The 71,367-nt window shown below is 44.0% G+C and overlaps 2 protein-coding genes and 2 pseudogenes across 3 annotated transcripts; all 4 read left to right on the forward strand.

Annotated features, from left to right (window-relative positions):
• Window positions 1-1,186: 1,186 nt before the first annotated feature.
• LOC143886402 (V-type proton ATPase 16 kDa proteolipid subunit) lies at window positions 1,187-30,826 on the forward strand. 2 transcript variants are annotated; one of them, XM_077390359.1, is made up of 3 exons: window positions 1,187-1,396; window positions 1,493-1,778; window positions 11,429-11,775. In XM_077390359.1, the coding sequence occupies exons 1-3, from the start codon at window positions 1,321-1,323 to the stop codon at window positions 11,433-11,435; spliced, it is 369 nt and encodes a 122-aa protein (XP_077246474.1). In that variant the 5' UTR covers window positions 1,187-1,320; the 3' UTR covers window positions 11,436-11,775. The 2 variants fall into 2 exon arrangements, with proteins under 2 accessions (XP_077246474.1, XP_077246473.1); XM_077390358.1 differs by lacking the exon at window positions 11,429-11,775 and adding an exon at window positions 30,460-30,826 and having other exon boundaries at window positions 1,189-1,396.
• On the forward strand, window positions 6,872-10,025 carry LOC143886918 (RNA polymerase sigma factor sigC-like; annotated as a pseudogene).
• A 24,914-nt stretch (window positions 30,827-55,740) lies between the features above and the next one.
• Window positions 55,741-56,619, forward strand: LOC143886129 (plastidic glucose transporter 4 pseudogene; annotated as a pseudogene).
• Window positions 56,620-56,676: 57 nt separating this feature from the next.
• On the forward strand, window positions 56,677-57,403 carry LOC143885845 (uncharacterized). The gene is made up of 3 exons (XM_077389896.1): window positions 56,677-56,782; window positions 56,838-57,151; window positions 57,398-57,403. The coding sequence occupies exons 1-3, from the start codon at window positions 56,677-56,679 to the stop codon at window positions 57,401-57,403; spliced, it is 426 nt and encodes a 141-aa protein (XP_077246011.1).
• Window positions 57,404-71,367: the final 13,964 nt, after the last annotated feature.

A 71,367-nucleotide genomic window follows, 5' to 3' on the forward strand; every position in this document is an offset into this window, starting at 1 on the left:
AATAAAGTGAGGAGTGCCTTCATCAAAATACAGTAGTGCTGATAACATTTCCCTAGGTTTATTATCCAAAGCAAAATAAAGAGAACCAATGGAGTTTTTTTCCTAATGGCAATGCCAATGGAGTTTTTTTCTAATGGCAATGGCAATGGGTATGTAGTTTTACCGTTTGGAAAGCTTGGGGAAGAAGAAGAAAAAAAGTGAAAAGGGTAGGTGAAATGGCATTGGGATCTGTGCCTAAAAGGTGGAGGAAAAAGCAAGAAGGGTATTCTTGTCCTAAAACATATCTGACGCACCTGACAACCCCTCTCTCATGATTTTCAAAAGTCTGCCCATGATTCATAATTTCAGCAAAACTCTGCATTTTTTTAATGATTTTTCTTTTTTTTTCCTTCTAAAAATAAGTTACAAAGCATTCTTTTTTGGCCGCCCCGTGCATCACACTGGTCTGCAACTAGTATTTTGGCATTTACACAAACCCAATGATATGGAGACCGAGAGCAAGGTTTAAAATTTCGATTTCGGTACTGGTTTCGGACCGTGAAATTTCAAAATTTCGACCGAAATTTTGAAATTTCGGTTGAAATCTGGTACTTGATCCGAAACTAATATTTTATTCAATATTAGGTCGAAATTTCGGTGAAATATTAAATTAATATTAAAAAAACATATTTTTTGGGTCAAATTTCTGAAAAACCAAAATTTCGACTGAAATTCCGAAATTTCGGCCAAAATAAATGACCATTTCGGTTTTGGTTGATTTCAGTGTCGGTCTCCATCGAAATCTGAAATTTCGGATTTCGGTCGAAATTTAAAACCATGACCGAGAGTACCACCGAGTATGGGACCTGCAATCAGAAAATGCCATGTGTACAAAAAAATTTACTTTTTCTTGATTTTCCTAAATCTAAGTCTGGGTTTCCCTGGGTTTTCCTAAATCTAAGACCGGCAAGAATCAATTTGTTCGGTGTCCTTTTAGGTCCTACTCTGGGTTTCCCTGCATTACTCATCTTTTTTTCTTTAACAGGCTTGGGAGAGGGTTTTTGGGAAATGTAATAACCTTTTCACAACTCTTTAATTACGAAAAGACAATATGGTTTGTGAAAATATCAAAACATGGTTGTGCTGATATCATTTCCCTCAGTAAAAATATCAAAATATGGCTGTCCTCGTATTATTCCCTTTTTATGATTGTTTGCCTCTCACAGTCTCACACCCTCACACGACCGAAACCGGATCCATTGATAGAAAAGACAGACCACGGACGACCTCTTTTCTCACCTTTTCTCAGATCCGATCGCCGTTTAAGATTCACCGGCGAAAATGTCTTCTTTCAGCGGCGACGAAACAGCCCCCTTCTTCGGCTTCCTCGGTGCTGCAGCAGCCCTCGTCTTTTCCTGTAAATTCCAACATCTCTTCTTCTTCATTTTCTTTTTTCTAGGGTTAGGGTTTTCTCTGATGTGGATCTGTTCAATCTCCATCGCATTTTTCTCAGGCATGGGAGCAGCATATGGGACGGCAAAGAGCGGGGTCGGGGTGGCCTCGATGGGTGTCATGAGGCCGGAGCTCGTCATGAAATCAATCGTCCCTGTTGTTATGGCTGGTGTTTTGGGTATCTATGGACTGATCATTGCTGTCATTATAAGCACAGGGATTAACCCTAAGGCTAAGTCTTATTATCTTTTTGATGGATATGCTCACCTCTCATCCGGTCTTGCTTGCGGTCTCGCCGGACTTTCGGCCGGAATGGCAATCGGAATCGTTGGTGATGCTGGAGTTAGGTACTCTCTTTTTTCCCTCTTTTTGATTTTGTTTAGGACATTTCTGATGGGATTTGTTTTGTTGACAATTATGAGGGAAATGATATGATTATGGTTAATTTAGGTGGATATTATCGTAAATTGAAGGTCGCTCTACATAAAAGTTGAATAGGGTTGGTTCAAGTTATCTTTTTGGTGTGTAAAAAGTAGGAACTTTTAGAAATATTTTTCGGGAGATGATATTTTCACCCCTTCCGCAGTATACATTTGCCCCCCTTATAACGTGAACAGTGGGCGACTTTAACGCTTTTTGACGTCTATGCGTACTGCTGGGGGTGAAAATATCATCGCCCTATTTTTCATATAGAAACTTTTCCAGAAAATTCTTGCAATCCAAACAGGGCCTTGCTGATTATCTAAGGGAATTTGATTTTTCTTTTTGTGCATAATTGTATTTAGAACTGCTAATAACTGTGTTTCCTTGGTCTTATGATGTTCCTATTTGGAATTTTTGGATTGAAGTTTCCTTAGAAACGATAAAAAGAACTGAATTTGTATGGGTTTTATGATGTTTCCGGCATCTAGTTGTTTAAGAAATTGTTATTTATTTCTACTCTACATCTGATTAGTTTGGTTTGGAATTTCTTTTCCATGTTTCTGGGTTACTCATGGTTGCTTTGTTTAGATATGTGGATCATCTCTGTGTTGAACTATTTTTGTTGGATACTTGAATCAAAATTTTGACCGTTTTGTCGGGACTTTGAGCGTGTTTCTTTTTTAATTTAATTTAAATAAGACAGGAAAAATGTTTTGTTTTTAATGATTGACTTTGATTGGATTACAGTGCCGCAATTGAATTTTGTGTATAGATTGCTAGCTTATTCCTTGTTTGCTAGTAAATGTTCTTTGTTGTTAACTTTTCCCCACAGTGGATACCTCTTGACTTTCCATTCATGTGCTTGTTGTCGTACCGTCCATCATCTGCATTTATCACAGTATTATTCATTTCAATCCTTGAATGCCGAAAGTGGGGTGATTGTAGGATGCTATGTGGGTTGACATGCAGAAAATTCCATACATGCCCATCTTCCTTGATTAGTACTTGTTAATTGATATGGATTTGGATGATGTCTGATGGCATCAACTCCATTTAGCATTGATGGTTTTTAGCCATTGCTCCATTTTTATCAATGGTTCAGAATTGTTGATCATTAATTACAGAATTATCTATAGGATCAACCAATCCCATGACGGCAATCTTAATCATAAAAAATAGGGCTAAAATGCATGTCTAGGATTTGATAAAATCTAATCATAGATCCTTACTCCAGTTGATATAATCATCCTAAATTTCAATTTCAGCCACAGATTGACAATTTGATCACTGGTCAAAATTAACATTTGTAAAATGTCCCTTTGCCCTTCGTGAGAAGCAAGATGAGATTGGCAGTTGGATTATTTTTGGTGAGAACCAAGATGAGATTGGCACTTGGATTATCTAGAAATGCCTTTCAATTTCCTCTCCTCTGTCTATAATAGGATATTACAGCCCATTTCCTATGACTTTTGGAATTTTTTGGAACCTTAAGACTTTTCTGAATTTTTAAAAATATTTAACCCCTAGTCTAAACTATTAGGGTGCATTTGTCCAAGCCCAAAACCACAAAAAAGTTGGAATTTTGCTTGGATTTCTTGGGATTGATGCTTTTTTGTATTTCTCTCTTTCTCTCTCTTCCCCTCTATCTCTCCTCTCTCGATACTGGTAATGACACCCCTTACCACTACTTTACGTGGTTGACAACCAAACAATGCTTACCACTATTCTTTGAGGTAAGTTTCAGGAAAATCCAATGCTTGTCTCCTCCATGTTGACTACTTATTCCACGATTCTTTTGAGTTTATGCCGCTCACCAAGCATACCCTTAGATATTAACTTTTTTACTTAGTGTTAGAAACCTTAGAAACCCCGGGCACTTTTGTTTGTTGGCCCCTTAATCCTTGTGTTAGCGTGACTGCTATAGATTAATAGAAAACTTAGTTAGGTATTGGCCTTGTAAGTAAACAAGCTAGACACCTTCCTCAACCCTAAAAAATTGATACTGATAGTTGGCACCTTTCTCCCATGTGTCTGCATTTTTAAAGTTCGATAACAAAGGATGAAGCGAGAAGCTCCAAGTTGGTGAAGCCCCATCTCAAGGCCTATGAATTCCAGATTTGAAGAGGATGAAGCCTCTCCAAATCCTATAAGTTTTTTTGTTGTAAATTTCGTTGTGTTTTGCCAATTGTTCTCACTGGAATCATTGTGTGTTTTTTTTTTAATTTTTGCTAAAAATCAATAGAAATAGCGCCTCTTTTAAATTGTAAGTTTCTGAGTCTTTAGTTTGGATCTTAGTAGGGAGTAGAGACCTTAGGGGGATGGGAGTGTGATATAATAATCTAGCAGCTGTAGGATTAGTTTACTTCATGGATATTTTGTGGACATGTTATTTATCTTTTACTTAGGGAGCGTTTGGATTGCCGGAATCATGAATGGGTATCGCCATTACATTCCAATCCAATTCCAATACCCTCTTCAAACGGAATGGCATTTCCTATTATATTGTTTGGGTAAACATTGGAATCGATAAGGGAATGACATTAACATCGTCTTCTTCCACCGACCAAACCCTAATCTACCTACGAAGTCCCCCTACGATAAATCCATGCTCCTAGCCTCCAATTTCTCGATTTCGACATCGGCCAGGGCTTCCAATACACACTATCATCTATGCCCTCGCCATGCTCGGATCTGTGATGAATCCAAGAAGATACAGACACTATCCTAAAGTGAAATTTGTAATTGTACTTTGAGAGATGTTTTAGTAACAGAGAGGAAAGCATATATATATATATATATATATATATATATATATATATATAGAGAGAGAGAGAGAGAGAGAGAGAGAGAGAGAGAGAGAGAGAGAGAGAGAGAGAGAGAGAGAGAGAGAGAGAGAGAGAGAGGGCGTCTTGGGCCTGCTTTTTCACAACGAAAACGGTCAATGAAGAAGCAATATCAGCACTACAACAATGGCAATCTCTGAAAATCCATGGTACTAAGCCCAAATCTCCTGTTAGAATCTCCAATTTCTTTGTTACAATTCTTATGGGAGCAGAAATACAAGATACCTAAAATTTAGGTGTCTGAAATTCCATTAAACCTCTATGGAAGGCACAGATCTATCAATTTCAACGAGAGAGAAGGAAGAGAAAAACAATAGCTTGTGGACAACATTTGCAGAAGAATGTGTGTGAAATGAGAGAAGAAAAAGAAAAGGGTCGTTTGTTTTCTTGAGAGAGAGAGAGAGAGGTGAGTTTTTTTGTTGAGAGAGAGCGACCGATGGAATCAGAATACCACCTCTTTGGGTGGGTAACCAATGCCATCAGATATTCCAGAGTTTTTCCGCCGGGTATCCCCATTCCGTTACACAGTGCGGATCCGAACACATGAATTTAAGAAGAAAGAATTAGATGCCGATTGTTGTTTCCCAAACCGGCGATCCAAATGCACCCTTAGGGTTTAGATTTAAGTTATATTTTATTGGTCTTAGATGTGGGGGATGTTCACATATATTATCTAATACCCATGGTCTTTAGATACCAGCCAAATACCACCACTTATCCTATTCCCTCTATGACTCTCTACTTAAACCCATATGTTTCTTTATAAAACACCAAACCCTTCATTTCTAACCTAATTTTGAAGATGATTGGAAAGGATCCTCTCTCCCCATTATCACTTGGGCACCTCCCCCCCCCCCTTCACTTCTTTGAGTCTTCTCTATTTCTCTACTAGTGTGCAGCCGCCACCTCTCTACATCCCTTCTTTCCTCCTCTCTTTCCACCCCTACTTTACCTCTTGGCTGGTGTGTGCAGCCACCACCTTTTCCCCCTTCTTCCCACTCTTCTTTCCCTCTTTCTCTCTCCTTTCTCACGACTGTGGGTCCCTTCACAGATGCTCCTTTTACTCTCCTCCTCTTCTCCTTTCTTTCTCATCTTTCTCCTCTCTCTCCCACTCTGTCTTAGTTTTAGCTGCTAGCATCGCCTTCTCTCTCTAGCTTTGTCTATCTCTTCTCTTGGATACCACATGCAGCAGGACTTCCCCTTGATCCCATTTCCTTTCGTTTTATGTTCCTCATATTCTTTAAACATTCTCCTCTTTTCTTTACAGCCCTTTACCTAACCATTCCCATACCCATTACCCTTATTATCTCATAACCTAATCCTATTACTCATTGCCATTACCAGCCACCCTTACGTACTGTTTGAGTCGTAGGTAGATACATTTCTTAGATCTGATATTCAGAAACATTTGCCTGAGATTTGATTTAATGTCATTAACTGTCTTATTTTATGGATTTAATGTATGGGACTAGCTTCTGTTGATTCAATTCCTATTGATGAATGAAATTCAAAGGTTTTGATTTCCTACAAACTCTAGCTGCAATTAATTTTTATTCATGTTCAATCTGACTTTAGTAATGTATGTTGCTGCCATATTGAATTAGAAACCACATTCATGCTCCTAAATTCCTAGAATTGACTTGCGAACTTTGAGTTTGCACCATAGTTTCAAAACTCTCTCGTCATCGTGGACTCCCCCGAGTCGACTCCCTTCTATGTTGCATGGATTCAGATTCGTATGTCAATATCCGACACGGATTTTAGGTCTTGGATTCGGCAAGCCCCCAAAAGTAGGATTCGGTTTCGGTAATTTTTAAATAAAATAAAATTTAAAAATTTAAAAAAATAAAAAAATAAAAAAATAAAAAAATAAATATATATATATATATATATATATATATATATATATATATATATATATATATATATATATATATATATATGTGTGTGTGTGTGTGTGTGTGTGTGTGTGTATTCATGAAAAATTTGAGGGTAGAGAGTTGTTGCGAGTTTTGTATTAAGAGAGTCGAGGGAGGAAACGGGTCGATGTTCGAAGGTTGAGGCACTAGGGCTTTTATTAAAAGAGTACGGGTTGTGCTTTCATATAAAAAAAAAGTCAAGAAAACACATTTAAAAGGAAAATATATATGATTTGCATTTTAAAAGAGACAACGATGAATCGGATTCGCCCGAAAAAAACAGGATTCATGCAGGACACAGGTACAACAAGAATCCGGGTGTGTCCCACGTGAATCCATATCCGATTCGCATGTGGAGACGTGTCGACACGGATTTGGCATAGGGGGGTGGGGGTGGGGCAAAGAATCCATTCAACATAGACTCCCTTTTACCTTGGCCGCATTCTTGTCTAACTCCACGTTTTGCCCTTCAAAATCAATCAAAACTCCTCTAACTTTCTCAAGTTATGATTGCGTCAACTGAGTACTTAGCCGTGTTAACCGAGTACTCGACTGCGTCGTGCCGAGTCGACTAGGATTTACTTTGGCCATGTTCTGAACCGCATCCGTGTTTTGAAACACTGCAAATAACTAAGTAAGCAACAAAAGGAATCGAGAGGCCGTTAACCGATGTCAAAGATCACAAGTTTTCGTTGAAGGAGATTTTGTTATAGTGTATCTTCCTTGAGAAAGGTTCACAGTAGGAACCCATAACAAGTTCAAACAAAGGAAGGTGAGCCTTATAAGATTTACTGTGGCCATTCTCACCGCATCAACTGAGTACTCGACCGCGTCGTGCCGAGTCGACTAGGATTTGCGTTTTGAAACACTGCAAATAACTAAGGTTAGCAACAAAAGGAATCGAGAGGCCATTAACCGACGTCAAAGATTACAAGTTTTCGTTGAAGGAGATTTTGTTATAGTGTATCTTCGATGACAAAGGTTCACAGTAGGAACCCATAACAAGTTCAAGCAAAGGAAGGTGAGCCTCATAACATTCTCCAACAGATCAATGATGATTCCCATAAGGTTGAGCTACCTAAAGGATATGATATCTCCCTTTCATTTAGTGTTGGTTTATTGAAGACTCAATGTGATGATATAATTGGCAAGATAGAAGTGCGAATCCCACTTTCAAAGAACCAAGAAGAAACGATTATACATATACTTGACACAAAAGATAGACTATCTCGCTGTAAATACAACTTCTCCCCACCTTGTTAAGTGGAACGGAAGGCCTATAGACATTAAATGGGTGAGAAGAAATGAGACGAAATAATATTCAAATATTTGATGAGTTGGGAAATGACAACTAGTGGGCCAACTCTCTCCAACTTGCGCAGAACAACGTAGAAAATTCATCTCTAAACTGTAGTTGATCGCGCAAGAAAGAGAGCGAAGAAGAGAAGAAAGAGAAGGATTTTCATGGGAATGAGGGTGTATACTTCCTTTCGTGGGGCATGCCCTATTTTGTTTTAAACCATAACCACTGCTAGAAAAAAAAACCATTCCATTTTGGTTTTTAGTAAGTATTATAAGAAAGGAAAATTATTATGTAACTAAACCTAAATATTGTCATTCAAAATTTAATTCATACATGGATGGCTATAAAATTTATGGCATTGACTGCTTAACATCTCACACAACACTTAGCAAACTTCTTTAGGATTTCCTATGTGTCTTAGTACTTTACACATTATTGATCTTCTTCTTTTTTGTTTTCTACTAGTACCATCTTTGATCACCATGCCTATTATGCTATACATGATTTCAGTTCTCCCTTTCTTTTTTAACCTTGCAAACTACTTGTTCATTGACAACCAATTTCGATAGGGTGGTCATAAAAGATGTCTCCTGAAACTACACTATAGTTTCCGAAGCAATCGTTGTGGTGCCGAAATTTGACTCCAGAAGAGTTACTATCCACATGAAATCTAACATCTACAAGAGGAATGTAGTTACCGGCAATGAAATGACCAACATCACCTTTATTGGTGATGAAATAAATAAAACAGTGATTACGTCTAATTAGAGCGCAAGCGACACAACTACTATAGGGAAAAACAGTTTCACCATCCTCCAACGAATTTAGTTTATTTATACTTTTTTTTAAATATCTAGCTCAATTGGTAAGAGGGTCTGTTCCTCAACCAAAAGGTCGAAGGTTCAATCCAGCTTACCTATAAAAAAAATTATCTACAAAAAAAAGAGATTAAAAATGCATTGGAAAAAGTTGCCTAGATATTTGCTTTGTCATCATCCTAAAAAATAATGTTAGTCAGTTTCCAAGGAAAGCAACTAACTTAAGAAGTAGAAGAGTTGCAATTGCTAGAAATGAGTCAGAAATGTTAAGGGGAGTAAAGGAGGTTGTGAAGTTGGAAAAGATCCGCACGATTTTGGAAGAAAAAATTGGATGGTCAGCAAGCTTTGGCAGGTTGGCAGATGCAGTTGGAATCAATGAGAAGCTTCTGCAGCAACGTTTGCATTTTGGTTGGTATTACAGAGATAAACTTTTGAAAAAGTACCTGCTCCTTGGTTTTGTACCTTGCAAGAAACTATTGAGGATAGGGAATAGGACTCGAAGATCTAATTCAGGCAGGGAACATGGATGTCCTTCAAGGCGCAGAAATGTTTGAACACATGAGGAGATAAGGTTTCTCGACTGAACCAGCTTCAGCACTGGATTAGGAAAGAAATGTCGATGCTGGTAACACGACATTCTAGAAGAATCCAAATGCCTGTAACATTGAACAATGTAATAAATCAGACACAGAAAGCCAAAAGAACTCTTCATAACCACCATGGATGGACCCAACTGATGATTAAATATCCAAGCTCACTGGTATGTCATTAGCTAAAGTCAGATTGGCTCACACGTGCTCAAGATTTATCGTTTCAATTGATTAGAATGTGGGACATGAACCAGTGTAGAGTTTATGGAGATAACACCAGATACATCAGTATTAACTCCTGAAAAGACTGTCATGAGGCATCACATGAGAAGTGAGATTCATGAGCTTTTAGATGGCCTGCATCCAAGAGAGAAGCAAGTTCTGGTGCGACTGCGAAGGTATGGGCTTGGGAATGATAAAAGCCACTTGAGGAGATTGGGAGCCTCTTCCGTGGGACCAAAGAGTGGATAAGAAGGATAGAGAAAGCTGCTTTGACAAAGATTAGGAAGAAGGGAGTGTAGAACATCAGCATTTAGATGGACTGCATCCAAGATAGGCAAGTTCTGGTGCTAAGGTATGGGCTTGGGGATGATAAAAGCAAATCACTTGAGGAGATTGGGAGGCTTTTTTGTGCGACCAAAAAGTGGATAAGAAAGTTAGAGAAAGCTGCTTTGACAAAGATTAGGAAGAAGGAAGAGTAGAAGAGATTATATCATTATTTGCAATTGTAGTATAGAAGGAAACAACTTTCTACGTTGCATATTTTTCAGATGGAAATAAAAATTTCTGTTTGTTTTTCTTTTTAATTGTTGAGATTCTACAGTCAAATTGGAAGGAGGTTTGAAGTACTGTCTGAAGGAGATGAAATTTCCATATTCAAGGTAAGTGGAAACATAAAGAATCTCAATCTGACAAGTTCAGAGCGAAGGGTAGCCCAAAGTCGGATTGTGCATCTCTCAAATTACATGGAGATGCATTCGGGACTTTAAATTTTCAATTTTTTTTGTTATTAGTATGAAGTTCTTATCTACACTTCCTGTTGTAAGTATAAACATTCTTAATCAGAATGAACATTCATTTTTGTGGATATTAACAAAATAGCAAAAATAAACTAACTTCGTTGGATGATGGAGAAACTTTTGTTTACCTAAAGTGGCTATATTGCTTTTACCAACCCCCCCGCTTGGCGCTCCGATTAGACGTAATCTCCACCTTATTTATTCCATCACTGATAAAGGTTGTTAACTTACCAACTTCTCCAAAAGCTTAAGTTGTTGGAGAAATGCATTATTTATCTTTTATACTTTAACACTCCCCCGCACGTGTAGCCCACTTGGCAAACACGTGGCACATGTGGTCCCACTTTGGGCCGACCATTGCATGTGGGGATTTTTGCTATCCGGGAGGTTTGAACTCAAGACCTTTGGCTCTGATACCATATTAACTTACCAACTTCTCCAAAAGCTTAAGTTGTTGGAAATAAGGGGAGGAGAGGGGGGGTGGGGGTTTGCTACGGCAGTTAGAGAAGGGTTGGGTTAGGGTTAGGGCTGATTAGGATTAGGGTTGATTAGGGCTGATTAGGGTTAGGTTTGATTAAGGAAGAGGGAAAAAATGAAAAATAGGAAAGAGGAAAAAAATGATGTGTTAATCTACCATGGCTCTGGTTCTGCTCTTGCTACTCCTGCCTCTTGATTAGATGGTAGTCAGCCGTGCTGAATATGAGGACCTTGTGCACCTACGTGATAGAGGCAAGCAACCTACTGCCACCTTTGCCTAGTCAGGTAGCTCGTCTTGTTTCCTTTCTCGTCCATCCTTTGAATCTTGGCCCATTGATTCAGGGGTGTCGCATCATATGACTGGTAATCTTCAACTTCTTACCTCTTTCCAGTCGGCACCTTCTACTGTGCCTTGTACTGTTACATTAGAAGATGAGACCACATCACCAGTCTCTGGGGTCGGTGTGCTGCCTCTCTCTAGTGGTTTTTCATTATCCTCTGTCTTTTATGTTCCGTCTTTTCCAGTTAACCTATTATGTATGCGTCACTTAACACAATCTTTGATGTGCTATGTTTCATTCTTTCCTTCTAATTGCACTTTTCAGGATATGAAGATTGGGACGAGGATTGGCTTAGGCCGTGAGATGGAAGGCTTATATTACCTAGACTCCGTACCTACTGGGCGCTGCACTTCGCACTTCTGTCTACGCTTATTAGTGGCATTGCCGTCTGGGTCAACCTCCTGCAGACAAATTACGGAAATCTCCTTTTCTAAGTCTATTGAGTTGTTTTCATGTGAGTCTTGTGAGTTGGGAAAGCACCATCGAGTGTCTTTTCCTTCGCGTGGTGGTCGATGGTTGTCCAAACCATTTGAAATTATTGATTCTGATGTATGGGGACCTGCACGAACTACTTTATATGGCTATCAGTATTTTGTTATATTTGTTGATGATTTTTTTCGCACTGCATGGTTGTTTCTTCTCAAAAAATGTTCTGATATGTTTAATGCCTTCTGTAGTTTTTATTTTGAAATTGAAAATCAGTTTAAATGTTCTATCTCTTATTTACGCACTAATAATGCCAAGGAGTACTTTTCTCGTAGTAGTGGTTTCACACAATTCCTTGACTCGCAGTATTATTCATCAGTCCTCTTGTGCCTATTCTTCGTAGCAAAATGGGGTTGCCGAGCGTAAAATCAGGTACCTTTTAGATATGACTTGCACACTCATGTTTCAAATGCGAGTACCGAAGGTCTATTAGGGTGATGCCGTATTCATGGCATGTTTTCTATGGAATCGCCTGCCATCTTCCATGCTTTCTGGTCACACCCCATCTCTGTCCTATATCCTCTCGGTAATCCTTTCTCTTTACTACCTTGTGTGTTTGGCTGTACTTGCTTTGTTCACAAGTTAGCTCCGGGACTGGATAAGTTGGACCTCGTTCTGAGAAATGTATCTTTTTGGGTTACTCTCGAACTAAAAAAGGATACAAATGCTATAGCCATCGCTTGCGCAAAACGTTTATTTCGGCTGATGTTTCTCTTCGAGGATACTCCTTATTTCTCTGATTTTTAGGTTACTGCGGCTGAGCCGCCGAGTTTACTTTTCCCTCTGCCCGAACTTGATGTTATTGCCCCTATCCCTGGTTCCTCTTCCGCCAAACCTATCACGGATTCTACCTCATCAGAACCTGTGATAGATTCTCCAAAAGTTCCTACTTTGCCGTTGACGAAAGTGTACAGCCGTGGTTCTAGACAGGTATTTCAGCCTCTACCTCCTCCACAAGCCAACCCTCCTATGTCTGATGATCAAAGTTCAGGTAATCCTATTGTTATCTCTGACTCTTCGGTTGCAAGTCGTACTCGTTCTTGTACGACTGCTCATTCAATTTCACAATTTGCATCTTATGATCATCTTTCACCCAAATTTCGATCCTTCGTTTCCAGTGTTTCTTCATTTTCTATTCCAAAATCAGTTGCAGAGGCATTAGCTCATCCTAGCTGGAAGGCTGCAGTGGATGCTGAGATGGATGCCCTACACTCAAATAGCACATGGCATCTTGTTCCCTTACCTTCTGGTGCGCAGGTCATTGGCTGTCGATCGGTATTTGCTATTAAATATCAGCCTGATGGGACCATTGAGCATCTCAAAGCGAGACTTGTTGCTAAAGGTTACACTTAGACATTTGGTGTTGATTACCAGGAGACTTTCTCTCCGGTTGCGAAAATACCCTTAGTACGAGTGTTGATTTCTATCGCAGTTAATTGTGGTTGTCCACTCTATCAGTTGGATGTGAAAAATGCCTTCCTACATGGCGACCTTACTGAGGAAGTGTATATGGAGCAACCTCCTGAGTATGTTGCTCAGGGGGATATGGGTTCATTAGTGTGTCGCCCTAGGAAAGCTATTTATGGTTGAAGCAATCTCCGAGGGCATGGTTTGGTTATTTTAGTGGTGCTGTTATGCGTTTTGGCTTGAAACAGTGCTCGGTTGATCATTCGGTGTTTAGCCATCACTCCAGTACCGGATATGTTTTCTTGATTGTTTATGTCGATGGCATCATCATTACTGGAAATGATCAAGACGGGATACATAAATTGAAGATCTTCCTTTAGGAAGAATTTGGGACAAAGGACTTGGGTCTTCTCAGATATTTTCTTGGAATTGAAGTTGCTCACTCTAAACATGGTCTTTCCCTATCACAAAGGAAGTACACTTTAGATATTCTAGAGGAGACAGGCTCTATGGGAAGAAAACCATCATCTATTCCTATGGACCCAAATGTAAGAATCCTTCCTGAACAAGGAGAGTTATTTGAGGATCCAGGACGATACAGGAGATTAGTGGGAAAGTTAATTTATTTGACTATTACCCGACCTGATAATTCATATGCTGTAGGAGTGGTCAGCCGGTTTATGAGTTCTCCTTACACATTTCATTGGGCTGCAGTACTTCAGATTATTCGATTCTGGAAAGGCACGCCAGGAAAAGGATTATGCTAAGAATGGACATGAAATAGTAGAAGGATTCACAGATGCTGTTTGGGCTGGTTCTCCAGCAGGCAGGAGATCTACGATTGGTTATTGTACTTTTGTTGGTGGTAATATGGTGTCCTGGAGAAGTAAAAAGCAAGCTATTGTCTTCAAATCTAATGCAGAAGCCAAGTACAGAGCTATGTCATATACAACGGGAGAGTTAATTTGGCTACGTTCCTTCTTGTCAGAAATTGGCGTTCCTCCTTCAGGACCGTCACGGTTGTATTGTGATAATTGGTCAGCTGTTTATATTGCCAACAATCCTGTTTTTTCACGAGCGAACCAAACATATTGAAGTGGATTGTCACTTCATTCGCTAGCGGATTCAGAGAGGAGAAATTTGCACCATGTTCACTAGGTTTGCCGATCAACTTGCGGATGTGTTCACCAAAAATGCATTTAACGAGCTAGGAATGTATGATATATACATTCCAGCTTGAGGGAGAGTGTTAGATGAATAGGGGTATTTCAGTAACTTTCTTATTATTAAGCATAAATTTAACTAGGGCGTGAGTTAGGGAAGTCTTACGACTGTCTTCTCTCGTGGATACCCGCGTTCTCTCTCTTTACTGCTTCTTCTCCATTCTCCATTCTCCATGTGGCTATCTAACATGGTATCAGAGCCAAAGGTCTCGCGTTCAAACATCCCGGATAGCAAAAATCCCCACATGCGATGGTCGGCCCAAAGTGGGACCACATGTGCCGCGTGTTTGCCAAGTGGGCCACACGTGCGGGGGATTGTTAAAGTATAAAAGATAAATAATGCCTTTCTCCAACAGCTTAAGCTTCTGGAGAAATTGGTAAGTTAACATGGTATCAGAGCCAAAGGTCTCGAGTTCAAATCTCTTGGATAGCAAAAATCCACATGCGATGGTCGGCCCAAAGTGGGACCACATGTGCCACGTGTTTGCCAAGTGGGCCACACGTGCGGGGGAGTGTTAAAGTATAAAAGATAAATAATTCCTTTCTCCAACAACTTAAGCTTTTGGAGAAGTTGGTAAGTTAACAATACTTTAACAAAGGTGATGTTGTCATTTCATTGCCTTCAACTACATTCTTGTTGTAGATGCCGGCTTTGATGTGAATATTAAATCTTCTGAAGCTAGATTTCGGCACCGCAACGGCTACTTCGGAAACTGTAGTGTAGTTTCAGGAGCCAGTTTTTACGACCAACATATCGAAATTAATTGTCAATGAACAACAAGCTTGGAAAGTAAAAAAAAGCAGAAGTGAAATCATGTATGACATAAGCATGATGATCAAAGATTATATTAGTAGAAAAAGAAGAGGAAAATCGGTGATGTGAGAAGGAGAAAAGTAGTTGGACTCACGGAGAATCCTAAAGAAGCTTGCTAGCGTTGTGTGAGATGTGAAGTAGTGAATGCCATGAAATTTATAGGCATGCATGAATTAAATTCTCAATGACACTATTCAGGTTAAATTATATCAATAATTTTCCTTTTCTTATAATACGTATTAAAAACCGAAATGGAATGGCTTTTTTCTAAACTAGTGGTAGTTGTTATGGTTTAAACCAAAATGGTATCTTCATTACATCGAAACATGAGATATAGAGAGAAAGACTGTGTTTTTGTTCTTCACATTGGTTTCTCACACTGAACATGACTCTTAGTTTATGTACTGATATTCACAACCCCCTTTATATTGATTTTCATTTTCCTCTCATTGTTAAGAGAAAGGCAAAAGAGACTCATATCTCTCCCATGTTCACACTGTTCAGACTATTCTAACCGAAATTTGTGGCATGCAAACGAACCTTTATTTAAAAGAGCTTCTTTGGCTTTGGCCCTTTGTTTTCATATCTTTGATGGTACGATTAGGATCATCAGATTGACTTGCAATTTTTGCACCATTGTCGAGCCGATTCACGATGAGTCTTCCTCTTCAAAATCCCATTTATATTATTCATTCTTGTGACAAAGAAAAGGAATTCAAATTTAGTGCTTAATTCAATAAAGAGTGCAATGGGAGCTTTATTCTTCTGAGGAAGGAAAAAAAATTATGTTTACTTCATACACTATTCAGAGCGCAAAGGGAATTCCGAAATTTGTCAGACTCTTGGACTCTCTTCTCCTTGCTCGAGCACTGAGAACTCGGCCTCTACACTTCGAGGTGACTCGTTACTCTGATCGTTTATCATTTCTTCCTTACCTTTTGCCACAGAACAATTGTGGCGATTACTATGTTATTACTCAGCAAAAGCTTCATTTCTCATCACAAGCGAACTCCGCGGTGAAATTTTTTTTGGCTAACAAATCATCAAAAGAGATAGAGAATGACATAGGAAAATTCGATCCCATTTTAACCCATGAGTCGGTTATTTTTGTTTTGAAGAAACTTGATAAGAAGCCAAGAAAAGCAATTGATTTTTCAGATTGATTACTGATAAAAATGAGTCTAAGCTTAGTAGCACGACGCGCAGTTTGATGCTCATGATTTTGGGTTAGAAGTACTGGATGAAGGAGTTTTGGGAGATGACAGATAAAGGGTATGAAATCAATAAGGAGACATGTGACACTTTTGGAAACTTTCGGGAGGGAAAAGATGGCAAGTGAGGTTGCTTCTCTGAGGCAATTCTTCTCTAAGATGGAAGAAGGGGCTGACATGGATGCTAGTGTTAGCACCAAGGAAGAAGGAAATCTCTACCCAGAATGGGGAATTGCGATTCTAGGAAACAGGATTCGGAAACAGGAAACTTCTCGATTCCTCAATTTTTGGGAATCTCGTTTCAGAAATGTGGGAAATACCCCACTTCAATTTATTTACTTAAAAATAGTCTTTACTATTTTTGCTGCCCATTAACTTAAGATTTGCATGTAAATAAGGGAATACCCCGGCCCATTTGAATCTATTAAAAATAGTTTCAAGACCAAAATCTAAAAGCATAAAAAGTCAACTTTGCAGTCCTAGTACAAAATTCGAAAAAAATGGGTCGAGTCAAAATTTTAACTTCCAAACGATGGCGTATTTTTCCAATTTTAAAAATTCATAAATTCTATCATGTCTCAACATTATTAAATCTCAAAAGTTCGGCAAAAGAATCTCATAATTTAGTTTCTAAAAAGTTTGCATCTTGTCAGGCACTGATCAACAGTCTGGTCAACACAGGCATTTCAGCTTATAGTGATTTTCATTTAAGTAAATGCTGGATCTTTTAATTAAAAAAGTATTTTTTTAAAAAGTATGTTTTCAATTTTTGGTTAATATAATTAGTTCTTATAATTTTTTTAGTAATTTTTATATTTTAAATTTTTTTCAATATTTAACTATAAAAAAATTTCTCCGACCCTTCACGCTTCCGGCGTCCTGCTTAACAACTTTCTGAGAGACTTCACTTCCCACTTTCGCTTCCTACTCTGGCGACCTTTGTTAGCACCATAGTTTTAAAACTACCCGCATCCTCGTGGACTCGCCTGAGTTGACTCCCTTTTACGTTGGTCGCGTTTTGCATTTTTCCGCTGCGTTCCGTTGCGTTCCGCGTTTTGTCCTACAGAGTGTGTCTTCCAAAGTAGCTAGAGTGTGGACTTCCTTCGCGAGAGAGTTGCTCATTATCGATCATTGTGCCTTATTCATAGAGGCGGGAGAAACAACAGAACATTTACTCATGCATCGTACAGTTGACAGGGAGGTATGTGGAAAACTCCTAAATAGATTCGGAGTAAGTTGGGTCTTCCCGAAAAGACTCATTGATCTTCTACAGGATTGGTCGCTTGTCCCATGGAGGAAAAGGGGGAAAATCCTGTGGAATGTTTCGTTCTTAGCTACACTTTGGGTTCTTTGGAAAGGAAGAAACGCAAGAGTTTTTTTTATGGGGTTTCTAAAAGCCCGTCTTTTCTCTTTATTAAATTGATCGCCCTAGCGATCTCTTGTGTGAAATCCATTCCATGCTTCAGATTTGTGTCCACCTACGACCTTTGGGAAGGATGGAGAGGAGTGTGTTGTAGTGTGGAAAATAACCAAGAGTGGGTTCCTTCTCCTCTGGGGCTGTTAAAGTTTATCTTTGGCTGTTCTATCTAGCATGGGGAATTCCGGTCCGGCTGGGATGGTGGTGTCTTGGGGAATGAACATGGGGAAGTGATTTGAGCTTTCGCGGGCCCATTGGGGAGGCGAATACTACGCAGGCTGAGGTGCGTACAGTTCACCAAGGTTTGAAATTGTTTGTGGGAGAGAGATTGGATAATGGGGTGATAGAAGGGGATTCCTTGAATGGCATCTGGTGGCTTAACAGAGTTCAGAATCCCCCTTGGAGGTTTGACAGGTTTTTTGATGTAACGACCACCCTTTTTGATCCTTTCTTTCGTTGTTGTAAATTATGGATTTTGGACCATTGGATCGTAATTCGAGAATCGAGATCATCGATCCACTTTAGATCGGTTATTGATCCCAAATTTGGATCTCTTTTTCGTCATTGATTAACTTAGATCTATTGGTTTAAGAATCAGTGGCCCTTGTTTAATCTCATTAATTACTCTAGTAGCTTGGGGATTGGGTTTTCAGTGAAAAATTAAAACAATGGAAAGTTTTTTTTTAAATAATTGGAAGATCCATTATTTAGTGGAGAGATCCACGTTTTCCCTTCTTATGGGAAAACGTGCACTTTTGTGGGCCACTTGAGTAGATTTAAAAAGATTGCCCTTAATCTTGGAGAATAAGTATGATGTCATAATTAAAATATAAAATATTAATAAAAATGGAAGAAAATAACCAAAGCTGATAAGATAAGGAAGGAAAGAGAATAAATAAGATCTCAAGTTGCATGATTGGGAGGAGATCACGATTGGAAAAATCGTGCGTACAACTCATCCCTAGTGGGCCCACTTGCTTGGAAAATAAAAAATCTCCTTTCAAATCCTTAGTTGTAGGATTTGGGGAAAGATTTGAGAAATTCTATTGGATTGGCAAGTTACCAATCTTATTAGGGAATTTATTTAGCAATAACTCAAAAAAAAACCTATTTCGCGGAGAAAATGTGTGCATACAACCTCTCCCCTTCACGCCCAAAGGGTGAGCCGAAGAGAGAAAGAAAAAGAACAAGAAAAAGAAAAGAGAGGAGAGAGAAGAAAAGAAGAGAAGGAGATGTGGAGGAGAAGAAGAAAGGGAGACTCTATCATTGTCATTCGGATTTCCAAGTAGGTGCTCTATACTTTCCTTTTTTTTTATTCATAGACCTTGTATACATGTGTAAGTGGATTTAAATCTAGAAATTTTCAAGGGTTATTATGTATGTGGTTATATGAATTTAATGTCGGGATTTTTGAAGATTTTTCGTATGTATGTTGTATGTATTAAACCTAGAAATTTTGAAGGCTTTTCATATGTATGTTGTGTGTATCAAATCTAGAAATTTTTTTTGGCAATTCGAGTTTGTGTTTGTGTGCCTCAAACCTGGAAATTTTTAAAACATTTCGATGATTGTGTTTATGTGCCTCAAATCTGGAAATTTTAAGACATCTTAAGTACGTGTTACGTGTATCAAGTCTGGAAATTTTTAAGGGTTACCATGTCGGTGTTTATACATATTAAGTGTGTAGTTATGTCCCCAAAACAGGACAGATTTATAATATATTTTGTATGTATTCTCGAGTCCAAAAAGGGCCAGATTTGTGAACTGTAAGTGTGTATTTTCGAGTCCAAAATGGACCAGATTTCTGGATTGTATGTGCATGTGTTTTCGGGTCCAAAATAGACAAGATTTGTGAACTGTGAGTGCATGCATTTTCAAGCCCAAAAAGGACTAGATTTACGAATCGTAAGTATGTGTATTTTTTTAGTCTGAAACGGACTAGATTTACGAGTTATAAGTGCGTGTTTTTTTGTCCAAACTGGATAAGATTTTTGAACTTTAGGTGTACGTGTCTTTGAGTCCAAACCAGACAGAAACATGGTATGCATTTTCACATAAATCATTGTACAAATAATGGGCAGCAACCACTCTGTTAGTGTGTGTTTACGGGAGACACGAACTGGACAAACTTAAAACTGATTGTGTGTGTGTGAAAAACAATATGGGACAAATCCGACAGTTTATATTGTATATGGGAGTGGGTAATTATGGAAAGAAGACTTAGGACTTGAATTGCTATATAAACGAACAACTTAGTGTATGATTCTTTGATTTCAGTCCTACTACTTTCTTCTCCAACTTAAAGGGGCCCTTTTTAATCTCTCACACATCCCAGGTTGGAAAAGGCAGGATAGCTAGACCTTGTTTTGTAATTGTTTTCAATATAACTTGTCATATGCAATGTAATTCTGTGTATACAATTATGTCTCAATAATAACTGCTTAGCTTATTGCAGTTGTTTATTTGAATTGCAATGGGTAATAAACTGTTTCTAACCCTTATGCAAAAGAATGCAGGAGAAGAAAAAGGCAAAGGTAATGTACTTCAAAACCCCCATTTGCAAGTCATACATAGGAGAGACTGACGTGGAATTAAGGGTGTAGTGGTATCATCCTAGGACCTAAGGTCCAAAGGCCAACACGAGAAGTGTGTACTGTCTTTCGTTGGCAAACCATCCAAAGGGATAAGATCCCCGAAACGGCTCGGCATTAAATGCGAGACCGTAATCCGAGACCATAACGCCACTACCTTTGGACAGGGGTAGTGGGTAGTCGTGCGGCAAAGACACTGGGAAAAAGGAAAATGTCATAAAAGAACTGACATAAAAGTAAATTGGGAAAAAGCCGGATGTACTTGGGGAATGTGCTTTCTCATTTCACATACTCGATGCACACATAGCACGACCGTGCATCATTGTCATTCATTTCTATTTATATTGCTATGGATAGTGTAGTTTTCTTTCCAGTTATTTATTATTGCCTCTAGATATCTGCTAAGGATCTGGATTATATTGTATGCCCTTTTATATTTGTCTCTTTTACTTAGCTCAGTCTCTGGAGGACCCTACTCTAATGCTATTTTTTTCCACCACAGGAGTTGAGGCGTTAGACGTCGGAGCATTTGCAAAGGGAGAAACAACGGGTTAAGGGATTGTGTGCTCGGCAAGTTCGTGTCATGGCTTGTGGTGTTATGACGTTATACGTCATTTGCTTTTCTTACTTATGGAGACTGTTATGTTGAGACTTTATTTGTTTTGGATTTTAGTTGTTGAGACTTTATCTTTCACATGGAGTATGCTTATTGTAGGGATTTCATGTTATGGTAGACTTATTTAAATTGGAATAAGATATTGGTTGTGGCTGTTGGTTATCTCTACTTAGGTTCTCCATATGTTTTTAACAAAAAATTACATGATTTTATATTGTTCTTTTGCTTGTAGCGAGTCGGTGGTATCGGGTTGTTACATTGGAGAGCCTCGGTGGTAACGACCCGATACCACCAACTCGCTACGAGCAAAAGAACAACATAAAATCATGTAATTTTTTTTTTTTAAAACATATGGAGAGCCTAAGTAAAGATAACCAACAGCCACAACCAATATCTTATTCCAATTTAAATACCATAACATGAAATCCCTACAATAAGCATACTCCATGTGAAAGATAAAGTCTCAACAACTAAAATCCAAAACTAATAAGGGCTCAACATAACATAAAGTCTCCATAAGTAAGAAAAGCAAATGACGTATAACGTCATAATATCACAAGCCATGATACGAACTCGCCGAGCACACAATGTAACGACTCGATACCACCAACTCGTTACGAGCAAAAGAACACATAAAATCATGTAATTTTTTTTTAAAACATATGGAGAGCCTAAGTAAAGATAACCAATATCTTATTCCAATTTAAATAAGTCTACCATAACATGAAATCCCTACAATAAGCATACTCCATGTGAAAGATAGTCTCAACAACTAAAATCCAAAACAAATAAAGGCTCAACATAACATAAAGTCTCCATAAGTAAGAAAAGCAAATGACATATAACGTCATAACATCACAAGCCATGACACGAACTCGTCGAGCACACAATCCCCTAACCTATTGTTTCTTCCTTTGCAAATGCTCCGGCGTCTAACCCCCAACTCCTGTGGTGGAGAAAAGTAGCGTTAGAGCAGGGTCCTCCAGAGACTGAGCTAAGTAAAAGAGACAATATAAAAGCGCATGCAATATAATCCAGATCCTTAGCGAATATCTACAGGCAATAATAAATAACTGGAAAGAAAACTACACTATCCATAGTAATATAAATAGAAATGAATGACAATAATGCATGGTCGTGCTATCTGTGTATCGAGTATGTGAAATGAGACAGCACATTCCCCAGGTACATCCGGCTTTTTCTCAATTTACTTTTCTTTCAGTTCTTTTCTGACCTTTTCCGTTTTGCCGGTGTCTTTTCCGCACGACTACCTACTACCCTTGTCCAAAGGTAGTGGCGTTATGGTCTCGGATTACGGTCTCGTATTTAATGCCGAGCCGTTTCGAGGATCTTATCCGTTTTTAGTATATTGTGGTTCTAGAGCCTACATGTGGGGGATGTCCACACCATCTAGAGCCCACATCACTCACACACTATCCCCACATGTTTTTAATCCTAGTTTAGACCCTTTTACCCTTATGTCCTTAGCTTTCCTTGGTTTTAAAATGGAGGTTCGTTATGTCACTTCATTATAACTTAACTCACTTAAGTTATAATGAATCTTATTGGTAAGAGGGAGGGCCCACAACTTTCACTTAAGAGACCTTTTATAAAAGGCCGAGATGAGTGGGCGATTTTCTCAATTATGGAGATTATTCGTGCAACCCCCTTTGCCTTTTGGAGTTTTGACGCAAAAGGGAGATTTCTCCCTTGCCGAAGAGCAAGCAACCTAGGGTTTCTTCCTCCCTCCTACCTTCACCATCTCTCCTTTCCGCCTCCTCTCACCTTTCTCTCTTGGATCTTTTCTTTTCCTCCATCCGTGCACTCCCTATCTATTTTTTTTCTTCCTTTTGGATCCCTTCTCTTCCCTTTCTTCTTATCTCTATATTTTTCTCCCCTAAATCAGTCCCTTGACTGATTTGTTGCAAAATTTGCAACAATCTCACATCTTTGCCCTTTCTATCTCCCCTTCTCACTATTTTCTCTTCGTTAACCCTCATCTTACTGTCCTCTTCCTTGCATCTTGCTGTCCTTGCAGTCCTACTGCTGTAGGGTAAATGTTGTCGGGGCTTTCCATCAAAACAGTCCACTGTCCCTTTGTTTCCTGGTCTTTTCTTTGTTCCTACGCTGTCCTAACATCATTAGGGTAGTTCATCATTCGGTTTTAACTGAATAACCGAACCGAATTGATTCGGTCGGTTCGGTTCGGTTTTTTGCTAATTCGGTTGAGTTTCGGTTTTTATCTTTGGTTAATTCGGTTATTCAGTTTTGGTTATCTAGGGAAAAAATTTCGGTTAACCGAATAACCGAAATTAACCAAAAATAAACATTATTTTTTCAAAAAATGGTGTATGGGCACTCCGTAGGATGATCCAAACCGTCCATTTGATTGATCACAACTTCAATAGGTTGTGCCTAAACCGTTTCGATAGATTGATCATAGCCCTCTGATCAAACCGTCCAAATAGGTTTTTTTTGTCTTTTTCGATCAATATTCGGTTATTCAGTTATAACTGAATAACCGAATTTTTAATTGGTTTGGTTTCCGAAATTTGATAACCGAAATTGTTTTGGTTATCAAATTTCGGTTATTTCGGTTTTGGTTATAACTGATTGAACACCCCTAAACATCATGTCTTGCTGTCCGGGACAGTTTTATGTTGCTTTCCTTCCTGATTCAGCCATTTTCTGCGGAAGTTTTGAGTCCTGGAACTGCAAGATCGTACAAAGGACATGGAGTTACTTGCAAGGTTTTAAATTTCGGATATAGGGGCCTTTTTAGCCAAAATTTTAAAATTTCGGATTTAAATTTTGGTTTCGGTTGAGGCCAAAAACCGAAACCAAAACCAAAATTTCAATCCTTGGTTACCTGTTTTTTTTTTTTTGAAAGACAACGTTTTATTAATAACCAGAACTGATTACAGCAGTAGAGTAGTGACAAGATGTCCCTCTCATTAAGCATACAACAAACCAGTCCATCCCAATCTTTACAGGTCAGCCCCCCTCTACCTCAGTGACAAGATGTCCCTCTCATTAAGCATACAGCAAACCAGTCCATCCCAATCTTTACAATAACCAGAACTGATTACAGCAGTACAGTAGTGACAAGATGTCCCTCTCATTAAGCACACAGCAAACCAGTCCATCCCAATCTTTACAGATCAGCCCCCCTCTACCTCAGATTAACTGTCTCCACTTAATCTTCCACTCCATACTTTGCTAGCTTATCTGCTTTGTCACTGGTTGATCTAGGCATACACTGAAATTTCGGTATATGGAGTTCCTTTTAGATCTTGAAAGTTCATTCAAAACAAGCTATCACTTAAAAGAGATTCCTGTGAAACTTTATGTTTTTAGAAGCTCTGCATCAAATTGATGGGATCCTTTTGTTTCTGATTAGATCTGTCACATATGCATAATAGGGTTGAATTCTCAGTTTCTATCTGAGGAGTTCGACCAGGTTGGCGTTCCAATGGTTGCGTATTTCCATTTGTCACTGTTCATGGTCTAGAAATTGGTAGATGTTGGAACTCCCAGTATTATTGAAGAAAATTCAAAATCTATTTATGTACTAATCATTGCAAATGTGCTTTCATTGTCTTTTATTTAATTTTGGAAAAAAAAGTATTCAATGGCTTATCATGGTAGATGAGATCATGAGACCAAGGGAATTGGCTGGCATGGTAGATAAGACCAAGAGAATTAGAAGCCCGAGCCTCTGATGCCAACGGTTGGGTCGCTTTGCTTCATCGGCTTTGCCTCTAGCGGGCGACAGGGTCACCAATGCGAAGAGGAAGATAGCAACATGAATAGTCTCTCCATCCTCATTTTACTCATTCTTAGTTAGGAATCAGAGCTTCCCCTGGAGTCCAACTCTGGTGGCTTTTCTCCAGCGAGATAGTAAAAAAAAGAGATAGAGGGTCGAGTTGCGAGCCACTGCCATCAAGTTGTCCATGAGAAAGGATGGAGTTTTCTTCGGCGAGATAGTTCCTTGCCGGACCCAAGGGCACAAGCCCTCGAAGGTTCCCTCTTTCTAAAAAGAAAATGACTATCAGGGATGTCTTCAGAAGTCGTCGGCCTCTTCCTCCGGTGACCGTGGTTTCAGGATTTTCGGTGGACTCCCTTATCTGCTCGTGTGGCTTTAACCTTGATAACACGGTGAATCATTTCCAGAATTTCATTGAAGTAGGGTACCATGCTCTGGAAGTATTTGAGTCATTGGGAATCCTCAATATCTGTTGTAGGAGGACTCTCAGTTTATTTGGGCAAGGTGACAACCTGAATAGGTCTCAATGGGCTCCTCCCAGATCCCACTTGGGGTCCTTGGGTAGCATCGAGGACAGGGATACCAGAGTGCGACGGTTGGAATTCGGGGCCAGAAGAATCCCTGGTCATAGAGCCTCTGAATTTAACTGTCGTCCGCCCCCTACTGGCAGTGATTGGATGTGTCCCAAATGTCAATATAGAAACTTTGGTTTGCGAAACGCCTGGAGAAAATGCTTAGACCTCAAAACTAACTTGGCCCCAGCCATGGTGTAGAGGTCTAAATCCTCTCAGGTTGATGTACATGCTGACCCCTTAGCCCTTGAGGTTCCAGTTTCTTTGATAGAGGAAAGAAAGAAATACTTAAAGAGCTGCCTCATTGGAAGCTCGAAAGCTGGAGCCTGGCTGCTGGAAGATGTATGGGAATGGGCTAAAAAATGTTGGGGCCTGCCGGAATTGCAAAAGCCTTTCTCTATCAACTCAGTGGATATCCTTTTCTGTTTTGAATCAGAATCACAGGCGACGGCCATCCTCAGGCGTGGAGGTGTTGCTCTGGGAGGTCACCTTTCTTCCGTCCAGCCATGGTTTCCAGCCTATAATGCGGGTGCTCGAACCATCAGAATTAGACTTTACGATATTCCCCTTCATGCTTGGTCAACGTCAACTGTGGAGTCTCTTGGGCAGCATCTGGGCCAGGTGATCCAGACCCAGCTTTCTGAAAATCATGACCATTGCATGTCTTTTGCCTCAGCATTGGTCATAACTCCCATTTGGAAATCTATCCCCTCATCTAAGAGTGGATTCTAGCATTTATTCTGTGGGAGTTAATGCTCTGTTTGGTTGCTGGGTTTTTTTTTTCCTAGGATTTATGTGGGAGAATATTTAGTGGTCACATCAGCTTTTTCTTGATGACATCAGCAAAATCTTGTCTTGAAAATGGTGGTCACTCTTTCTCTCTCTACCTTCTCTCTCCACTCATCATAATATCTTTCTCTAATTAATGCTCGTCCCCTCTTTTGTCTCCTACCTTTACCCACATAAATCCCAGGAAAAAAAAAAACCCGGCAACCAAATGGAGCTAAGAGATTTATGAGGATAGCATTAATAGTTTGGCGTTGTCGGTTGTTGGGGAATCAAGCAGTAAGGATAATTTGGAACTTTGTGAGGGCACCGACCAAATCTCCGGCGTCCGGTTGCCGGCGATGGTTGTCTCACCGGAAAAGGCGACGAGCGCTAATCCCGATACTTTCGATCCATCCAGGGAGCCGTTGGTGGGCCCCGACTTGAATTTTGAATCTCCCAAGCCTTCCACCACCAACTCTCTCAGATTGTCAGAGTAGGATAGCTGCAGTGCTTGGAAAGTGGGGTCAGAATGGAAATGGATCGCTACGGAAAACAATAAATGCAACAATTCGTGGCGAGAAAGGAAAAACTTTCCGAACGGATGTTGCTGACAGTTGTACTCTGACTTCAGCTAAAGAGAAAAATGCGCTAAAGATAAAAACTAGATTTAATAGTGAAAACAAAAAAATTAAGGAAAAGCGCACACGTACAGGAAAAAACTTCGTACCCCATAGAAGTAGCTACTCGAGGTGGTCTTTCTGTGTTCACTAGAAAACTCAAAGATATCTTTAGAAAAGAGGATCATAGGAGGAGACTGGTTGCTGACACTCAAAAGCTCTTTCAAAAGTTCGACACCTCCAGTTCGCCAACTATGTCAGGAAAGGGATCGGCTCAGCGTGGATATTCTCCAATTGCCCAAGATTTTGTATATGAAGCTGGAGACATTGAGCTCCTGAAAGATCTCTGCTACAACAAAAAGCTTGCTAGAAAGGAGTCGCCAACCCCTTGTGAGACTTCTCTTAGCCCGTTCAAAAAGTGTTGGGCCCAGCTAAAGAAAACCTCTTCAAGCAACACTAGTCCTGGCAATAATTCTGAATTGACAAGTAATAAGGAATTGCACCTACCTCTACTTGATCTTACGCACCGGCCAGCGCCTCTGGGAGGAGGAAAGAAAGTCTGTTCTCAAAGACCTTGAGGATAATTGATCTAACCCGAATCTTGAGGTATCTGTTACCTCGGTTGGTTCAGGACGGATTGATGACCTGTTTGCTTGGGGGGTGGGTGGCACGAGGAGTAATGGAGATGTTAAAGGTAAGGCAAAACAGGAACAGGTTGATGATAGCTCTGACGATTCAAGAAGTCGGGGATTGTTTTCGGAAGAATTCAAAGACTTGTTATCGATGGGGGATGTATTTGTGATTCAATATGATGAAGACTTGGGAGCAACCAAAGACATGTTTCTAGCAATGGAGGTAAGAGATAAGGAAGAGAAGAAGATTAGAGAAAAAGAAACTGAAAAGAAGATTGGAGAAGGTGCTTAATCAAACTAGGTTAGAAGATGGACACTGATCTCTCCCTCAGTATAGAGCCTGATGGAGGCAATGAAGTTTTGATTTAATCTGATGACTTCTGTTGAAGTACAAAATTGGGCCGTAGTACTGTAGAGGTCAAGGTCCATCCATAATCATTCAAGATACCTCCTGTTTAATGGCTTTGTGATTTGTCTGCCTTTATCCAGAAGTTTTTGAGCTTTAGTAGCCATAGCTTAAGAGATTCGTTCTTTTGCTTAGGTTCCCTTGGCCGGATACTCTAGTTTTGCTATTCTTTATTAGAGGTCTATATCAGTCCCGGAGTTTTAGAGTTCAATTTGTAAGGTTTTAGAAGTTTAAAGTTTTGATAGTTCTCAAGAATTTCAGCTTACCTGTAGTTTCAAGAGGTACTAGTCTAGAGTACCCAAAACCGTGCACAACTCAAAAGGTACAGACGAAAGGTTTGAAAGAATGCTATGACAAGATGTAAAAAGAAGATACTATAGAATAGAGGAAAGGAAAGGTTGTGCTCTTTTGCAACTCATTTTGGGTACTTTTCAATTGGTCTCGGGTATGCCCGAGCGACTCCATCTTAATATTTTGTAATGCAGGATGGGACCCCTTGTCCCGAATGCAGTCTGAATATTAATGAAATATGTCATTTAAAAAAAAAAAAAAAAGACGAAGAGAATTGGCTGTTGTAGTCCCGAGTCTATGTTAACCTGAATTTACCTAGTATGACAGTTAAACCACTGCCTATGATGGGGCGGAGGTGAAATTCATTTGAGAACATTAGTTTGACGATGAGAGTCAGTTGATTGGTTTCTTCTTGGTTGTATAGTAACTAACTTCCAATAGCAGGTGTTGGGTGTCAGTGGTCCTAATCAAATATTTTTCAAATGGAAAACACTTCCAAAACGGGACTTTCTTCGCAAATAACCAGCGATTTGGTCATTTCTAGTTTTTTTTAGGGAAATGTGACTGTATTTTGATGATCACAATCCTCACTTTATTAAAAGTGCAGTGGCCCGCACCATAGGATGATCCAAACTGTCCATTAGATGGGCCGCATCCTAAATAGGTTGTGCCCTAAAAATCATTTCCATAGGTTGATCCTTACCCTCCTATCTGAATCTTAGAGGGTTGATCCTAACCCTCTATAGATCGGAGGGTTAGGATCAACCTATGGAAATAATTTTTGGGACACAACCTATTTAGGCTGTGGCCCATCTAATGGACGGTTTGGATCATTCTATGGTGCGGGCCATACTGTACTTTTAATAAAGTGAGGAGTGCGATCATCAAAACACAGTAGTGCTGATAACATTTCCCTTCTATTATTATTATTATTGTTGTTTTCTTTTTTTTTCTTTTTTTTGCATTTTGTTGGGATTTGAGCTCAATTCCTTGTTTTCTTGCGCATGTGTCACAACCCATGTTACATGGATTCTTCTGAGTGGGCGAAGAATCCATGTCGGACACGTCTCGGCTTCCAATATTTCAGGATTCTCTGAAATATTTGTTTTTTTAAATATTACTAACACATCGTTACAATTATTGCATGTTTTGACTTTTACATAGCTTAATAGTAAGTTTTTTTTTTTTTTTGAATGGTCATAGTAAGTTTCTTAAATTCAAACTCAACTCAACTAAGCCTTTGTCCCAAACTAGTTGGGGTCGGCTGATAGTAAGTTTCTTAAATGAAAATAAAACATTATATCTAAGCAACCCATTAAAAATTTCAATATGTTACTTTTTATAACCTTATTATTGGGAAATGATTTCAGCACAAACATGTTTTGATACAAGACGCTCATGTTTCTTGTCTTTTAGCATTTATTGTCCGGTAAGTGCTTTTTGGGGACAGTAAAAACCCTTTTACAGCTCTTTAAATATAAAAGACAATAAACATGAGTGTCCTGAAATCATTTCCCCTTATTATTATGTAATAAAATAAAATTTGAGAATTAATTAAAATATTTTGGCGAATCCACGAATCGTTCTTTTAATGTTTACCGAATCCAACACTCGATACCCATGTCGGATTCCGACACTCGAATCCGTACTGATGCAACAGAGGTCACAACAAAGGGTTTCACCTTTATTTTCCAAGTGAAATCCCGTTTTGCTTTTTTTTTTTTGAATGATACGAAGTCCCATTTTGCTAGCAGGCCTCTTTTTAAAATTTTAAGTCGTTTCTTGCAAAGTTCTGCAAAAATTACTTGATCCCCATTACAAAGCATTCACCACAGCTGATAGTGGTATGTTTTCTATTAATCCCTCTTAAGCTTTCAGGCCTTCCCCATTCAACCGCTGGTGCTGGAGTTTGCATTCTCTACCTTAGAAGCAGGAATCTTCCCTCGGGGTGCCGCTCCCACCTCGGAACCTCGATTCGGCGCTCCTTAGGAAGGAGCTTCCAGGGAGCGTGACCCCAAAGAGACAATAATTGCTCTCATGATGCTCCCACCTGTTCTATTACTCCATAAGTCCCACCACTAACTTCCTTGCATCAAACTTCTCCGACTCTTCAAAGTACTTCATTGGAGCAAGCACAAAGGCTTGTGCATCTTGCGCGTGGAACAAATGCACGTAAATGAAGATGGTGAAGATAGTTAGAAATTATTGCTTTTTATGTACTTGAATTTTGAAAGATACATATGAAAATGGTTTGAATTTTGAAAGATATATAAATAAAATATTACATACACTCTCCCATGGCGCTCCCAAACTTAGACTCTTCGAGACCCACGCTTCCCCATTCCCACTCCCACCTCCGCCCCCGCCCCCGCTCCGTGCTTCTAAGTTCTCTACTAGGAGACATATTTGCTGATTGTATATATATTCTCTTTGCTGCTCCATACTATTGAAGACTAATGTTTAAATAATACCTTGCAGAGCCAATGCACAGCAGCCGAAACTCTTTGTTGGAATGATTCTTATCCTTATCTTTGCTGAAGCGCTGGCTTTGTACGGCCTCATTGTGGGAATTATTCTGTCATCTCGAGCGGGCCAATCAAGAGCAGATTAAGGGTAGAGGGTAGAGGGTAGAGGAATATGTGGTATTGTTTTGTGGTTCTTCTCTTCCTGTTGGACCTTCATTTCTTTTCAGGTTAGTAATTCAGCACTTAGGTGTATTATCTTAAATTCTTCAATGTGGACAGATCACACCATTTATTCAGCCGTTGTACTGAACTGTTTAGTAGTAGTAGTGGTTCTTTCAGAAAATAAAAATGGTTGGGAAGCTGTTACCCTCTTTGCTGCATCTTGCAAATGTTATATTTTAGATGGTATAGAAACTTGATCTGAACTAGTGCCAGACTTGTATTTCACCCATTATGTTTTCTCTTTTTCATGTGTAAGGCTGAGGATTTGTACCCAGAACCCAATAGTTGCATGTTGAGATTTCTGTTTTGCAAACCAGTCTCAAAATGTTTATAGTTGGAAATTATGTTACGAACCCTTCATCTATGAAGTAATAATCTCTGTTTTCAATAGAGCATCTGAAAAACCTTTAACATTTAACAACTCTATATTCAATCCAATAAATGCTGTAGTGTTTTCGAGCGACCCATTGTACAAGGGGCATGGCGCTTAGGAGTGCAACTTGGGTCGATTTTTGGGAATTTCGGTTGAGCTTTTACCATAAAATCGAGCTGGGTTCGGGTGGATTCCAATTCATTTTCTTTACCAAAGGCCTGACCCAAGTTCCACCCCTAATGGGAGGGTGTCACCCTGGGTGGGAAATCGCCTAATAATCGCATCAATTGGATGATTCAACAACTAAAAGAAAAAAGTACTGAAGAAAATGTGATTGTTGAATTTAAATGCTCCGGTCATCCATTCAGATTGCTTTCTGGGCCATGAACTATCCACGGGGCAGCAGTTGCTTGTGGCTTGTGAGTAGAGAAATGGTCCTAAGAGTTGAACAAGTAGAAAGCAGCTTACTTGAGGTTCTGGTGCAACTTTCAAAGAACAGAGAAAGTGAGCTCGATTTGAAGTCAATTTATGGAGATATTGTTTGAGCGTCTCTTGGGATACTATAATCTTTTATGCAAATGATTTTGAAGCTAAATACCCCATTTGTAAACTGATTAATTAAAAATCTTATTTGCAAATTAGGACCAAATTTTAGTAGCATACAAGGCCCTCTTTAGAATGCCCACCAAAATTGATCCGTGTTTGCAACTAAGAGTTTTTAGTTTAATCTTAAATCGCAAATGGGACATTTGCAAATAAGCATACTTAAATTAAAAACCATTTGTATGCAAGTTTGTGCACATAATTTTTAGAGGTATCAAAAGAGGCATTAACTCAATCTAATCTATTCGTCTCTGTGTCGAGCCTCAAAAACCCTCCAAAGAGCCTTCTTCCTTTCCATCGTTTCTTCGTCATCATCAACTTACAAACAAAACCCTATTTCCATCTCAAAAATTACAGCATTGTAAAAGACCTAATTACAAACTGTCAAAACTCATCTTAAAATTGAAAGAGACCTAATTACACATACACGTCAGTTCGTGTGTGAATAAAACACACACACACATTAACATTGTAAAAAACCTAGCTTGGCAAACACCCAAATTTCAGTTTGGTTCGGGTCATAATACAAAAAAAAAAAAAAAAAACTCATGCATTACAAGATCCCAACACAACTGATAAACCTCAACCACTCTCGGCACCTAGGGCATGGGAATAGGAGCCAGAATCTGGGAAACCCTAGCATAGCAAACGCCCAAAGGAACTGTAGTACGTAACTTGTCATGTGGCAATAACTGATTTGTTCAGTTTCCTGCTCTGTTGTAAAACCAGATTCCCTAGCATTACTCTTAGGCCCTGTTTGGTTGCAGGAAATTTTGGGAAAAGTTTTGAAAGGAAAAATAATTCTAAATTTTGAGCTTTTTTTTTTTTTTTTTTTGCGTGGGAAAAGATATAAATTGAACCAAGATCATATCATTTTCCTCTTTCAATCCAAATAGGGCCTAAGATTAAATTAAAATTAGGGTTGCAACTTGGGTTGGGCAGATAAAGTGAGCCATGCATGTATTGGTAAATATCATTAAATTTAACATAGATGCTGATATTGCATGTTTGAATGAATTGTTTGTGTGGTTACATGAAGTTTATGGTTACCCATTTTGGTTTGCCATGTGTTTACAAGTGGAGTTTCAATCATTGCCCATGATTGAAGAACTGCAATCCTGTACAAATCAGATACATTCTTGCATTTTCCTGCTAGTGAGTCCTTGGTTAGTAAGCATGGAACCAGTGTTTTATATAAAAAGGTTAAATACAAGCATCTGAGCATTTATTACCTATATATGCCTTTTTTTTAATGAATCTATATATGCCTTATGTTTCCTCATGCCCCTGAATTTGTTTTTCTTTGTGCAAACCTTATTGATTTGAAGTTATGTAAACCCATAACCAGAAAACAACAATAACAACAAGGGAGATGATATTTGCAACACACACACACACCCATACCCACACTCCCTCCCCGGTCCTCTCAGTACGCATGAGCCCTCCTTATGCTGTGATTTGACGTGAACAGTGGGCAACTTTGACACTTTTTGACGTCAAATCTCGTTAAAAGGGGGGCGCATGCTTACTGCACAGGGGGGTGAAAATATCATCGCCCTAACAACGATGAATCAATACTAAGCTCTTCTTTATTCTCTTGTTGCCTTTGTGAGCCTACTCTTGTAATGTCCGAAGCATTTGATGCATAATTTATTGCTTGGAATAAATTCATGCTTTGCTCAGCCAAAAAAGGGAAAAAAGAATGTGCTTTGGCTACGACTTGATCACAACGAACTTAACTGGAAAGATTTGAAGGCCAAAATATGTCTGAAGTGTTTGTTTCTTTGCATCTTGATTACCACAACTGACTGGTTTTGGCATTTGGTAATGAACCAAGAGGAAGAGATACCTTCAGCACTGGCATGAATCCTTTGTACGTTTTTGTGTTTGCTGATTGAAAATGCAATTTTGATTCATAAGAAACCTTGTATGTTAAAATAAAGGGCAACATGAGTGTTTATTTGTTGGTGTATTTGGATTTTTATGAAGTTCAATGCGACAATGTAGAAAACCCTACCGGATCCATTCTATAAAAACCCCAACCCGACCCGCGATAGGGATTCTAGAAAACCTGACCCCCCTGACCCAAGTTGCAACCATACTTTGTATAATCTTATTTTAGGCCTGATATTGGTGGGAACCAAAAAGGTCTTACTAAGGGAAGTAAGCATCCAACCATTTATCAGTTGTCAAGTGCAAATCGCCCATGCCAAGGAAAACCTTCGTGATGAAGATTCTGCTAGAAGAGGTGTTACTCATATTCGGAAGCAGAGCATATAAAATCCCAAGAAGGCAAGCTTGGACATTAACGGAATCCGACACATAATGGACCACGATGATGGTCCGATGGATCTAAAGGATCCGAACATTTATAGACCGGATTTGGGCATAACAGCTAGATTCAAACTGTTCCATTGGATCTATATCCTAAGGTCCAAATTATTTCGGATCGGCCGGGACATAGCCATAAAAAGTAATGGGGCATCCTAGGTTCTAATGAAAAAAACTCACAATTTTGTCCCTTTGTGTAGTCACAAGGGATATTTTTGTTGTCTCTCCTTTTTCTGCTTTTGGTTTCTGAAAACCATAGAAATCTAAAAGATGATATTTTATGTTTAAGTGAGTATTTTCGTAACATCTCGTTTTTCTGCTTTTGGTTTCTGAAGACAATAAGGGCCCGTTTGGATACCCCTTGGATTTGGATTTGGAGGTGAATTCAAATTTCTAAAATCCATGGATTTGAAATCAAGAATTTTAAAATTCACAAATTTATAAATAATGCCATTTGGTAGATTTGGATTTAAAATCTAAATTAATTTTATTTTTGTTTGGATGCTCTTTGGATTTGAATTTAAAATCTAATAAAACCAAAAAGCCATAAAATACTTGATATAGGGGCATTTCAGCCATTTTCCATGATCCAAGGGTATTCTAGTCATTTTACCCTATATGGGGGTATTTTGATCATTTTTTATGTCATAAAGGTGTTTTAGTCATTTTCCATGACTCAAGGTATTTGGTCATTTTCACCCGGTGTAGGTGTATTCCGGTCATTTTGCATGTATTTTTGTATTCTAGTCCTTTTACCTAATATGACGTATTTTTATCATTTTTATCTCATTAGTGTATTTTTAGTCATTTTACTCATTTTTCATGAGCCATAGGTAATTTTTATTTGATATAGGGGTATTTCGATAATTTTTCATGATCTTGAGGTATTTTAGTCATTTTACCCTATATGAGGTTATTTTGATCTTTTTTATGTCATAAGGGTATTTTAGTCATTTTGCACGACTCGGTGGTATTTTGTCATTTTTACCTGGCATAGGGGTATTTCTAGTCATTTTACCTAATATGGCGTATTTTTATCATTTTTATCTCATGACGGTATTTTTAGTCATTTTAATCATTTTTTATGAGCCACGGGTCATTTTTACTTGATCTAGGGGTATTTTAGTAATTTTTTATGATATTGGGTATTCTAGTCATTTTACCCTGTATAAGGTTATTTTGATCATTTTTATGTCATAAGGGTATTCTAGTCATTTTGCACGACTCGGGGGTATTTTGTCATTTTTACCTGGTATAGGGGTATTTCAGTCATTTTGCTTGACTCGGAGGTTTTCTAGTCATTTTACCTAATACGATGTACTTTGATTAGTTTTTAATGTCATGTGAGTACTTAAGTCATTTAACACTTTTTTGGTATATTTTGGTCATTTTAACCCCTTATGGGTCAGATTTAGATTTATAAATAACCTCTCGGAGAGAGGATTTATAAATCCAAAACATTACACTAACATGAGGAATTTGTAAATCTTGTGGATTTCACTCAAATCCAAATCCAGATGTCATAAAGGCTTGCCAAACGCCGAATTTGGATTTAAAAATCCAAATTCACCTCCAAATCCAAATCCAATGGGTATCCAAACGGGCCCTAAAATCTAAAAAAATGATATTTTATGTTTAAGTGAATATTTTCGTAACATCTCCTTTTTCTGCTTTTTTTTTTTTTTTTTTTTTTTTTTTTTTCTTCAAACAATAAAAATCTAAAAGATGATATTTTATGTTTAAGTGTGAATATAATTGATTAATAAATAAAATATAAAACAATAAATAAATTAAATAAATGAGATGATTAAATAGATAGACTTTAAATAAATATTAAGTATGAATGATGAAATGAAATAAATGACATATGAAGCAAATAGTGAATGAGTAACGTTTGTGTGAAGTAAATAAAATCAAATAAAGAATAATAATATAAATAAATAAATAATGGGATTTGCTAGGGTCCATCGCAAAAGGCATTTCACAGCTGGTCCAGCCACCTCATGAATGAAGACAACAGCTTTTGTCTCCACTCACGAGGTGAGTGGTTTGACATGCGCCGGACCAGCCGCGAAATGCCTTTTACGATGGACGCTGGCAATTCCCATAAATAAAAGGATTTAATGCTTCTCCTATCCATTCTATTTTTTGGTCCGGTCGGGAAAGCCCTATATGAATATCTTATATACTGACCCCGGCGATGATAATTTGTTGTCTTGGGGATACTATTTATTCTTCCCAACGAAATTAGGAGTCCTGGGAAACAAGGCAACTTTCCCAACCGAATGAACTTCCCTTTATGTATGGTTGTATTCTTACCATAGTTTGAACACTTCGTTGACATAGGATTCAACTTAATCAACACAACTTGGTCATTAACTGGCTGCTGGGTCGAAAAAAGCTTGCAAGATTTCACCTAATAGGTTTTTGCCGAGTCTATCAAGGCCACTCACAACTCGTGAGTAGAAAACCAGGCCATTTTTTATTCATTTTTATTTTTTTACTTGATATTTTTAGTCTTATACGTGTTTGTGTGAGAGAGAGAGAGAGAGCATAACCCATATTCAAGAAATGCTCAACCAAACTGCAGATAGAACAAAATCAAGGATTGAGTTTCATTAAAGGATTCTTATCCACATACCTGACAACCCCATCAAATTTCAATATGGGTAACTCTGATAATGTCTCTGGACTTTAGATTGAAAAGATCCAGTCCCCACTTACTTTGACCTTGAAAGAAATGCTCCCATCAAGTGGGTCTCTGTTCTTCTCACCATGCGATCTTGATCGGATGCTGATAAGGTTGACTGTTAGAAAACCCTTTTCAATATTAGACTTGTGCAAGGTCTGTCTGCATGGGTATGTGAAGCTTGCATAAGTAGGGACCCACCATGATCCGAAGTCCAAAGGAGCTAAAACCTAACAAAGTTTCCAATAAAAAACATATCTCGAAAATTCATGCACCACCCTAAAAAAAGCATCTCTCTTAAATTATTGGATTATAAATACTCTCTATCAACTAACTCATGCTTTGTTAGAAAACCCCTTCTACGTGAGAACCCTTCCTCTCCGGCAGTCCTCGCCGGGGACTCTTTTCCCCTTCCCCCCTTTGCTCTCTCTCTACTGTCAACTCCCCAATATGGATTCCAACCCTCCTGACCCTGGTATCTCGTTCGGAAGCCCAGACGATGGCCCCTCTTGGCTGACCCAAAACCGTCCCGAAAAAAGCTTCTTTGACCTTCTCAAATCCTTTGGCCCTCGCATGAAATCATCCCCCTCGGGGATCAAGGAAGCAATCCAAACAGCTAAAGAGTTTTGGCCGAATGAAGACATCCCATCCCATCTCATCCCTCTCCTCTCTCAGGCTGTCCCTCAAAAATCGATAAATAGCATCCTAGACCCCCATTCTCTAGATCACCCAACCCACTACAAGAGAGGGACCAGAACCCACAAGATTGTCATTGTTAGGTCTAAAATTGGTAACAGGTTATGGTAGGGCTGGATGGGCTGAGCTAACAAGTCACGGCTGAAGGGCTAGTGGAGTCCTGCGCTGCACAAGGGCACAAAGAAGAAAGAAAAGGGTCAGAGGACCAACCCGGAGTGGTGCTCCGGACGGGCGCTTCGACACTCAAGTCAGTATGAGCAGGAGTGCAGAGCAATGTCAGAGCAAAAGCTTAGAGTTTTGATTTTCAGATCCCTCACCTTAGCACAAGTGAAGGCTATTTATAGTGATTCTGAGCCACCTGTCTAGGACAGGGGGTGGCCTCTGTATGGGCCAGGTCTCATACCTAAGGAGGGCAAATGGAAGTCCCCGATTGGTCCAGGTGTCACACCTAGTAGGGACAGGTGTTGGCCTTCCAACGGTCCTTGTGAGGGCCACGTGCCAGCAGCCAATTGGATGCTGAGTTCGGACCCATCAGTGCTGAGTCCGGACCCATCAGTTGCCCCCTGGTTCTCCGAGTCGCGACAGCGGCCAGGGGAAGCAAAAAGAGGGTTAAAACAGCATCTGGCCGGCCTTGAGGCCTCTGGGCATCTGAGGCCGGCCTCAAGCAGAGGCCAGAAGAACTGCAGTGGCCAGGGGCTCTGGGCGGCCTGGTCCGGTCTTGTGTTTTGACCTGAAGGAGCACGGCCGGGCAGGAGCCCATGTGCAATCTGGTCTGATCAAAATTCGAACCAGAAGTCTGCCCGGTGAAACTCTCTGGGCGTCGTTACCGGGCAGATCTCCTGGACGGGGGGCTGGGCCGGACAGCCTCTTTGCCGCCTAGCGGACGCATCATAGCCGGTCCGGCTAAGCCTTCTGGGCGGCAAAGTCGGGCTGTTGTTTTGTCGTTTAGCGGTTGCGCCATATCCTGCACGGCTCCGGCTTCGGCGTTGGACGGCCAGGCCGGACAGATATGTTGTCTTCCAGCGGACGCGTCATATCCTGTCCGGCTAAGCCTTCTGGGCGGCAAAGCCGGGCAGGTATTTTGCCGCGTTGTGATTGCGCCATATCCTGTACGGCTCCGGCTAAGGCGTTGGACGGCCAGGCCGGACAAATATGTTGTCTTCTGGGCGTCATTACTTAGCGCTTTGGAACTTGTACCTTGCATTTAATGCGGAGCGGCGCATTTAATGCGAGCGGCGCATTTAATGCGGTAGGTGACGTGGCGCACTCCGGCTGGTGGGAAAAGGGTGGGATTTTTCTCGCTCTTGTAAGCCTATATATACCAGAGTTTTTACTCTTCATTTTTCACTTTTTACATCCTCCTCTCCTTCTCTGCTGCTCGGCTAGTCGATTTTCTGCCCGCCTCGGATCAGTGAGCCCGGAGATCTTCAGTCAGCACCTCAGTTCGGTAATTTCTTTTAGCTTTTCTTTTTGTTGCTTTTTTATGTCTAGCACTAGTTCCGAGTCGGACTCCGGCTCAAAGGAGTCCGGTTCGACCAGTAGTAGTAGTGGGTCCGGGGCGTCGGAGAGGACGGGGCCGGCCTCTCCTGTAGAGGCTGGTGTTGAGGACGAGGAGGTGATAATTGTAGTAGACGAGGAGAGCGGAGAGGAAGAGATTGTGGACTTAGACACAATCCCGGTCCGTGGGGACGGACCGCACCGGGTAGAAACCAGCGACGACGAAGAACATATTGAAGTTCCTCGCTTGCCGCGCGCACCCGTAGAGGTAATAGCAGAGGCACGGATGGAGGCCAACCCGCAGTACAACGTTGGGGCTCTGTACGAGGTGAATCATCTAGGCCCGAGCAAACTGCAGGCCATCCGGGGGAAATACTGTATTCCTGACCGGTACCTTTTGAGGGCGGCCGTTGAAGGGGACCGGGCCAGCAACGATAGTGCAGATCTATGCCTATACGAAGAAGCCTTACGGGCCGGGCTCAGACTTCCCCTGCATCCATTTTTTGTTGAGGTACTGAATTATTACGGGCTGGCGGTCACACAGGTTGTGCCGAACTCTTGGAGGACGCTGGTCGGTTTCCTGCACCTCTTGGCAGTTCGGGTCCGTAGGAATCCTACCCTGCCCGTCTTCAGAATGTGTGCACATCTGAAGAGACATAAAGACGGCGGTTGGATCTACATCAGCCAACGGCCCGAGGTGAAAATGATCACCGGCATACCTACTTCCATTCACACATGGAAGAACAGGTTTTTTATGCTTGGGACACCGAGCAGAGCTCCCACTGGCCGTTCTCGTTGGAATGGAGAACGCCGGACACCAAGAGTCTTAGTCGAAAGCCGGTCCTCAAAGGCTACGACTACATGACCTTTGTTCTGATCAAAGAAGAGCTGAAGCGCGGCCAAACAAACTGCTCGGAATTCTCCGAGGAGGCCGCCCTGGTGGAGCTCGGTGTCAGCCGTGCGACGCCGGCACGTACGTAAATATTCTTAGGCCAGCTATTATGTTTTGAACCGTTCCTTTCTTTTCCTTTCTTTTTATAATTCTAACTCTGTTCTGTTTTCACGTCCAGAAATGGTGAAGCAGATGTCCATGATGGACAGAATAAGGCAGAGCTCCCAATCATCCCCAATGCATGAACAGCCCCAACCTAAGGGCAAGAAAAGGAAGGTGCCGGAGTCGACCCCGGCGATGGTCGCACTGGCTAATCCCCTCAAAAGTAACCGGGCGACTCACAAGCTCGCAGTAAAGACGAGCCGGCCAAGCCTCACCGGGCAGAGCTCAGGGTCTGCACGGGCGGTAGAGCCCCGGCACGGCGGGCCAGTTCTGGGTATCCCCGCCGCCACGGCGGCTAGAGCGGATAATGTTTTTCGTCCGAACTGGGCAGTGCAGAAAACGGACACCGGCCTGGGTGATAGCCGGGTGTCCACAGAACTGATGTTCCAGGGCGTCCTCCCGAATGACCGACGAGAAGTCGAGAAAGAGGCGCCGGAGACCTGCGCAGAGGCGATCGCCTCCGCCCTCTATCAGCTCCAAGTATATTCTAGAGATATGGCAAAGAAGAGTTATCTCTTCTCTGAGACGCTCACACAGATACAGTCTGAGAAGGGCGAGCTCGAGAGGGACAAGGACGGGCTTAGTGAAATCGTCCAGGTCAAAGAGGCCGAGTGCAACAGCCTCAAGGACGAGGTGCAAGGGGTCAAGAACCAAGCCGTGCAGGATCTCCTAACTGCGAGGGAGAGAGCCGACCAGAGGGAAAAGGCGGCTGTTGAGGCTGCCGTAAAAGCGGCAGTACGGGAGGCCGAAGAGAGGAAGGACACACAGTTCTTCAACCTGGGCCTCCAAGCCTATAAGGCGGGGTTCCTCCTCTGCTCTGAGCAGGTTAAGAAGGCTTACCCCGACATCTCTCTGGATGGACTGGACGTCCCGTACGCACCTCCAGAGGATGAAGAGGACGAGGAGGAAGAAGGTGAAGTGGGCTCCTCCCAACCCAACGAGGAAGAACAGGAAGTCGCTCTGGCTTCCGAGGTCACCCCTCCAGCCGCCGAGGCCGGCCAGGATGCAGCCCTTACTGCAGAGGTGGTCGCTGACGAGGCGGCCGACGGGGACGCCTGAGTGGTCGGGCACGCCTCCAGTTCTTATTTTTGTAAATTTTTTGTAATGGCCCGAGAGGCTCAATCTTTGTAAGCCAGCTCGGCGAAAAAGAGCACTTTTGTAATACGAATACAAATTCAATTTTGTCTAACTGTCTGTACGGCTATCTTGTTTTTTGTGCGTAAGTTGTCCGTGCTTCTTCCTCATTTCTCTGCCGAGCCGGAGTGGTTAACCGGATGTCATTAGCCGGACTGATCCACTTCTGTCTCCGAGTTTGTAAACACTTAGAGACTTTTTGGCGCCTGGCGATTGCGCCGCATCCTGTCCGGCTAAGGCTGTAGACGGCTAGGCCGGACTGGTGTTTTGGCGTTTAGCGGTTGCGTCATATCCTGGCCGGCTTCGGATGTAGACGCCTAGGCCGGGCAGGTCTTTTGAGGTGGTCTTCACTAGGACGGGTCCATGTGGTCGGAACTGGTCTCCACACCAAATTGGACGCGCCGGAGTGCTCCACTGCTGTTCCCTAAGTCGGCAAACACTTAGAATAAGAGCTAAGTCTGCAAACACTTAGAGTCGTTTTGGCGCCTGGCGTTTGCGCCGCATCCTGTCCGGCTAAGGCTGTAGACGGCTGGGCCGGACAGGTGTTTTGGCGTTTAGCGGTTGCGCCATATCCTGGCCGGCTTCGGATGTAGACGCCTAGGCCGAGCAGGTCTTTTGAGGTGGTCTTCACTAGGGCGGGTCCATGTGGTCGGAACTGGTCTCCACACCAAATTGGACGCGCCGGAGTGCTCCACTGCTGTTCTCTAAGTCTGCAAACACTTGGAATAAGAGCTAAGTCTGCAAACACTTAGACTCTTTTTGGCGCCTGGCGTTTGCGCCGCATCCTGTCCGGCTAAGGCTGTAGACGGCTAGGCCGGACAGGTGTTTTGGCGTTTAGCGGTTGCGCCATATCCTGGCCGGCTTCGGATGTAGACGCCTAGGCCGGGCAGGTCTTTTGAGGTGGTCTTCACTAGGGCGGGTCCATGTGGTCGGAACTGGTCTCCACACTAAATTGGACGCGCCGGAGTGCTCCACTGCTGTTCTCTAAGTCGGCAAACACTTAGAACAAGAGCTAAGTCTGCAAACACTTAGAGTCTTTTTGGCGCCTGGCGTTTGCGCCGCATCCTGTCTGGCTAAGGCTGTAGACGCCTAGGCCAGACAGGTGTTTTGGCGTTTAGCGGTTGCGCCATATCCTGGCCGGCTTCGGATGTAGACGCCTAGGCCGGGCAGGTCTTTTGAGGTGGTCTTCACTAGGGCGGGTCCATGTGGTCGGAACTGGTCTCCACACCAAATTGGACGCGCCGGAGTGCTCCACTGCTGTTCTCTAAGTCGGCAAACACTTAGAACAAGAGCTAAGTCTGCAAACACTTAGAGTCTTTTTGGCGCCTGGCGTTTGCGCCGCATCCTGTCCGGCTAAGGCTGTAGACGCCTAGACCGGACAGGTGTTTTGGCGTTTAGCGGTTGCGCCATATCCTGGCTGGCTTCGGATGTAGACGCCTAGGCCGGGCAGGTCTTTTGAGGTGGTCTTCACTAGGGCGGGTCCATGTGGTCAGAACTGGTCTCCACACCAAATTGGACGCGCCGGAGTGCTCCACTGCTGTTCTCTAAGTCGGCAAACACTTAGAACAAGAGCTAAGTCTGCAAACACTTAGAGTCTTTTTGGCGCCTGGCGTTTGCGCCGCATCCTGTCCGGCTAAGGCTGTAGACACCTAGGCCGGACAGGTGTTTTGGCGTTTAGCGGTTGCGCCATATCCTGGCCGGCTTCGGATGTAGACGCCTAGGCCGGGCAGGTCTTTTGAGGTGATCTTCACTAGGGCGGGTCCATGTGGTCGGAACTGGTCTCCACACCAAATTGGACGCGCCGGAGTGCTCCACTGCTGTTCTCTAAGTCTGCAAATACTTAGAATAAGAGCTAAGTCTGCAAACACTTAGAGTCTTTTTGGCGCCTGGCGTTTGCGCCGCATCCTGTCCGGTTAAGGCTGTAGACGGCTAGGCCGGACAGGTGTTTTGGCGTTTAGCGGTTGCGCCATATCCTGGCCGGCTTCGGATGTAGACGCCTAGGCCGGGCAGGTCTTTTGAGGTGGTCTTCACTAGGGCGGGTCCATGTGGTCAGAACTGGTCTCCACACCAAATTGGACGCGCCGGAGTGCTCCACTGCTGTTCTCTAAGTCGGCAAACACTTAGAATAAGAGCTAAGTCTGCAAACACTTAGAGTCTTTTTGGCGCCTGGCGTTTGCGCCGCATCCTGTCCGGCTAAGGCTGTAGACGGCTAGGCCGGACAGGTGTTTTGGCGTTTAGCGGTTGCGCCATATCCTGGCCGGCTTCGGATGTAGACGCCTAGGCCGGGCAGGTCTTTTGAGGTGGTCTTCACTAGGGCGGGTCCATGTGGTCGGAACTGGTCTCCACACCAAATTGGACGCGCCGGAGTGCTCCACTGCTGTTCTCTAAGTCTGCAAACACTTAGAATAAGAGCTAAGTCTGCAAACACTTAGAGTCTTTTTGGCGCCTGGCGTTTGCGCCGCATCCTGTCCGGCTAAGGCTGTAGACGCCTAGGCCGGACAGGTGTTTTGGCGTTTAGCGGTTGCGCCATATCCTGGCCGGCTTCGGATGTAGACGCCTAGGCCGGGTAGGTCTTTTGAGGTGGTCTTCACTAGGGCGGGTCCATGTGGTCGGAACTGGTCTCCACACCAAATTGGACGCGCCGGAGTGCTCCACTGCTGTTCTCTAAGTCTGCAAACACTTAGAATAAGAGCTAAGTCTGCAAACACTTAGAGTCTTTTTGGCGCCTGGCGTTTGCGCCGCATCCTGTCCGGCTAAGGCTGTAGACGCCTAGGCCGGACAGGTGTTTTGGCGTTTAACGGTTGCGCCATATCCTGGCCGGCTTCGGATGTAGACGCCTAGGCCGGGCAGGTCTTTTGAGGTGGTCTTCACTAGGGCGGGTCCATGTGGTCGGAACTGGTCTCCACACCAAATTGGACGCGCCGGAGTGCTCCACTGCTGTTCTCTAAGTCTGCAAACACTTAGAATAAGAGCTAAGTCTGCAAACACTTAGAGTCTTTTTGGCGCCTGGCGTTTGCGCCGCATCCTGTCCGGCTAAGGCTGTAGACGGCTAGGCCGGACAGGTGTTTTGGCGTTTAGCGGTTGCGCCATATCCTGGCCGGCTTCGGATGTAGACGCCTAGGCCGGGCAGGTCTTTTGAGGTGGTCTTCACTAGGGCGGGTCCATGTGGTCGGAAGTGGTCTCCACACCAAATTGGACGCGCCGGAGTGCTCAACTGTTGTTCTCTAAGTCTGCAAACACTTAGAATAAGAGCTAAGTCTGCAAACACTTAGAGTCTTTTTGGCGCCTGGCGTTTGCGCCGCATCCTGTCCGGCTAAGGCTGTAGACGGCTAGGCCGGACAGGTGTTTTGGCGTTTAGCGGTTGCGCCATATCCTGGCCGGCTTCGGATGTAGACGCCTAGGCCGGGCAGGTCTTTTGAGGTGGTCTTCACTAGGGCGGGTCCATGTGGTCGGAACTGGTCTCCACACCAAATTGGACGCGCCAGAGTGCTCCACTGCTGTTCTCTAAGTCTGCAAACACTTAGAATAAGAGCTAAGTCTGCAAACACTTAGAGTCTTTTTTGGCGCCTGGCGTTTGCGCCGCATCCTGTCCGGCTAAGGCTGTAGACGGCTAGGCCGGACAGGTGTTTTGGCGTTTAGCGGTTGCGCCATATCCTGGCCGGCTTCGGATGTAGACGCCTAGGCCGGGCAGGTCTTTTGAGGTGGTCTTCACTAGGGCGGGTCCATGTGGTCGGAACTGGTCTCCACACCAAATTGGACGCGCCGGAGTGCTCCACTGCTGTTCTCTAAGTCTGCAAACATTTAGAACAAGAGCTAAGTCTGGAAACACTTAGAGTCTTTTTGGCGGAGTTGGCATATATTAGTGACTCAAAAGTGAGGGACACAGTTTAGTGACAACTCCACTTTATTTCTTTTTGAACTTTCATTACAGAGACTCTTTACAGGCCTTCAAATGCAAAGGCAAAAGAAAAAGACTATTGATAATACATTCGAAGATTTCTGGAATTCCAGGCGTGCGGCAGCAGCTGCTCGTCAAGTGTATCTAGGCGGTAGCTTCCTGGACGGATGACCTCTTTGACTCGGTACGGCCCTTCCCAAGTCGGGGAGAGTTTGCCCGCCCTTCTTGGCTGGGAGACGGCCGCTTTCCTCAAAACCAGGTCTCCTGTGCGGAACTCCCTTGGTCGGATCTTCGTGTCATGATATCTAGACACCTTTTGCTTATACGCTGCGGCCCTGATCTGTGACTCCTCACGGACCTCTTCAAGCAAGTCGAGGTTGGCACGGAGCCCATCCCCGTTAAGCTGTTCGTTGAAGTGAACAATTCTTGGTGAAGGAACGCCGATGTCAACCGGGATCACGGCCTCTGTTCCGAAGGAGAGATTGAAAGGCGACTCACCCGTTGCAGTGCGTGGGGTAGTCCGATATGCCCAGAGCACATGGTACAGCTCGTCCGCCCAGCGTCCGGCCTTATCATCCAGTCTCTTCTTTATCCCCTGCAGCAGAGTCCTGTTCGTCACTTCAGTCTGCCCATTGGTCTGAGGGTGTGCCACTGAAGTGAACCTTTGCTCAATCTTCAGATCCGCACAAAACTTTCTAAAATTTCTCGAGTCGAACTGTTTGCCATTGTCTGTTATGAGGACCCGGGGTATCCCAAATCTGCACACCACTGATTTCCAGAAAAAGTTCTGGACGTTCTGCTCGGTGATCTTGGCCAGGGGTTCAGCTTCTACCCACTTCGTAAAGTAGTCGATGGCGACAACGACGAACTCACGGCCTCCGGAGGCCGGCGGAAAAGGACCTAAGATGTTCATTCCCCAGATGGCAAAAGGGAGAGGGCTGATGATCGGAGCCATTGGCACGGCAGGCTGGTGAAAGGTGGGAGAAAATCTCTGACATTTCTCGCACTTCTTCACAAGGCTCAGTGCATCTTGTCTCAATGTAGGCCAGTACAGGCCTCTTAGAAGGACTTTGATGGCCAGGGCCTTGCCCCCAAGGTGCTCTCCGCAAATCCCCTCATGGGTCTCTCGCAGGGCATACAGGGCGTCGGTGGGCCGGAGACACTTCAAGTACGGGAGGGTGTAAGATCTCTTGTACAGAGTCTCGCCGTCAAATGAAAACCTTGCTGCTCACTGTACGACTTTTCTGGCCTCTTTTTTCTCCCCGGGGAGGTCTCCGCTGCGCAGATATCTGATGATCTCATCCATCCAGCACGGCTCGTCGTCGATCTGCATTACTACGACGGGCTGGTCATCAATACTGGAGGTCTTTAGGAACTCCATACGGATTTCTTTAAGAGTGGTGTAGCCTGAAGCCGCCAGCTTTGAGAGCACATCAGCCTTTGTATTTTCAGCCCGAGGGACTCTGATGAGCTCAAAACTTTCGAACTTGCCGGCCAGGACACGGACCCTTCGCAGATATTTGATCATTCGCTCTTCACGGGCCTCATATACTCCTTGAATCTGACATACGACTAGCTGCGAATCACAGTACGCTTTCAATTTCTGAGCGCGGGCATGAGCGGCGAGGTTCATTCCGGCGATGAGGGCTTCGTACTCTGCCTCATTGTTTGACGCACGGAATCCAAACCTCAGGGCATAATTCAGGACGAAATCATGTGGTCCTGTGAGAACTAGCCCGGCACCGCTGCCACTTTTATTTGAAGATCCGTCGACATGCACCTCCCAGAGCGGCTCTTCAGAACACGGAAGCGGACTGGTCGGGGGAGGTGCATCCTCGGGCCCTGTAAGCGGGACCGCTTCGGCTTCGACCTGATGCTCGGGTATAGCCGGTTCTGCTGCTGTAGGAAGTGTTGCTTCTGCCCCGGGGTTCGAATCTGGCATGGCACATTCAGCTATGAAATCCGCAAGTACCTGGGCTTTGATTGCCGGCCTGGGCAGATATTTGATGTCAAATTCGCTGAGCTCTACGGCCCACTTCACAAGACGACCTGAAGTGTCTGGGCGGTGGAGGATCTGCCTCAGGGGCTGTCCTGTCAGGACTTTGATCGTATGCGCCTGGAAATACGGCCTTAATTTTCTGGCCGCCATAACGAGGGCGTATACGAGCTTCTCGACCCGCTGATATCTTGTCTCTGCATCATGGAGGACCTTACTGACATAGTAGATCGGCTTTTGCTGGTGGTACTCCTCTCTGATCAGTACTGCTGCGACTGCCAAAGGTCCCGCTGAGAGATACAGAATCAGCTCTTCTCCTGGCTCTGGCTTTGACATCAACGGGGGAGAGGACAAGTACTGTTTCAGCTCCTCAAACGCCGCTTGGCACTCCGAAGTCCAGGGCGCGGTTTTTATACCCTTGACTGCGTTGAAGAACGGAAGGCATCTTTCTACGGACTTAGAGATGAACCGCCCCAGGGCAGCCACTAGTCCGGTCAGGCGCTGTACCTCTCTGATAGTTCTGGGTGGAGTCAGCTCCATCACCGCCTTGATTTTTTCAGGATTCGCTTCTATCCCTCTCTGGCTTACCATGAAGCCCAGAAACTTGGCCGCTTCGACGCCGAACGTACACTTGGTCGGATTGAGCTTCATGTTGTGGTCCCTCAAGACTTGAAATGCTTCTTCGAGGTCGGCGACATGATTACACGCAGCTCTGCTCTTGACCAGCATATCGTCCACGTAGACTTCCATATTACGGCCGATTTGCTCTTTGAACAACCTGTTGACGAGCCGCTGGTAGGTGGCCCCTGCGTTCTTCAGTCCGAAAGGCATAACTCGATAGCAATAAGTCCCCTGATCGGTTACAAAGGATGTCTTCGGAATGTCGGGCTCGTGCATTCTGATCTGATTATATCCTGAGAAGGCGTCCATGAAGCTTAACAGCTCATGACCTGCGGTAGCGTCGATGAGCTGATCAATCTTTGGGAGCGGGTAGCTGTCCTTAGGGCAGGCCTTGTTCAGGTCTGTAAAATCTATGCACGTCCTCCACTTCCCATTAGACTTCTTCACCATCACAACATTCGTGAGCCAGTCCGGATACTGGATCTCGCGAATGAAGTCGGCCTTCAGAAGCCTTTCCACCTCTTCTCTGATGGCCCTTCGCCTCTCTGGTGCAAAGTGTCTCCTCTTCTGCTTCACGGGCTTGCAGGTCTGATCAACCCCGAGCTCATGGGTGCTAATTGCAGGGTCGATGCCGGGCATGTCTGAAGGAGCCCAGGCAAAGACATCTGCATTGGCTCTGAGGAACTGAACGAGATCCTGCTGCGCGGCCTCTGGCAGGGCAGAGCCGATCTGAACAACCCTCTGGTCGTCGCCGCTATATAACGGGACAGATATGACGTCCTCGGCCGGCTCCTTTACTGTGATCTGGGTTTCATCCCTTAGATTAAACAGCTCGATCGACAGAGATTCGGACGCATTCTTTCCTTTCAGCGCCGCTGCATAGCACTGCCTTGACTGGGGCTGGTCCCCTCTGACTTCCCCTACACCCCGTGGTGTACTGAACTTCATCTTCTGATGATAGGCGGACGGAATGGCTCGGAGGAGATTCTGGCCGGGGCGGCCCAAGATAGCATTGTAGGCTGACTTGGCCCTTACCACCAAGAAGTTTACCATGGCGACGGATTGGCAGGGCGGTTCCCCGATAAGGACTGGAAGCTCGATCTGCCCTTCGACTTTGACAACCTCTCCGGAGAACCCGAACAGATCCGAGTTGGCCGGCTTCAGGCGGTCGGTTCCGATCAGCATCCGCGGAACTCCCGTTATCGACCAAGATCTTCTTCATTTCCCAGTTGGCCACCAGCATGGTGATGACCAGGGCATCATCATGCGGGAGGATCAGGCCATCGAGATCTGCATCTGAAAAGGATATCTCGTTCTCTAGCCTGGCCTTCTTGCTGCAGGTATGGACGGCGTTCACTTGCCGGGCATATGTCCTGCGGGCTGATGAAGAGGTTCCTCCTGCGGTCGGCCCTCCTGAAATGGTACCAATAACACCATGAGGTTGAGGTTGAGGTACCTGAGGAGGGGGGCTGGCCGGGGCCGGAGCTTGAATGCGGTCGCCTAGAGGTTGAGCGCCGTGAGGGCTTCTGCCTCTGGGCTTCGGCTTTTCCTTGCGCTCACTTTTGTTGTCATCATTCTTCAAGTACCTTCTGAGGTACCCACGGCTGATCAACTGCTCGATCTCCTCCTTCAGATGAAGGCACGCGTTGGTGTCGTGGCCGTGGTCCTTGTGGAACCTGCAGTACTGAGACATGTTTTTCTTCGTCGATGAGTTCTGCCTCTCCGGCCAACGGATGAAGTCCTCCTTCCGAATGGCTGCCAGGATTTGTGCTCTAGACGCGGTCAGCCGCGTGTAATGCTCTCTCGCTTGGGGGCTTCTCCCCTTTCGAGAAGGGCTTCTCTCCCTGCGGGGAGGGCTTCTTTCCTTCTTCTGAGACTTATCATCCCTACGCTGCTTGGTAGGGTTCTTCTCCTCGGGCCTTCTCCTGTCAGCGGAGTCCAGGGCGGCGAGAGTTTCCTCCACCGAGATGTACTCCTCCGCCCCGGCCATCAGGTCTGCGAGAGACTGCGGGTTGCGCCGAGCCACTGCCCGTCTGAAATCAGTTGATCGGGCGCCGGCCAGAAGGGCGTTCGTGGCCGCGGAGGGATCCAGGTTAAGGACCTGGAGAGCTTCCCTGTTAAAGCGACCAACGAACACTTTCAAGGCCTCATCTTCTCCCTGCCTGAGGGCCATCAGCGAAGCGGTCGTCTTCCTGGGTCTCCTGCTGCTCATGAAATGGCGGGCCAGGTTATCCCCAAAATCATCAAAATTGTCCACAGACCTGGGCTTAAGCCGCGAGTACCAGTCCCGCGCTGCTCCGGTTAACGTGGTGGGGAATGCCCGGCAAAGGAATCCATCCGACGCCCCGTGGAGAAGCATTGTGGTCCTGAAAGTCTCTAGGTGGTCCACGGGGTCGGTGGTCCCGTCATACTGCGGAACCTGGGGCATCTTCCAGCCCGCGGGGGCCTCCGCGTTGAGCACTCTATCTGAAAATGGTTGAGCGCTTGTGAAGATCCGGGAAGCAGGTCGGCCCTGCTCTCTGGCGAGCTCTTCGATCTGCTGGATCCTTCGCAACACCGGGTCCTCTCGTTCCTCAGCCCGGTGGACGGGCCTCTCTCTCCTTGCTGGCGGGCTCATAGCCGATCCGGACTGACTGGCCGGACTCCTTCGCCGGTGCCGCGATCCCTCTCCGTGCGTGGCGTCTCTCTTGCTGCCATGCCTTTGTACGGAGGGTGATCGTGACCGGTGATGTAAGCGAGGCTCGGGACGCACATGCTTGTCCCGGGAGAGGTGATCTCGTCTTGTAGAGTGGCGAGTCTGCTCCCAGGGCGGAGGCGTGTGCTCTCGGTGGGAGCTTCCCCTCCCCTGGGCGGGCTGAGAGGTTTCGGCTGGGTGCTGCTGGAGTGCGGTGGCCGGATTTCTAAACTGCGCAATTACAGCAGTCATCTCTTGAAAAAGGGCCCGCATCTCCCTTGGGGTCGGGGTAGGGTCTGAACGGTCCGATCGAGTCGGACTGCGCTCCCCTGGTGCCCCGACCTCTATCTGCGAGGCCAATCGCTCGCTTCTCCCTTCGCGGGGGGTTGTAGCCCGGGTCGTCCGGGAGGTTGGCTTATGCTTTCCGTGTTTTCCTACCATTGCTTAAGTGAGGTTCCGAACAGCTTTTTGTTACAGGGTCCCACGGATGGCGCCAAATCTGTTAGGTCTAAAATTGGTAACAGGTTATGGTAGGGCTGGATGGGCTGAGCTAACAAGTCACGGCTGAAGGGCTAGTGGAGTCCTGCGCTGCACAAGGGCACAGACAAGAAAGAAAAGGGTCAGAGGACCAACCCGGAGTGGTGCTCCGGACGGACGCTTCGACACTCAAGTCAGTATGAGCAGGAGTGCAGAGCAATGTCAGAGCAAAAGCTTAGAGTTTTGATTTTCAGATCCCTCACCTTAGCACAAGTGAAGGCTATTTATAGTGATTCTGAGCCACCTGTCTAGGACAGGTGGTGGCCTCTGTATGGGCCAGGTCTCATACCTAAGGAGGGCAAATGGAAGTCCCCGATTGGTCCAGGTGTCACACCTAGTAGGGACAGGTGTTGGCCTTCCAACGGTCCTTGTGAGGGCCACGTGCCAGCAGCCAATTGGATGCTGAGTTCGGACCCATCAGTGCTGAGTCCGCACCCATCAGTGCTGAGTCCGGACCCCATCAGTCATTAAGCCTCCTAAACCTGCAACCCTCAAAAATCAGAAACCTTACCAGGCCCCGACCTCTCAGGCCCTCTCTGAAGACCTCCACGCCTCAGGCCAGTCCAGCTGAAACAGAAAGGGACAGAACTACATCCAACCCCATCCCCCAGAGTTGACTCACCGATTCATACCATCCAACCCCGAGTCGAGTCTCCATTGTCTTCGGGCCCACCACCAAATCACCTGCCTTAACCCCCAACCCTCTGAATCAGGGAGAAGCTCCTAACCAGTGGAGAAATTTGTTCAGTGCTCCACTGATCAAAGTGGTTGATACCAAAATCAAATTCCACTCCCCCCTAGAATCTGATTCTGGCCCAAGGAGAGCACTCTTTGAAGAGGAGGACTTCGACAAAGCTATGAATATGTGGGAGCACTGCCTCCTTGGTTACTTTTTAGGTATTCGTCCCTATTATCTCTCCCTGAAATCTAACCTCCAAAGAAAATGGAACCCAAAAGGAGACTTTTCCCTTGTTGCCTTGCCAAATAGCTTCTTCCTCTTCAAATTTTCCAATAGTGAAGACTGTACTAAAGTCCTCGAGACTCACACCACCTATGGAGGCAGAACTCTCATCCTCCAAAAATGGACTCCAAATTGTGCCCTTGAAAAACTGAAGCTCTCTACAATTCCCCTTTGGATCAAGTTCCCTGCCTTGCACTTGAAGTTCTGGACCCCGACTGGATTGGGAAAGCTTGCAAGCCTGATAGATCAACCGTTGTACATTGACACCCAGACCGCAGAGGCCATCAGATTAACATATGCCAGAGTCTGTGTTGAAATCTCGGTTGATGATCCCCTCCCTAAAATAATACACATCCAAACCCTCTCAGGCATTGAAACTTGTGTTGTAAACTGTTAGAATTTTTAAAAGAAAAATTAAGTTGAAAAGAAGCTAATTTTTGGTGGAAAAAAATTGGAAGATGGCCAGACTCTTGCAGATTATAACATCAAGAAGGAATCAACTCTTCACTTGGTTTTGAGAGGTGGGACAATGATCAAAGTGAAAACACTAACTGGAAAGGAAATCGAAATTGATATTGAACCTACTGATACCATCGATCGGATTAAGGAACGAGTCGAGGAAAGAGAAGGGATATCCCTCTTACTCATCAAAGGCTTATTTATGATGGTAAGCAACTTCGTGATGATAAAACTGTTGGAGACATTGAGGATGGTTCGGTTCTTCAACTTGTGTTTTCCTTTAGGGGTGGTCAATGTTAGAGTAATTAGGTCAAGCAAGAGGTTGCTTGAAGCATTACACCCAAGGTATCTAATTTGGAATACCAAGTTTGTTGCCTCCAGCCCCTATATATATTAGATACACTAGGGTTTTAATAGGTTAGTGGGCTCTAGCCCAAATAGGTCCACTACACCGGTCCATTATCTTATTGGGCTTATATTAGAACATACATGGGTTATATTATATACCCAACAATCTCCTCCTATGTTCTACATATAGCACAATCCAATAGATAAATAGTGTAATGTTCAAAACAACATATTGAATCATCAACATCACCATATGGTCTATATCATAAAAGATCTGTAATCCAAATGAAAACATGAATCCTTTTATGACAAACCAAGAGTTTTAGATATACAACAAGCTAAACTCAACCAAAAGGTAGTTTCACATATAAGTGAACCCCACTAATCTTAGATGAATTCATTCATGAGGTATGATTCTCATCGAGATCCAAAATAAAGTTCCACAAAAAAGTGAACTCTATGCATACTGAAATGTAAGCATAGTCTTTATGACTTTAGAAGATTTACTCATCAAGTAAGTCATCTTCATCAAAGTCCAAATCAAGACAAGCTCCTCCTTTTCGCCAATCCCTGTGAATTACCAAATATGGATTTCATGAAAATGAATCCAATCATTTGTGTAAAACACTAAATTATCTGGTTCTACCTGAAGAAGAACTTAGTACAATTCCATAATTCACGAAAGTATCTAGTTCTACCTGAAGAAGAACTTAGTACAATTCAAAATGGCTGAAAAAGTATCAGTATCACTCTCACTTTTCCTTTTTTTTTTATTATGGGCAAGCTGGGTTTAGGCAGGACCCCTACTAGATGTATTAGATAAAAAAGAAAGATACACATAAGCAAACCCTCTACATGCAGAGGGAAACAATAAGGGAAAGAAACCAAAACAAAAGGCCCAACCAAGCACAAGAGCAAACACAAAAGAGAGGACATCAACTCCTACACTAACAACCAAGACACTATACTTTGTATTTCGAGGACGACTAATAAGCATGGGAGTCATTCATCCTCTGACTCATCTTCCTGGCTCTCTGACTCTTCCCTAAAATCTGGTGTTTCTTTCTACTCACCTCCTGCCATGCTTCATTTTCATGAGGTTGCGAGTCAGCTATGGTGTGGTGACCAGAAGGTTCAGCAGGTTCAACAGAGGGAGGAACTAAATGTTCTTTAGGAAGATTTTCATCTTCATCATCTTCATGATTACTTTGCAGTTGGGGACATTTCTCCATCGTTGGGGTAGTGTCATCAATATCTTGGAGGGCATCAAAACAATTTGGGTGAAGGTTACCTTTAGTTTCTGACTTTGAAGGACCCATGGGAGGCACACTAGAGTTGACAATTGTGGAGGTAGTAGGGATGGAACTAATAGGAATAGAGGTCTTCTAAACCGGCCTCCACATTTGCCTGGGTTGGGATTGCACTTGCTTAATCTGATGATGACAATCTTCTGATCTGTGGCTAAAATCTTTACAAAAGGAACAAGCTTAAGGCTTCCAATCATTGGCTACGTGTTGTAGACACCCCATTTTGACCGTACCTTGAGCCTCCCGTGTTTGAGTAAAAATCCAACCAAATTAATCACTTAGGGTCCCAAACTCCACCCTTAGCTATGTCAAGGTCCCACCAAGGTCCCTATAAAATTTCGTAGAAATCCGAGCGCGTTTACCTGGCGAACGGGCCGAGAGAAGGTCGTGGTATAAACCAAAAGGGGAGTGGATTATCCTAGATGGGGCTGTCCAAGGTAATAGAGGGGGTGCGAATTTGGTATCTCCTTATATAAAGCCTATTTTTCGTTAAAAAAAAGGGGGAGAAAAAGAGGATTTCATTTTTTTCTAGAGAGGAGAAATTCCCAAAAATCTGCCAAGCCCTAGCTCATTTTTTCGTCTTCTCCGGCGAAATCTACCGGATTCCGGTAAACCCCGGCCATGACTCCTTGTTCTCCGGTCAAGTTCCGAGCGCATAGATCCAAAGATTCCGATCAAACTCCATTGATTCCGAGGAAGAAAGAAAAAAATCAAGAGTAGATCTGCAAAGAGAGAGGGAAAGAGGCCTCATTTTCATTTTTGCAGAACAGAGAGAGGGAGATCTGAGAGAGAAAAACCTATTTCTTCCTCCCCGATCATCTTCTCCGGCGAGGATCCGACGAATCCGGCTATTCCTCCGGTCAATCGTACTCTTATCTTCTTTTTTACATTCTTTTCCTCCATTTCTAAGCTGCTTCATCATCCTTTCTTTGAATTTCTATATAAAATTCGATCTTCATCAGATCTGAAGTTTTTTTTAAGAGAATCATAGTTTTATAATTTGATTTTAGAGAGAGAAACTCTCGATTTTAAGAGAGAGGAAATAGATCTGGTTCCTTTTCCTTTTCTTCCGATCATCTTCCCCGGTGACCTCGTCGGAGCTCCGGCCGGTCGATATCAACTTGTTATCTCGCTCTTCTACTTATCTCTAATCCTAGAGCTTGCTATTATACTTTAGATCTGAAGAAAAAAGAGAGAGAGAAACATTTTTCCCAAACCTCTGAGCTCTAATCCTAGCTTTCTTCTCCGATCAAAATTCCGGTCAGCTTCAGTTTTCTGTCATCATCTCCTTCTTCTCTACTTCCTAAACCCTAAGTCTAAATCACTTCTCCTGGATTCAATTAATTTTGCTGAGCCTCGATTATCATCAGCGAAGACCGGACATCACCCTGAAGGTTTGGGATTCTCAAGAAGGATTAGGAAGGTATTTCTCCTTTTCACATTGCTCTATTGTTTTCTCTTAGATTTGTAACATGCTGATCAGTTTTGTATGATGATTTCATGAATTTTGAGCTGATTGATGTACCTAATTTTTTTCATTCTAGTTCAATATGTGTATCTACAGTTATGATTTTGGATCATCTTTGGAGCTTAACTATATTTGTTCCTTAAAATTGCATTATTTGGTTAACTTGTGTATTTAGTGAGTTTTATAGACTGAATTGTTCCTACTTGAATCTACATGATATTTGGTTATGATTGAATTGTGTTTTGATATAAAAATCGTATTCAAGTTCAATAGTTCTGTCCCGAATGTATAGACTTGTACATTGAACTGGTTCCCTATGCTTTGATACCTAGTTTAGAGGCTAATTTTTCATATAAGGTTATGCTATGAGGATTATATTTCGGGGCATAAATCTCAATGATTGAAAGTGGATAATGAAAACTGTGTTCCCTGAATGCATCGCTTGTGATAATTGGACGCTTACTTGCTGGCATTGGAATTGGTATCTCCTCTGCCATTGTGCTACTTTACATATCTGAGATATCACCAACGGAGATTCGTGGTGCACTTGGATCTGTCATCCAGTTTTTTATTTGTGTTGGAATTCTTGCTGCTTTGGTGGCTGGATTGCCTTTATCGGAAATTCCTCTATGGTGGAGGTCAATGTTCGGTATTGGAGTTGTTCCCTCTGTCCTAATGGCATTGGGGATGGCTATTTCGCCAGAGGGTCCTCGTTTTTTTTTTAGCAAGGGAAAATTTCTCAAGTTGAAACAGCTATAAAGACACTCTTTGGAAAAGAGAAAGTTTCCGAGGTTATGAATGATTTAAGAGCAGGTGGCCAGGGATCGACAGAACAGGATGCCAGTTTGGTTTGACCTTTTCAGTACACGTTATTGGAAAGTTGTGAGTGTGAGGGCAGCACTGTTTTTGTTTCAGCAGCTAGCTGGAATCAATGCTGTGGTGTACTATTCAACTTCTGTGTTTCGGAGTGCTGGAATTGCTTTTGATGTTGCAGCAAGTGCTTTTGTTGGGGCATCAAATGTCTTTGGCACTGCCATCGCATCTACTTTGATGGACAAGCAAGGAAGAAAAAGTCTTCTAATCATTAGCTTTACTGGAATGGCTGCGTCAATGTTGCTTCTTTCCTTATCCTTCACTTCGAAGGTCTTAGCACCATATTCTAGCACCCTTGCCATTGTTGGCACAGTCCTCTATGTGCTCTCCTTTTCCCTGGGTACTGTTTCCGTTCTAGCTCTTCTACTTCCAGAGATATTCGCGTCTAGAATCAGAGCTAAGGCTGTTGCTTTGTCCTTGGGCATGCATTAGATTGAAATTTTCTTGAAGTCTGGGTTGATATTTGCTGGGAAGTTTGACGATAATAACATGGCCGTTTCCCCAACAATGCTTGTGAACATGCAGAATCCTTTAGAATCTGACATGAGCACGGGTGTTCCTTACAATTCCATGGATCACCACATAGGTTTGGCAAGTAAGGCTCCATCAATTCCTTTGCAGTAAAACATGTACCCATCTTTGGTTGGAAGGGGTAGTGGACCTGCCCAAAATCCGCAGAGATCGATGTCAGATGCCGAAAACATGGCATGCTAGCCTCAATCTCAGTTATGGCAGAGGCCGTGCTCGGATGACAGTAATATACTTACCCAACAAGAGGAGCTTACAATTGAAGGGGTCCACAATTCGTATGTCTAATGTCTATTCTCAAGGGTTATTGAGTTCTCTTGCTGATGCACTGCAAAGCTCAGGCATAGATCTGTCACAAGCCAACATCTCTATTCAGATTGATCTTGGTAAGCGAGCAACTAGTAGTAGACCGATCACTACCATGGCCTGTGCCAAGGTACGTAACTACCTACATTGGGTTAACTTACCCTGTTACTAATTTTTAAGCTCTCTCATTTCTTGGGAGCATAAGTCAATAAAAGTTCGAAAGCAAAACCATGGATTGCACTGATGGTTTGAAAACAAAGCCATGATCAAACTGCCAACCTGAAAACAGAACTGCCTAAGTACTTGGATGAAAGTATAGCTCTATTTTTTCGCCTATGAGCAAAGCCTCTTTATGTTTTAATTGCGGCATTTGCAGGGATGATTTCCATTGTACTGCGGCAAAAGCCTATCCTAAGAAATTTGTCATTTTAAACTTGGTTTTGTATTTTTGGCCAGTTGGTTTGGTCTAGTGGAACAAATCCTAATGCACTTGCATCTTTTCTCTTGCTTTGCAATATAGGATCATGAGGACCCTTCATCTAGGAATCGGGCGATGAAGGCGTTAGCCCAAGCCCATTATTAGGGACTTGCTCAGTCTAAGTAGCACTCCTCTCTTTTATTTAAAAGACTTGCCCAAGTCTTTTAGATGTGCATCCCTTAACAATAGAATCCCCTCTCATTGTAAGGATAATGATAGTGCTAGCTGGAGCCTACCTCTTTTAGGGAGACAGTGCTGCCCTCACACTCACAACTTTCCAATAACGTGTACTGAAAAGGTCAAACCAAACTGGCATCCTGTTCTGTCGATCCCTGGCCACCTGCTCTTAAATCATTCATAACCTCGGAAACTTTCTCTTTTCCAAAGAGTGTCTTTATAGCTGTTTCAGCTTGATAAATTTTCCCTTGCTAAAAAAAAAACGAGGACCCTCTGGCGAAATAGCCATCCCCAATGCCATTAGGACAGAGGGAACAACTCCAATACCAAACATTGACCTCCACCATAGAGGAATTCCCGATAAAGGCAATCCAGCCACCAAAGCAGCAAGAATTCCAACACAAATAAAAAATTGGATGACAGATCCAAGTGCACCACGAATCTCCGTTGGTGATATCTCAGATATGTAAAGTAGCACAATGGCAGAGGAGATACCAATTCCAATGCCAGCAAGTAAGCGTCCAATTATCACAAGCGATGCATTCAGGGAACACAGTTTTCATTATCCACTTTCAATCATTGAGATTTATGCCCCGAAATATAATCCTCATAGCATAACCTTATATGAAAAATTAGCCTCTAAACTAGGTATCAAAGCACAGGGAACCAGTTCAATGAACAAATCTATACATTCGGGACAGAACTATTGAACTTGAATACGATTTTTATATCCAAACACAATTCAATCATAACCAAATATCATGTAGATTCAAGTAGGAACAATTCAGTCTATAAAACTCACTAAATACACACGTTAACCAAATAATGCAATTTTAAGGAACAAATATAGTTAAGCTCCAAAGATGATCCAAAATCATAACTGTAGATACACATATTGAACTAGAATGAAAAAAATTAGGTACATCAATCAGCTCAAAATTCATGAAATCATCATACAAAACTGATCAGCATGTTACAAATCTAAGAGAAAATAATAGAGCAATGTGAAAAGGAGAAATACCTTCCTAATCCTTCTTGAGAATCCCAAACCTTCAGGGTGATGTCCGGTCTTTGCTGATGATAATCGAGGCTCAGCAAAATTAATTGAATCCAGGAGAAGTGATTTAGACTTAGGGTTTAGGAAGTAGAGAAGAAGGAGATGATGACAGAAAACTGAAGCTGACCGGAATTTTGATCGGAGAAGAAAGCTAGGATTAGAGCTCAGAGGTTTGGGAAAAATGTTTCTCTCTCTCTTTTTTCTTCAGATCTAAAGTATAATAGCAAGCTCTAGGATTAGAGATAAGTAGAAGAGCGAGATAACAAGTTGATATCGACCGGCCGGAGCTCCGACGAGGTCACCGGGGAAGATGATCGGAAGAAAAGGAAAAGGAACCAGATCTATTTCCTCTCTCTTAAAATCGAGAGTTTCTCTCTCTAAAATCAAATTATAAAACTATGATTCTCTTAAAAAAAAACTTCAGATCTGATGAAGATCGAATTTTATATAGAAATTCAAAGAAAGGATGATGAAGCAGCTTAGAAATGGAGGAAAAGAATGTAAAAAAGAAGATAAGAGTACGATTGACCGGAGGAATAGCCGGATTCGTCGGATCCTCGCCGGAGAAGATGATCGGGGAGGAAGAAATAGGTTTTTCTCTCTCAGATCTCCCTCTCTCTGTTCTGCAAAAATGAAAATGAGGCCTCTTTCCCTCTCTCTTTGCAGATCTACTCTTGATTTTTTTCTTTCTTCCTCGGAATCAATGGAGTTTGATCGGAATCTTTGGATCTATGCGCTCGGAACTTGACCGGAGAACAATGAGTCATGGCCGGGGTTTACCGGAATCCGGTAGATTTCGCCGGAGAAGACGAAAAAATGAGCTAGGGCTTGGCAGATTTTTGGGAATTTCTCCTCTCTCCCTCTCTGTAAATTTTTAGAAAAAAATGAAATCCTCTTTTTCTTCCCCTTTTTTTTTAACGAAAAATAGGCTTTATATAAGGAGATACCAAATTCGCACCCCCTCTATTACCTTGGACAGCCCCATCTAGGATAATCCACTCCCCTTTTGGTTTATACCACGACATTCTCTCGGCCCGTTCGCTAGGCAAATGCGCTCGGATTTCTACGAAATTTTATAGGGACCTTGGTGGGACCTTGACATAGCTAAGGGTTGAGTTTGGGACCCTAAGTGATTAATTTGGTTGGGTTTTTAATCAAACACGGGAGGCTCAAGGTACGGTCAAAATGGAGTGTCTACACGTGTTGGATGATCTCTCCTGAGGAAGTACGAAGTTTGATGGAGTCTGGAAGAGGTTGCGCTGCATTAACTAGCACACACAATCTTGCATAATTTAGTCTGGAGGCCTCTGCGGTGTGAGTATCCATGTAGAGAGGCTTCCCAATCAAACTAGCAATTCTACTGAGACAATGGTTATTCCAAAACTTCAGATGAAGACCATGGAGTCTGATCCATATTGGGATTTCCAGCAGCTGCTTTTTCTCCATTGCAATGTTGGGATCCCATCTTCCGTGTCTCTTTTTCTTTCTATAGTAAGCATTTTTCCCTTTCGGTGTTAATTAGGAAAATTAAATTAGACCGAAAGTTGAGAGAATGTAAAGTGTATGAGGGTATGACTGAGAAGAAATGGTAAGGAGTGTTACTTTTTCCTATTTCGATAACCCAGAGAGAGAATGAGAGAAAAAGAATAGGTGCTCTAGGACTCGTCATGTGACTCTTCCTCGCGACAACCTAACATTAGTTCCACCTTGACAAAATTGGGTGTCTACACCTAGTTGATACTAAGTCCATTATAATCAAACCACACTTTGATAAGATGGATAACTCTCTCCAAACCCATACATCTGTCCACGTTCTTCAAGTGCTCTCTCCAGCTGACCGGGAGAAAAACTATAGTTATTACAGGAAGTTCTCACAAACTGTTACACTTCAACACTTCAACTCTGGGATTATATGGATGCATGGCACCATGTAATTTATTTCCAATGAATTCCCATTCATGGTTTTCTATGTTCAAAACAAATCAAAGTTTTCCCTTTTGGTTTAGTGAATGGTGGCACTACTTTGGCCCTATTCCTGAAATCCTTCCACCTTCAGCCTATGAAGGATTCTAGCTGTTTTAAAGAAAATTCAATCCTTCTGAAAGCAATCAAATGTTCTTTTTCCTTCTCCACTTCTTCTCAATATTCTTCATTTCATGGATAATTTCATGGGATTTCTCAATCCATTCCTTTACATCCCCTTTCAACCGCCATGCCTAAGTTGAAGCTTTCGAGTAAAATGGTGGGCTAAGTTTAATCATGACAAGATTTCGGTATCAGCATTGATGGCGTCTGAATCCGGGTCTGCGATCGCGCGGTCGGTAGAGGGCCTCCGCGGGGTCTGCAATCACAAACAAAGGGGGTCAGGGGGTCCGGGGTGGATCCCGGACGACCACTTCGACACCCAAGTCAGATCCTTCGACCAATCAATATAAAGGACAGCGAGAAGAGGAGGGGGTTCGATCAGGTTTAGCAGGACCAAGGCGCGGGTTCTTTTCTGGGTGTGCGGATGAGTGGGTCGGAGGGGACTAACAGGGATAGTGGGATTAAGTTCCTAGTCTCCTCTGTTGTTGCCTCGCCTCTTTTTCCGGTTGTTATGCGGGAGCTGAGAAAAATTGATGTCTTTCAAAAAACGTGGATCCCTCTCTTCTTCCCTTCCCTCCCTTTTAAAGGGAGGCGCGCGGACCTTTTCATCATTATGGAGATAAAACCTTCCTTTGCAGGATTGGGCCGTTCTCCTACTCCGCCGGCGCGCGTGGCTTTGCCGAATATTTCCTTCCATAACTTGTGATGATGAGGCCTGTACTGCGAGAGAGCGACACGCGTCGTGATCGTATGGTCTTGCCATTTCCCAACGCCTTTCTTTATGATGGTTAGGCTTTATTGGTGCATGGACGACACGTGGCGAGATCTGAGAGCGACGCCGTATTTATGTCCCATCATAACACCCCCTTACTCCTTTGGTCCATTGAATGGGCCAAGGGAGTAACGTTTTGGTCGAGCGACGTCATGGTGAGGGCATTTATGGGAGCTCCGGAGTACGAGGAGGCGTGCCGTTTTATCCGGCGGCCATCCCCGGGAAGTGGTAGCGTCATTATGTGGGTCACCTTGTTTCGAGACACGAGGTTTTCTTCCTTGAGCTTGAAAAAGGAAGATTACCCCGGCGCTCTGTTGTGGCCTCTCGCCCCCTCTATTTCTGAGGTAGGTGTTTCTCCGTGCCCTTTTTCAACAACATGTCTGGTTCCCCTTTGCGATTTAGGGGCAAGGCCTGTCTTTCCGAGGAATCGTCGAGTGACCCCGACTTGTCTTCCGATTCGGAGGAGGACCTTGCGGTTCGTCGGAAGAGGGCTAGGAGGGACTCGGGCCCTTCCTCGGGCTTTCCCCCCCTTCGCCTTTCCTCCTTGCCTAGGGAGTACAAGTTGTCTCGGTCCCGTGTCGCCAGGGAGTGGTCTTTTTTCTCCCGAGCCTATCACCAGGGAATGGAACTGCGTGGCCGTGTTTCGAAGATGGGTAAGGAGGTCGAGGACTTGAAGCGGGAGAACGAGGCTTTGCAGAAAAAGGTTCACTCCCTCAATGAGCAGCTGCTGGAATATGAGGTGGACCCCTTGCTGGAGAGCTCCTGAGAAGAGGAGGGGAACCCTTCGGGAGAGGAGTCTTCTTTCGATTAGTTTCTGGCCTTTCCTGTTTTTCTGTGTGTTTTTTTTTCTTCTTCTTCCCCTTTCCTATCGGGGATTTTGGGGCCTGTGTGCCCTATGCTTTGTTTCTTATTCCCCCTCCTTTTTGTAGGCCTGTGGCTCAGGAGGATGTGAATGGACGATCTTCAGGAGTTTGTGCCGTGTCTCTTTGTGTTGCTTTTTCCATATGTTTGGTTTTTTTTTGTTCACCGTGTTTGGCATAGATTATCTTTGTTGCGAGGAATTGTGGCGTTTTGTTAGAACCTGTGCGGGATTCAGAGTCTTTTCCTAGCGCGTGTAGTTTCCTTCACCTGTTGTGTTTGTGCGCCATGGTCTCCTGCCGGGGCTCCGGGCCTGAGCGCGCGTTTTTCCTCTAGTGGAATTGAGGTCGGACCTCTCTGCTTGGTTTCCCACCTCCGGACCCTTCCCTTTTATTAGGTGGGGAGGAGTTGGAAGTGATTTGTTTGAGGAAGTGACACGTGTCGAACTCGTACGGTCTTGCCGTTTCCCATCGCCTTTCTTTATGATGGTTAGGCAGTGTTGGTGCATGGGCGGCACGTGGCGAGATCTAAGAGCAGCGCCGTTTTTATGTCTCATCATAACACTACCTTTGGTCTGTTGAATGGACCAAGGGAGCAGGCTTGTTTACCTGGTTAAGGAATATCGTGACGAAGGCATTTATGAGAGCTTTGGGATACGAAAGGACGTGCTGTTTCGTCCGGCGATTCCTTCCCGAGGAATTGTGGTGCCATCACGCGGTGCTGGCCGGTCATCCAATAGGAAACGGACACGCGTAGGGCAAGTTGCTTCGTTTTCCTACCCAAGGATTTCCCATAGGGTTTATAAGGGGTGAGTTCTCCCGCTTTTTATGCAGATCGCCCTTTCGCTCCTTTCTCCTTTTTTGCTTATTTTCGGCCTCTCTTCGGGCTCGTCAGAGATGTCGTCGTCTTTCCAGGGTCTCTCTGTAAGTGGCGAGGGGAGAGTTGATACCGAGGGGAGTCCTCCCAGTAGCTCCGAGACAAACCCTGACGGGTTGGGGCCTCAGCAAACAATTCCCGAGAGGAACCCGGCTCAAGGGCTTCCCCCGCGCTCTCATCCTCCTCCCCTTTACGAGAGGGAGTCCCATGAAGCCTTTGTTCATCGCCACCGCTTGTTCTTCTCTTATGTCCATCGTAGGAAAATGGAGGTCTGTAGCCGGATGACGACCATGGATCGAGAGATAGCAGCCAACGACTTGTTGAGGAACCGGGTGAGGTGGCTAAATGACCAGACCCGATTTGTCGAGGATCCAGGTTGGGGGAGCTCTTCGGAGGAGGAGCATAGCGATAAGGACCTTTCCGACGCGGAAAACTCTTTCAGTGGCTAGTCGCTCTGGGCTGGAGGCGGTGGGGTGAGTGGGATTCTGGAGGGGCTCTTTCCCTTTTTCTCTCCCCTCCCCTCCCCCGTTTTTTTTAATTTTTTTTATTTTTTATTGGGGGTCTTGGGGGCCCAGGCCTGCGTGCCCTTATCTTTTTGTCTTCGCTCTCCTCCCCCTTTTTTTTTGTAGGCCCGTGGGCCAGAAGGAAATAGTTATGAATGGCTCTCTCTCTTTTTTTTGTATTTACGACTTGTACCTTATGTATCCTTTTCCTTTGCATAATAGCCGAATTATTCCTAGCGGAGTGGTAGAGGTAAGACCGGGTTTTTGCCATGTGACCCGAGCCCTTTTCGCTGTGCTTGGTATTTTTTCTTCTGGTGGTATTGTGTACCGGATCCTTGTGATGGGTCCCGAGCCTTTCTCGACCGTACGTGGTATTTTCCATCTGGTGAATTTGCATGCCGAGCCCTTGTGATGGGTCCCGGGCCTTTCCCGACCGTACGTGGTATTTTCCATCTTGTGGAATTGTATGCTGGGCCCTTGTGATGGGTAACGAGCCTTTCCCGACCGTACGTGGTATTCTTCACCTTGTGGAGTTGTATGGCGGGCCCTTGTGATGGGTCCCGAGCCTTTTCCCACCGTACGTGGTATTTTCTATCTTGTGGAATTGTGTGCCGGGCCCTTGTGATGGGTAACGAGCCTTTCCCGACCGTACGTGGTATTTTCCATCTTGTGGAATTGTATGTCGGGCCCTTGTGATGGGTCCTGAGTATTTTCTCACCGTACGTGGTATTTTCCATTCGGACCCTTTCTTCCCCTTAGGTGGGTAGAATTTAGGGATGGCTTGCTAGGGAAGTCACCTAGTGGTAGGGGTAGCAACGTCTTTTCAGTCGGGGGTATGGAGCTTTCGATTTTCGGCGGTTCCCTCGAATTTCCCAATCGGCGTCACGTGTGCGCGTCCCATCGGATTAGAAGGAAAGGGAGACCAATCGACGCGTGTTGAAACCCTAGCTCTTTTTAAAGCCTTTTTAGGGATTTCATTCTTTGTTTCATTTCTTCGTCTTCCTCGGGTGAAGCGGGCTTTCTTCTGCAGCGATTTTTCTACGTGTTACTCTTCACCAACTTTCTTCTGGTTTTTCCTCGTTTGTCTGCCCTGGTGAGTTCTGTGCTTTTTATTCTGCCCGACATTTGATTGTTTTACGATGTCTGTCGCAACCGGTTCTCAGAGTCCGTCTTCCGAGTCAGTAGAAGTAGTGGAGAGGGCTCCGCCAAGGAAAAGGAGGCGGTTGGTAAAGGGCGGGGGCGGCGACTCTCGAGATGTACAGCTGCCCAGGGAGTCGGAGGATAGCTCCGGGGCTTCTGGATCGTCGTTGGAGGCCGCTCCCTTGGAATCTCCTGCTCGAGTCTCTTCCGCTTGTGAGGCGGAGATTAGGGACATTCGGTCTGATGCCGTTATCCGCCCTGGTCGGGTGGCGTGTTATAGGAGTACCTTGGAAGAGGGGGCGGCGGAGAAGATTAGGAGGGAGTTTCACATTCCCGACGATTATGGGATTAGGGTTCCTTCCTCTGAGGAGGGGGTGTGTGAGGGTATCACGGAGGAAGAAGTAGCTTTCTACGTGGAGGCTTTCCGGGCGGGGATTAGGTTTCCACTCTTGGGTATTATAGTAGAGGCCCTCGAGTTTTACCGGGTGGCCCCCTCCCAACTGGCGCCTAATAGTTGGCGTACTCTCTTAGCCTTTGTGGCCAAGGCGGGTCTTCACAAGATTCAGCCTACCCTCCCTCTGCTCCGGGGTTGTGTTGCCCTTAGCCCGTTGGTGAAAGGGGAGGACAGCTGGTTGTATCTGACCCAGCGTCCTCAGGTAAAAATTGCGGCGAACTTGCCTTCTTCCATTAAGAAGTGGAAGGAGGAGTACGTGTTCATTATTCCTCCGTCGGACGCCGGTTGGGGCTTCCCTCGTTCTTGGAGGCGCTCCGTTGAGTGGCGAAGGAAGTCCCTCCCCGACGAGTCCGACTGTAGTAAGTTTGACTTGGGGAAGCTCGCCTCTGGGGAGGCTATTGATGTTTCTGAGTTTATATGGGAGAGGGGTCTGAAGAGGCTCAGTTTGCTGGGAGCTATGGAGAGGAGGGTCCGCTGTACGGGCGAAGAAACGGGGGAGAGTTCCGCCAGTCATCGCGGTGAGCCTTTTTCCCTGGGTTTGTCCATATGCGCCTTAAGCATATTTTTTTTTTGAGTTGTTGTTTTTCTTTGCTCTGAGTGGTTGTTGTTCTTCTGTTTTTGGCAGCAGGTATGTCTTCTTCCGGTGATGCTGGCAGGGGAAAGGGGGTCGCGGCGGCGGCGACAAAGGGTCCTGTGAGCAGTAAGAAGATTCCCTCCGGTTTTATGGCCGCGGCCAGGTTGGACCGATCGCAAACTAGGCTTCTCATATCCACGCCATCTAGCTCCTCTTGTCGACCTGTAGGAGAAAAGGGTACGGCCAGGTCTCCTCATCGGGAGTTGGAGCCTTCCGCCAAGAGGGTTGCCCCTTCTTGCGCTAAACAGGGGAAGGCTGGCCGTGCGGTGCGTCCTCCTGCCTTTACGGAGGATGTGCCGAGTCGGCTGGAAGGGTCAGTTATGACCAAGCTGCTTCTGGAGCGGATGGAGCTTTCTTCACAGTGCTTTCGAACGCGGGGAGAGCTATTTAAACCCGACTGGAAGATTGGTGTCAAGGATGGCATCCTTGCCAATCCCCGGGTCGGGGTGGAGCTAGGGGTGACAACCGCCCTTCCTGGCGATGAGGCTGAGTTAGAAGGCTTCGACCGCAAGGCCCTGGGGGCTCGATATTTTCAGTCAACGTCCTGCGTAAGTACCGGGTGGCCTGCTTCCCTGCTTGTGTTTTTCCCTTTTTGTTGCCTTTGAGACCGTAAGTGGAAATTTCCTAACGGTTTGCTTCTTGCAGGCTCAAAGTTACGCCAGGAAGATGGTGCAGTATCTGGTCGAGGATGAGTCTGAGATAGGTGCTTTCGAGGAGCGAGTCCGAAACTGAGCGAGGACTTGGAGAAGGCCCAGGCAAAAAAAGTGGCGCTTGATGGTACTGTTTCCCAACTTCGGGTGGACCTCCGGCAGACAGTGGATGGGAGAAGCCGTGCGGAAGATAGATTGGTGGTGGCTCGATAGAAGCACGCTGAGGAGCTGGCGAGGGTGCGGAAGGAATGGCGGGATTCCGAGGAGTTTCTCAAGGCCGCAGCTTCGTTCAACGTGGATATTGAAATAGATGCTTTTGTTGAATGCCGACGGCGCGTTCGCGAGGTTGATCCTTCCTTCCCTCTCGAGAAGTTGGTGCACGAGGCCGAGGAAAACGTTCCGGAGGATCTTTTGCCGGCACCAGTGGATACACCGACACCGGTCGGGGATCCGGCGTTTGCCTTGGAAGTTACTGTAGTTACTGAGACCTCTGCGGGGGCTCAGTGAGGCTCGGATGCCTTGGGCATTTTGCTTCTTTTTCATGGTATTATTGACATGCTTGGTCTTATAATAACATTTGAACTATATATATATATATATATATATATATAATTTCTTTTTTTTATATAATGCGCCGTGGGCCCCTTGAGCTTTTCAGTATTTCTCTTCGTGGCGAGCTATTAAGCTGTAATCTTGGTTGGCGAGAGAACTTCTAGTGCACCCTTGTAGAGCGTCTTATTCGTGGAAGGACCATCTTCCCCTCGAGTGATCAGCTCGGAGTTAATGGGTCCCGCCTGCCCTTAAAGGGGAGGTCTTTTTTTCATGAGGAGCGTTTTAGGGTATTTTCGGGGGGATCGGCCCCGATGCTACCTCTGTCTCACTCCCTGTCTCTTTCCGGCCCTTTATTCATCATGGGCCGGAAAGTGGAGATGCACATGGCTCAGGTAGAAATGCTATTCCATTGATTTGTAAAGGGGAAAACGTGGTTTTGCTTCTAGAAACCACAAAAAGGAAACAAACAAACATCCGTCATATCTTAAAAGAAAAACACAGACCTTACCCTACCTTCTTACTGGTAAAATTCTCGGAGGTTATCCATGCTCCAACTTCGAGGGACTGGGGTCCCGTCGAGGCGCTCTAGCTGCCAGGCCCCGGGGCGGAGTGCTCGAACGACCCTGTAGGGTCCTTTCCATTTAGGTGCGAGTTTCCCGGTGTTGCAGGGGTCGGATACCTCCGCCTGTCGTAGTACTAGGTCTCCGGGCTTTACTGTGCACTTTCTTACTGGGGCGTTGTAGTATCGTGCCACCCTTTGCTGGTAGGAGGCGGTTCGGAGGAGGGCTTGCTCTCTTTTCTCGAGCACGAGATCGAGAGTGTTCCGGAGGAGCTCGGAATTTCCTTATTCGTCATAGTTCTCCGTGCGGAAGCTGGAGAGGCCGATTTCCAACGGAATGACTGCTTTGGCCCCGAAAGTTAAACTAAAAGGAGACTCCCCGGTTGTTGTCGGCGGCGTCATTCGGTAGGCCCAGAGGACGCTAGGGAGTGCCTCTACCCAGTTCTTTCAAGCTTCTCCCAATCGCTTCTTGAGGCTCTGGAGCAAGATCCTGTTAGTTACCTCCACCTGCTCGTTGGCCTGCGGGTGTGCTACGGAGGCGAAACGGTGTTCGATGCTTAGGTTATCGCAGAATCTGCTGAATTCAGCACTTGCGAACTGGGGTCCGTTGTCCGTTACAAGTATCCTTGGAATGCCGAAGCGGCAGACCACGTCATGATAGAAAAACATCTCCGTCGCTTTTCAATTGGGCTTTGCCACGGCTTTAACTTCGACCCACTTGGTGAAGTAGTCGATGGCGACGTACAACATCGTGTGTCCCCCAGGGGCTTTTGGGAATGGCCCGAGCAGGTTCATGCCCCACATGACGAAAGGCAGGGGCCCTGCCATCGCGGTGTATGGTGTGGCCGGTTGACGGGGGGTGGTTGCGTACCTCTGGCACGGGCTGCATTTTTTGACGAATTCCTTGGCGTCCCTGAGGATCGTAGGCCAAAAGTAGCCGTGCGTTACGATTTTCTGAGCTAGAATCCTACCGTCTCCGTGGTCTCCGCAGATATCTTCGTATACTTCCCGTAGTGCGGACTCCGATTCGGAGGGTACCGGGCATCGGAGCTACGGCCATGTGTATGACCGTTTGTACAGCCTGGGTCCGTCGACCACATAGTGGGCGGCTCTTGCGGTTAGGCGTCGGGCTTCCAGCTTGTCTTTGGATAGTATCCCGTCTTTCAGGTATCGCATGATGGGATCCATCCAGTTTGGTCCTGGTGGAATTTCCAAGACTTGTACCTCATCGATGCTGGGGTGGGACAGTATCTCCGTGAGCACGGTGCTGAAGTCATGGGTTTCTTCGGAGCCCATTTTTGACAATGCGTCCGCTCGATTGTTCATGTCTCGTGGTATCTGGAGGATCTCAACTTCCCCCATTCTCTGCAGCTTTTTTTTTACCTTCTGGAGGTATCGCTTCATCCTGAGGCCCTTGGCCTCAAAAAATAGATATAAACTTATCTCCCGGGGAAGTCGACCAATTAGGAAAGACTCCTAAAATAGTAAGTTTCTTATCAGTATGGATTCTATTCTCTATAAAAGGAGACCCTCACACTTAAAATGGAACTACATCTGACTTGATCCTCACAAAAGGGGTACGTAGGCAACTTGGAAAAAACCAAGTTCAGTCACATTCTCCTCCATACACACTCGTTGTTTACTTGCAGAGCCAACTCTATCACCGCTAGATCGTACCAAGCGGATTTCGGCATCATCAGTTGGCAACACTCATTTTGCAACTCATGTTTTGATGGGATGGGGCCCACATTTTACACCATGCATAGCACGAGCCCAAAATACTAGTGTGTATATTTGTTTACATTAGCAAATATAAAGTGAAAAGTTTTAGATCCTCAGATAAAGGCCTTGTTCTTTTTATCTTTTTATTTTTAGAAACGATTGTGTATCCAAAACCGACTATTGGCCTCAAAATTAAAGATAAATTTGAGTCCAATAATTCGTTTTAGACTCACAATAGGTTGTCAAAATCCAAAACTAGTGGTGCAACTCGGGTCGGGTTGAGGCCAACCGTAACCCAACCCGAGATAGCATTCCCTCAACCCTAACCCAACCCAACACGAGCCTCAGGTTAAGGATGGCCAACCCTAACCCAGCCCAGCTCCAAATCGGGTCGTGTTGAGTCAGGTTGGGTTCGGGTTGAGTTGAGTTGGGTTGGGTTTGGGTAATCTAGGGCCCAACCCTAACCCAACCTTAAATTAAATCGGGTTGGCTTTTCCCAACTCAACCCAACCCGGCCAAAATCGGGTCGAACCCATCAGGTACGGGTTGAGCCCGACCCAAGTTGAACCCTTAAAACAAACAGTGAAGGCCGGGTCTTAATCATTTTCCAAGCGCTTTCGAGAAATAGGCCTTGACTTTTTTCACAAAAATTTTAAACCAATACAGCCTCTCTCTCTCTCACACACACACAGATAGGATAACAATGAAAGTTAGAACTGGCAAAAATTGACCCGGACCGGTGGGTCGACCCGGCCCGCCCGTAATTTCTAGGTCCGGGTCAAGATTTTGTGACCCCGTGGGTGCCCGTAAAAAACTTAACAAAAAAAAAGAAGTTTGGTTTTTTTTTCGTATAACTTTAACGAAATTTGTGACTCTCTCTCCAGAGTAGGGGTGGTTATTCGGTTATAACCGAACCGAAATAGCCGAAATTTGATAACCGAAATAATTTCAGTTATCAAATTTCGGTAACCGAACCGAAAATTTGAAAAACCGAACCAAAACCTAACCGATTAAAAATTCGGTTATTCGGTTATAACCAAATAACCGAATAGTGGGAGAAAGAGAGGAAAAAAAAGCAAAATCTTGGTTTCAATCGGAGGGCTAGGATCATCCAATCGAAATGATTTTTTGAGCACAACCTAATTAAGTTGTGATCAATCAAATGTACGGTTTTGATCATCCTACGGAATGCCCATATAGCACTTTTTTTTTAAAAAAATAATGGTTTTTATCATAATTTTGGTTATTTCGGTTAACCGAATTTTTTGTTTTGAGATAACCAAATAACCGAATAACCGAATTTCCAAAAAAAGAAAACCAAAACCGAACCGAACCGACCGAACCAATTCGGTTATTCGGTTTTAACCGAATAATGAACACCCCTACTCGAGAGTCCAGGCAAAAAAAAAAAGACACGAAATAGGGTTTCTTTTGTACGCTTCAACCTCCAGAAGCGTCGCCACCTCATCGCCTCCACTCTCCTCAAGCTTCTTCGCAGGTACGGATCTCTCTCTCTCTCTTCTTTCTTCTAAGTGGTTTTTTTTCCCTTTTTTTTAATCTTCTTAAATCTTAGAAAATAGGCCTTCTAAAAACCCAAAATAGGGTTTTTGTGGTTCATTGTTTGTTGGGGTTTCTTCACTGTACAGGGCCTCAAAACCCAAAATAGGCTTTCAGCTTTTGTCTTTGAACACGATGAATCCAGGTCCTCTCTTGTTTTGGCAATTGATTCTTGATTGTAATTAATTCTTGGATAAAACAGGGGTAAAAATCCTATGATTGATTTCCATAGGATGATCCTAGCCCTCCAATCTGAAGAGGTTTCCATAAAT

This window comes from Tasmannia lanceolata, unplaced genomic scaffold (assembly GCF_043159265.1).
Source record: "Tasmannia lanceolata isolate RefF3 unplaced genomic scaffold, GAP_Taslan_0.1 ptg000011l, whole genome shotgun sequence".
NCBI lineage: Eukaryota > Viridiplantae > Streptophyta > Magnoliopsida > Canellales > Winteraceae > Tasmannia > Tasmannia lanceolata.

What these genes read in the sequence shown, in the direction of transcription:
- LOC143885845 (XM_077389896.1), top strand. Translation starts at nt 56,677, where the DNA reads ATGGCCGTTTCCCCAACAATGCTTGTGAACATGCAGAATCCTTTAGAA. An exon ending in TCACCACATAGGTTTGGCAA is followed by an intron (nt 56,783 to 56,837) that starts GTAAGGCTCCAT and finishes TTTGGTTGGAAG; the next exon opens with GGGTAGTGGACCTGCCCAAA.
- LOC143886402 (XM_077390358.1), top strand. Translation starts at nt 1,321, where the DNA reads ATGTCTTCTTTCAGCGGCGACGAAACAGCCCCCTTCTTCGGCTTCCTC. An exon ending in AGCAGCCCTCGTCTTTTCCT is followed by an intron (nt 1,397 to 1,492) that starts GTAAATTCCAAC and finishes CATTTTTCTCAG; the next exon opens with GCATGGGAGCAGCATATGGG. An exon ending in GTTGGTGATGCTGGAGTTAG is followed by an intron (nt 1,779 to 30,459) that starts GTACTCTCTTTT and finishes AATACCTTGCAG; the next exon opens with AGCCAATGCACAGCAGCCGA.